We start from the raw sequence: 60948 nt of genomic DNA on the forward strand, positions 1-60948 counted from the left end.
CATGTTTTCCCCACAAAATTACAGTACCGTGAGCAGGAGGATAACATTGGTTTTGATACTGAATAGTCTTTTAAGCATTTTTAAAACAGTTCCAATACAAGGCACACTTTCCCATTTTTAAAACATGTAACTTATTTACTATTGTGCCAGTTTTGTAGTGTATATAGCTATTTTGACTTTTTATTTTGTATTCGGTGTGTGGCTTGAACACGGCGTCCGTCAAAAAATAGACTAGGTGCCTCTCTTTAGTGAAGCCGCGCAGAGAGCCGCTTCTGAAACGCGCCGCGGATCGACTGGAGTGTGTGACAGAAGAGAGGAGACCTCGTGCTCTGTAAGCTGACACTGAGGCATAATTCAGAGATAAATGAATTTCTCTGTGTGTCACCTGTTTCACTGCTTCTGCAGAAGAATGTCCTGCGCAAGCAGCGGAACTGGGAGAGGAGACTGGAGTCCAAGAAAAGCAAGAGAAAAGAGGAGAAACAGAGAAAGAAGCTGAACAAACTAAATAAAGGTGATCTGGGTTTTAATGCATCATGTTACCTGACAATCTTACTGTGTGAAGTACATGCTCATGTCCCTCTCACACGTCTATATTGAATTTACCATTTATTTTTTACCATTAGTGCTGTTAGATAGAGTTTGGAGTATTAAAGAAACAGTAGTGTATATGTGTCCCTGCAGCACAAAAGCAGTCATGAGCAGCACAGGTATATTTGTAGCAATAGCCAACAATACATTGTATGGGTCAAAATTATACATTTCTCTTTTATGCCAAAAATCATTAGGATATTAAATAAAGATCATGTTCCATGAAGATATTTTGTAAATTTCATACCGTAAATATATTAAAACATACTTTTTGATTAGTAATATGCATTGCTAAGAACTTCATTTGAACAACTTTAAAGGAGATTTTCTCAATATTTAGATTTTTTTGCTCCCTCAGATTCCAGATTTTCAAATAGTTGCATCTCAGACAAATATTGTCCGATCCTAACTAACCATGTCAAATGATGTATAAATCTCAATTTTAAAAAAATGACCCTTATGACTGATTTTGTTGTTTAGGGTCACATATTGTATTACATACAATACAGTTAGACTGCTTCCTAAATGATTAGATGTTTATCTTGCAGATGTGAATGAGTTGCAGCTCAGTAAACGCGTCATTAAAGCGATAACCAAAGAGAGACTGGAGGAGGCCAGAGGAGCAGGACCTGGCCTGTGTGTTGATCTCGGCATGACTGACTGTCTGTCTGCCAAAGTGAGATTTACTAATCAAGCTCTGCAGTCTGACAGCTCGATACCTGACCCTGATGGCTTGATAAGTAGAGTCAGATGTTTATTTATTCGTACTTTTGTCACAGGAAATCAGCCGTCTTGCATGTCAGATCAGGCGCCTCTACGGATGCAATAAGAAAGCCTTGCAGCCTTTCCGCATATTTCTGACCGAGTTAAAAGAGGACAGTCTTCTGCATAAGGAATGTGTTCGGATGAATGACGGCTTCCTGAATTATTTGGTTAGTCTACTCTTAATTTTAAAACCTTCAATAGTAAAAGCAGAATCGTACAGTAAACAGGTTTTGTTGTTGCGTCTCTGAATCCCACAGATTGATGTGACTGAGGAGAGCTGGTTTCAACTGTTTCCCTCTGAAGATGTGATATATTTAACCCCGGACGCAACTGAAGGTTCATATCACACATATTCTATATCGCATTAGTTAAAAGTCAACATGAAATCAAAATCTAGCCTATTTACTTTTTTAAATGCATGGTCCTGGTTATATTGTGCATGATTCATTGGCGCACACTGTATCAGATGGTGATAATGTTTGTCTTTGTGGCATTTTTATCACAATTATATATGAACCTAATGTAATATGAAACAACTTTAATATCATTTATATATTATTATATTTCATAATATTTTTAATGGTTTTTATTTTTATATTTAACTTCAATTTTGTTCTTTTAATTAGTTTATATACATATATATAAAATGTTATTATTTTGATAATTTTTACATTATTTTATTTAGGTTTTAGTAATTTTAGTACGTCATCTAAGGTTGTTTTTTTTAAAGTGTTAGTTTTTTATCTGTTATTCATATTTTATTTTATTTTATTTCAGCTTTAATTCAGTTACCAAAAACCATTTTCAATAGTTTTAATTTTAGTTAACAATAACACTGCCTTAAACAACATCCGTGTCATTTTTCCACATTGAATATTGTGTTCCAATCATAAATGAGTGGGATGCGGAAGTAAAATTGGTTGATTGTGATATTATAAGGTCATTAAATCGTAAAGTTAAGATAAAATGAATGTGAATGCTACAATAAGTAACTTACACGACCTTATTTCTTTCATTTTAGTTCTGTAAATATTTAACAAGTTTCCCTGTTAGCTTTAGAGCACGTGGAGGAAGATAAAGTCTACATCCTTGGAGGTTTAGTGGATGAAACCATACAAAAGGTGAGGCTCATAATTGTGTTCATATCGTCATTTATTAAAGGTACATTAATGAGAAACAGCTAAACTAAACATGATCTCATGCTGTATTCTTTAAGAGAATAAGCTACACGAGGGCAAAAGAGCTCGGCGTTCGCATGGCTCGGCTGCCGATTGACGAGTACATGGTGAAGAGACAAAACCCCAAAAACTTCCACTCCAAAATCCTTGCTATCAATCAAGGTGATACCATTCTCTGACTCAGCTTTTACATACTGCCATCATAACCCCGTAGTGAAACGTGTATAATTAGCATGTGCTGATGTGTTCCAGTGTTTGAAATCCTTCTGACATTTCGGGACACTAAAGACTGGACTAAAGCGCTTGCTGCTGGAATACCTCCAGGAAAAGGTTACATGGTGGCATCTACGGACATAAACCCTCCAGAAGAGCTGTAGACACGCACACGCTTGGGTTTCATAGAGTTTATAAGGCCTTGAGCCTATAATAGTGTTATGAACTCATCTATATATTAATGACTGAAGTGACTTCAACTCAGAATACTTGACTGCATCTTTCGTATCATGTTTCTTTTATTTTGAAATGCTCTAAATCGTTTGTCTCAGGGATGGTTTTTGCACAAACTGTCTAAATACTGAGCTGATGAATATTTTGTCAGCATTAAAGCCACTGGTTAACACTGCTATATGCAAGGATCACATAATAAGTGATAAAGTAATAACTACGTCTGTTTAATTTTTTGTTGAAAGCTGTCTTTCAGTATCAAACAGAGGCTGTTAGATTTACTGTAAACATTGTTTTATCTAATGCATTAGGAACATAACATTGGGCCTTTATCTTTGTAATAAGCAATCTTGACTAAAAATGCATTTTTGGTTAATTAGTTAAGCATCAGCGTGACCTATTGGCTGATGTTTGTAACTGCATACTGTATTGTCTTCACCAAAGCCCACTGAAGACTGTATGTACATAAAAGAATAGTTCACCCAAAACGAACATTTGCTGAAAATGTACTCACCCTCAGGCCATCCAAGATCTAGATGAGTTTGTTTCTTCATCAGGTTTGTAGAAATGTGTCTCTGCATCAGTGTCTCAGTAATGGATGCTCTGCAGTGAATGGGTGCCGTCAGAATGAGAGTCCAAACAGCTGATAAAAACATCACAATAATCCACACCACTCCAGTCCATCAGTTAACATCTGGAGAAGACAAAAGCTGTGTGTTTGTAAGAAACAAATCCATCAATAAGACGTTTTAACAAACATATTCAGCAACTTTTCATTTTGAGTGAACTACTCAAACACCTAACTTTTATATTCCTTCAAAAGATTAGATAGATTTAGATTAGATTCAACTTTATTGTCACTGTGCAGAGTACAAGTACAGAGCCAATGAAATGCAGTTAGCATCTAACCAGAAGTGCAAATAACAAAGTATATAAATATAAAAAATGTGTATATACATCAAGTTTTATGACATATAGTGCAAGTTATGAGGTGGAGAGACTAGCTCAGTGCAAATGACTGCATACAACGTAGGTTGCAAGGAAGTATAAACAGAAGGTGCATTATACAGTGAGGTATGTAAGTAGCATATGTTTATATATGGCCAATGACCTTAACGGCATCCGGAGGTAGAGATGTGCAAAATATCAGAGGAAACAATAAGAACATTGTGAGTGAGGAGTGCAGACAGGTTATTGAACAGTGCAGGTTTTTGGTATATTTTTGTATAATGCCATTTTTGTCAAATATACTGTAATTTAAAAATTGTAGTGCAAGTGTAACTAAAATATTAATGCGCCAATTGCCAATGAAAACGATTGGTTTGCCACTGGAAAGGATTGTGTGCATTTAGAATTATTTATTATTAGTTTCTCATTTAAACATAAATTCACAGTTTATCCAAATGTGCCTAAATATATGCTGACAAACAGATTTATCTAAAAATCCAGGAGGATAATGGATCTGGTGAACCCCTTAACAAGTGTCTAATGGTTTTAACGGATCTATAATGAAAGGTCATTTTTAATTAACATGTTATTAATGTGTATCATTTAAAAAGGAAAGTGCTATTTAATCTCTTCTGATCCTAAGTGATATAAAGATATAAATACAACTACATTTAATTGGTGGATTAGAACAACCTTGATTTAACCTGACATTTTAAACACAATTTGTATAGAATATCTTAAATACATATATATAACTTATATCTAATAAAGCAAGAAGCCGTGGTTTACAGTAAGGGCCGTAGCTGTTATAAATTCACTGTAAACCACGGCTTCACGGGGCTTATTACTTTTATAAAACAGTTATTTCATGTAATAAGGTTTCACAAAATAAAACATATTAATAAAAGCCTTATTTTCCCGCCAAACAGCTTCGCAGAAACGGTTGCGGTTCCAATAAAGCGGTTGCCAAGCAACATACAAATGTAAACAAAGATGTAAAAAATTAGTAAAGTAATCTATTAACAACAGCTTTGACATATTCTTTACTCGCTCAAAATTAATACTAAACAATTACACTAAACCTATATTTTACATCTGAAAGAAACCACTCGGATCATGCGCCCCTCCTCAATGACTCATAACGAATCAATGAACGTTCATCAATGATAGTAATCCGAGAATAAATCACAGATTATTACCCGATTCACGCTCAGAGGAGCACACTATCACTCATCATCGTGGTTTGGGAAACGCAACACTTTCGAAACACATCTCCTAGTTAGAAACTATAGAAATGATCCCTGAAAGTATAGTCTTACCTTCTCGAAGCGCGCGGCGGGAACGCCCTCAAAGGCGCGAGGAGGCTCGAAGACGGTAGTGCGTGATGACGTCACCGCGGCGCCTTCCAACCGGTGAGAAAAACAACGCGCCAAACTCCTCGCTTTAAGAGGGCATATCGCTATAAAAGAGCACGGTTCGTACTAAAAGACCACACATATTCACTGTATAATGATGTAAACAGATTGATTTGATAAAGTCCACAAAGTTAAACGCGACTTCAGTATAGTCTGATGAAGCAGCGGTGACTTAAACATCATTTATTGAATTCCACCAACCCTTAACTTTTTGTGACGACGCATTCATTATTATATGTTTAAGCACTTAGTAACTCAATTAAATGTTATTTCGTTCAATAAAGCATGTGGAACATAAACTAAAGTTGCAAATATTGCCATTACCCACAATCCTCCTCGGTGTCAGCCTCACTCGTCATGTGTGCTTATCTCATGTGCTGTAGTAAGACGTGCTCTTTCCGTGCAGCAGAATTAATTATTAGACCAATTTTGGAATTTTTCCACAGATTAAGAACTACTTGCAACACAATTTCTGAACTGTTGGGTAGTGACCCAAAAAATTAATGAAATAATACAGTAAAATGCAACTACTGTTTAATTAAGTATACAGTGGTTAGGACAGCAAAATAAAGTGGGATATATATTATCATAAGTTTTTAAAAGGGAGTAAATACACTTCATTTTGCTATTGGTATTCAGTCAACAGTATTTTGTTGCAAATTCTTCTGTCCCTTCTATAAACTATTGTGCGCTGGAAATGATGTTGAAACTTATTACAAAGACACAGGAAATAACGCATTGAATACTTAAAGCAGCTGTTGGAAACACAAGAAACTCTCTGTGACATTTCATATTGACCCTCCCATTGTTCAGGGACTACTCAGATTCTTGTGAAACTTGTTCTGTATATGTCCCAACTGTTTAACATTTTACATTAATACAAATATTTGCACATTTTGAGACATTAGTTGTAAATAAAAGCATCTGGGCTCTTTTTTCTTCTACTTCTTTTTTAGCTGAGTTGAGGTTTTGCTCAGTATATGATAGATAGATAGATAGACAGACAGACGGACGGACGGACGGACGGACGGACAGACGGACAGACAGACAGACAGACAGACAGACAGACAGACAGACAGACAGATAGATAGATAGATAGATAGATAGATGGATGGATGGATGGATGGATGGATGGATAGATAGATAGATAGATATTTTATGTCATAGATCAATTAGATAGATAGATAGACAGACAGACATAGATAGATAGATAGATAGATAGATAGATAGATAGATAGATAGATAGATAGATAGATAGATAGATAGATAGATAGATAGATAGATAGATAGATAGATAGATAGATAGATGGATGGATGGATAGATAGATATTTTATGTCATAGATCAATTAGATAGATAGATAGACAGACAGACATAGATAGATAGATAGATAGATAGATAGATAGATAGATAGATAGATAGATAGATAGATAGATAGATAGATAGACAGACAGACAGACAGACAGACAGACAGACAGACAGACAGACAGACAGACAGATAGATAGATAGATAGACAGACAGACAGACAGACAGACAGACAGACAGACAGACAGATAGATAGATAGATAGATAGATAGATAGATAGATAGATAGATAGATAGATAGATAGACAGACAGACAGACAGATAGACAGATAGATAGATAGATAGATAGATAGATAGATAGATAGATAGATAGATAGACAGACAGACAGACAGATAGACAGATAGATAGATAGATAGATAGATAGACAGACAGACAGACAGATAGACAGATAGATAGATAGATAGATAGATAGATAGATAGATAGATAGATAGATAGATAGATCTCACTGAGAAACGGTGAATAATCCAAACAAATGAAAATGTTAAACACAATAACAAAAAAGGAAAATAATGTGTCAATAAGTTTAAATAGTGTCTTTGCAATCAGGTCGACGATATCGCTGGAAATGAAGCGTCCCCCACTAAGCAAGCCAGAGGCGACAGCGGCAAGCGACAATACAAATATCAAAGTAATATTTAATCAGTATCATATCATTAGCAGTCTATGATTATTAATGAACTGCTTTTGTTGCTTGTTTGTGTTAGTATCATTGAATAAAAGCATCTACTAAATGCTTAAATGTAATGTCAATGCTTATAAATATTAATTATACAAATAGCAAGTATTAATAGAAATATTAGGTTATTAATCATATGGTAAATTGATTAACATTTTTAAAGTTTTATGTTAAAATTATTATTTATATCCAAATTAATTAATTAATATTATTTATATATTATTAATAATTAATATTAATACATTTTATATGATTTATTCAATATTCATATAATAATATATTCTAATTTAAAATTTTATAATGAACAATTTATTGATTTGTTTGGGCTATTTAAAAAAAAAGTCCACCTCTGGTAAGCAGTCAAATGCAAATCATGCACTGGACGTATCATTTGTGGGTAAAACAGTCTGGGACTCCAGGGGGATTCTGAACGTGGTAACCGGGCCGAACATGAGATGTGTCCAGATGAGCCACTGCTGATGAACATGTGAACAGATTCAAACCACATATTTACACACGAGCCTTCACACGCACACGAATAGACAGAACCACACACACAACAATTAGGGGAAGTGAAATAAAAACACTACTTTATGTATCACGAGGTCTTTAAAATCATAATATATAAAGCTGTGCAGCAGCCCAAATAGCAGCATATTATCTTCAGAGTTTCTACACAGAAATAGACTGCTTCAACCATCATGAATGCCTTCCTGATGTTAACCATTATTGGAGCCAGCATCGTTCTGTCCGATGGTAAGCTTCATCTTCACTATTTGTTTATCCTCCCTGAAACCCTCACAGAATTTGTAATGGTTTCAATGGTTATAATGGGAATTCTACTGGTTTTAATGGAAACTGTAATGGACCCTGTTGGTCTCTACTGGTAATTGGTCGCCTTCTATTGGTGGCTTGTTAAAACCAATAAATCCTAATGGAGTATGTCCCAAAACACACAGGAAACCATTTTTAAATGGTTTTAATGGCTAAAAGTTGATGGTTTGTAATCGCATTTGTAGTGGAAACCATTGGAATTTCTGTGATGTTTCTATTGTTTTTGTTTGTTTTAGCAGGGATATTTAACTTAAATCACTAATTAGCTGGCTTGTTGATGGTCTACCAGGTCGAAGCCAGATCCACTGGCAATAGAAGCCATATAAAGTTTCTCCAGCAGGACAAATATTTAATGCTATTTCTAAAAAATACTCTCTCGACTCTATTCTTATTTCAACAAAGTGCCAATAAGCGACTGTATGTATTTTCCCTGACGGTTGAGTGGAACTCGCTTGAACCAGTTTGATTCGAAACAAATGATTGGCAAATTTTTCAAAGCTTCATGAAGTAGTGCTTCAAAAGCGACCATCACTACAGTGATTTTGAAACTGATATTTCCAGTGTTGGGGTAACGCGTTACAAGTAACGTGAGTTACGTAATCAGATTACTTTTTTAAAATGGCTAGTAAAGTAACACATTACTTTTAATTTAGAGGGAAATATCGGAGTTACTTTTTCAAATAATTAAAGCCAGCTACTTTGTCTCCCATGTATTGACTGACAGCTCTCGTGTTGCCATGTTGAGAGAAATCAGGAGTAGGCTAAGTGCAGAGGCGTTGTGAGCATTGTGTGCACATGATGCTTACTGTAGTTCTAGACTAAATATGAACATATATTTAGTATTTACTCATCTCATTTGAAAAATACAGATTCAGTATTCCTCAAAATAAATAAAACAGCCAAATGCAAACTCAGAATATTAAACAAAACTGCAATAATTTAGTATGTTAAATAAGACAAATGTCATTTAGGCTATGCATTTAGTCCCATTTTATATAATGAATGCATCATATTCATGCATTTGTTTGAGCTGCACTCTCTTCTGTACAGACATGAATTTACATTTCCTTCAGCCTGAGGCGTATTCATTTCACTTTTGTTGTGAAAGGGCTTTTACATTTGTAAAATAGCCTTTTCTCTTAGAAACAAACAAGCAAGCCCTGCCCAGATTTGAAAAGTATAACTCAAAAGTAACGTAATGCATTGCTGTCCATAAAAAGTACCGTAATTAACGCAATATTGTAATGCATTACTTTTAAAAGTAACTTTCCCCAACACTGAATATTTCAAGCCATGTACAGTATGTTTCGCTCGAAATGTGACCAGTGACTCTCATGTGAGTCCCTGTACATCTACATTTCACTACACTTCCATGGAACCGTGATGACCTTAGCGTCACATTTCCTCAAAACTGTTGCATGCTAGGGTACTATTTTGCACAAATCACATGTCAGTGTACCGTTGTGTAATTGCTGGATGCAGTTTCCCAGCCGACTGACAGTGGTGTCGTTCCTCCCCAGCCGTGCAGCCTCTGGGCGCAGGTTACAACAGCCGCTGTGTGTGTGTGAGGCTGGAGTCGCGGATCATCCCTCAGGAGAACCTGCGCCGCGTGGAGATCCTGCCCAGAGGCCCACACTGCAAGACCACTGAGGTTATGTAAGTATTTCTGCAAACCAGTGACGCATCCTACCAAAGTATTTCAATTCACCTCTCAGTTATGAGATTGGACGTTGTAAATGTCTGAGAATGTGTTTTGATTTTGCATAGGTCTATAATATTGCAACTTATGTATTGAGCATAAATTTCATTAGCTGATCATTATTTACACATGTGACCATGGAGCACAAAACCAGTCATAAGGGTCAGTTTTTTGAAAGAAAGTATACATCCTCTGAAAGTGGAATAAATAAGCTTTCCATTGATGTATGGTTTGTTAGGACAATATTTGGCCGAAATACAACTATTTGAAAATCTGGAATCTTAAATATTGAGAAAATCGCTTTTAAATTTGTCTAAATGAAGTTCTTAGCATTAATGCATATTACTAATCAAAATTAAGTTTTTATATATTTATGGTAGGAAATTTACAAAATATCTTCATGGAACATGATCTTTAATTAATATTCTAATATCCTAGGGTCATATATTTATACACCGGGTTGTATATGAATACACTCCTTGAAGTTCTAATCAATCTTTTTATTTGAACCCAAATCACTGCCGAGGTGTTTTTGAAAGAAGCCTCTTCTGCTCACCAAGGCTGTATTTATTTGATCAAAAATGCTGTAAAAATTAACAAAACATTTTTGAAAATAATGAAATATTATTACATTTAAAATAACTGTTTTCTATTGAAATACATGTTGAAATGTAATTTATTTTTGTAATACAAAGCTGAATTTTCAGCATTGCTCAGAAATTATTCTATTATGTTGATTTGCTGCTCAAAAACATTTATTATTATTATTATTAATGTAGAAAGCCATTGTGCTGCGTAATGTTGAATAGGAAGTTCAAACGTTTATTTTAAATATAAATCTTTTGTAACATTAAAAAATAACTTTTCACTTTTTAACAATTGAATGCATTCTTGCTAATCAACCGATTCATGACTTTTTTTGACTCCAAACGTTTTAACTGTAGTGAAAAGTCTACATAAATGTAATACATAGTTTTTATCTCTTCAGTGCTGGTTTGTCGAGTGGAGAGAGGATCTGTCTGAACCCCAGGACACCATGGGTTAAGAAACTCGTTCTGTTCATTGAGAGAAAGGAGCGAGTGATCAAGAAAGTGTAAAGGTTGTTTATGATGTAACCCTTTGATTTTCACTACTCTCAACAGTTTACTTGTCTCTGACATCTTTTTGGTTCCTTCAGAATAAGATTTCTGTTTTTTTGTCTTGTAATTTCTCAAGAAATCATTTTCTCCAGCAGGTTTTCTTGCATATTAAATTTCACAGTGCATGATTTCAGTCCAGATGGAGTTTAAATGAGAGCCTGATGCGATCATTAAATCACAAACCTCATTCTTTATCAAAAACATATGTATTGTGGGAGATTCTGACAATCCACTTACCAAAGAAATTCACATGTTTTCTTGGGATTTGATTTGATTTATTGCTCATGAGAATGTAGTGCTTATTATTTTGATTCACAGAAGCAGCATGCAGCTGATTTTCACCTGTTATCAGTTTGATTGTATTTGTATTAGGGATGCACGATATTATCGGAGTGATATCGGAATCGGCCGATAAAGGCTTTAAATGTTAATATCGGCATCGGCCTGATATGAAAGATTATGCCGATATGTCTTGCCGATAAGAGGAATAGATTAACTCACATGTACTCAGGGAGTGCTAGTGATTAGATCATGTCAGCAGTGTGGCTCATTCTTGAAGCAAAGGTTTGCCTGAATGATGATTAGGTTCACTCATTTGGACTGCTGCATTTAATCTGTGAAAGCATGTACAGAATGATGCATTCAGTGTGTGATAGAGTCAACAGTAATAGCACGTGCAGCGGCAGCAATGACAGCCTCCCCCAGGTCCTAATGCTCGGTCTGTGAGGAGTTTTAATCTGTAGGGGGCGCTGTTGGCCTACTTCTATTTAGATTAAAAGTAAAATAGCCTACACAAATAACATTTAGACTGTGTTTCTGATTAAATAAAGCAGTAATTGATGTCATAAAATAATGTGTATGTTTTGAATTAATGGTCAGAAGCTATAGCTTACATGGAAAAAAAAATCACAAATATGACACATGTTAATTAAATAATTATATATGATTTATTCATTAATGTGTAATGTGTTTTAATTTTTAAACCAATCATGAGCTCTAAAAGATTTTTTGTTTTAGACCATCTACAAATGTTAAATCTTAAAGTAAAATGTTAGGGATAACTGCATCATTATGGGGGAAATGCAGCGATTGATATAGTTTATATATAGTTATTTTCAAAGCTTACGTGTACCGTTAAAAAAAGTTATTTAATTCTAATAAAGAAGTTCTTGTTAAAAACTAACCAAAATTAAAAATATTTTGCTTATAATTTCTGTACAGGAGAGACTTGGTGTTTCCAAATATATCGGTATCGGCCAAAAATGAGTTGAAAAATATCGGCATATCGGATATCGGCAAAAATTCAATATCATGCATCCCTAATTTGTATGTAAAGATAAAAGATCATTCCACAGATATGAGTATTTCCACGCTTCATCCTTCACAAAACCACCACCACATCGCAAAACTCGTGTGTCTAAAATAAGATATGCTTTCTGAAAGCATTCTCTGTTTTACCTTTACATTCATATATACACATATATACATACATATATATATATGATAGACAGATATTGTTGGCAGGAGCTCGCCGTCTGTCCAGGTGAGACTCATTTAGTTATGGTGGTTTGTGTGAATGAGGGTTTCTTCCAAACAATCAAACACATGAACTCTCTCTTTGTCACATGCAGAAACTGGGATTCCTCAATAAAGACACTTATCATAAATGTCTCTGAACTCAAACGCCTCGTCTGGCATTTTTATCAGGCTTTGCACTATTACGCATTGATGTCGTAATCTCTTTGTGATTATGAATCACTTACGTTGTAGGCTATCTTGCTAATTCCTTTGAATCATAAAAGCTTCTGGTAAATAATACATGGAAATAATGTGGAACTCAGAAACTATTTAATAAAGATATATAACAAAGTCCAAGTATAGCAAAATAACATGATAGTGCTGGCAAACAATTAATCATGATTAATCACATCCTGTTACGTGTGTGTTCCTCCTCAGTTTCCGTTTTGTCCTTATTTGGCATTTCCTGTCCTTGTTTAGTTAATCATCGTTTTTTCCATTCACCTGTTTTGTGTTAATCTTCTCGTTTACTCCTTTGTTTCCGTTTCTTTATAAGCATTCAGTTTCGTTGTAGTCTTGGTCCAGTCTTAAAGTAATGTTAAGTGTAACCTTTGTTGGAAACGTTTTTTCTCTGCTCTTCATCATTAAAATGACTATTCGTCGAATTCCCGATTCCTGTGTTCTCTTGGAGAGACGTCACATTACACATCCGAAATAAAAGCTTCTGTTTACATAATATGTGCGTGTACTGTGTATATTTATTATGTATATATAAACACACATGCATGTATATATTTAAGAAAAATGTTACATTTATATATTAAATATATTTATATATAATATAATTATATGAATATAAATATATATGTGTAAATATTTTCAAAATATATCCTGTATGTGTGTGTATTTATATATGCATAATAAATATACACAGTACACCCACATATGTAAACAGAAACTTTTATTTCGGATGTAATTAATCATGATTAATCGTTTGACAGCACTAGAAAATACGGTAAAAAGTAATGTAGGCTATATAAACCACGTAAACTTATAAAACATCAACACAAAAAATAATTTGTTGCTAGACAGGTAAAAGTGGATATGCATGATTTAATCGGCTTTTGGATACTAAATTTGTTCCAACAGATGTGAAATTTGGTAAATAATAATAAATACCAGTAAAATATTTGCTGTGTTGAAGTAATAATACTTTTAAAAAATAATAATAATAATAACATAAACATTTTACATTTTAACAATAATGCAAACTCCACAAGCAGATGTACAGAAACAAATAAATCAAATAGCACAAAAACAAATTAAGAATGTATATGGGTTATATTATATAAAACCATATTGAATTTATTGACAATTTATTGTTTTAAGTCATTTAAAAAATGCAGCTGTTTTTTTTTATTATTATTCATAAAAATCAGTTTATGAATGTACATATAATTGTAAGTCTATAAGCTCAAGTTGTCTTCTTCTATTATTGACCCAAATTGTACACAATCCCAAACAGAAATTCAGTAAAACAGTTGATCTTGCAATAGTTACTTCATTATTATTAATATTAAACAACGACATTTACAGATGAATCGAGACATCCAAATAAACAACATGAAACATGGTGAACAGGGGTTATAAAACTTACATTAAGACACAGCACAAACAATAGGAGGGAAAACGCAGTTACAAAGTATTACTTTCACTTAGCTTTATTCTGTGCAGTACAGCGTGGTAGTTGCGTCATCACTGTATTGTTCCAGATACAACAAATAAAGATAAAAAGAATAGATGGTACTGGCGTCTTTATTCCATGTGGCACACAAAGCATGTCTCCATTACAACCTCTTCCTCTGGAGAGTGCACTTCATCTTATACCCTACATTACTGCCACCTACAGGCTTAAATCAGTACTCATCACAATAGATACTCATTACATCTCTTTTCCTTTTTTTTTTTTTTTTTTTTTTTAACACAATCTTAACACATTTTTTTTTTAACACATTAGATTCATAATTAATAATAATTCACATCAACCCAACTGTAAAAAATGTCAATGTTTTTTTTTTTTTTTTTTTTTTTCATAAGTCCATTCTTACAGGAGCTTTTCGAACTCGATTAGTTCTCCGCAAGAGAGGCATATCAGTCTTTGGTACAGATAATTCGAGTTCAGGAATTTGTTCTGCAGAATTAAACATACCTGGAGATAGCATTTCATGACATTGCAGATCAACAGGGGGCATGTCACAAGACTGCAGTTCTGCAGACAGGGTTGTCTCATCAACAAGAGGACACTTCTCTGCAGTCCTAAGCAAGCTCTGTCGATTTCTCCGCAATGTCTGTCCATCTTCTGTTTGAACCAGATATGATCTTGGGTTTACCTCTTTTAGGACTGTAGCTTTCTTTTTCCATCCAGTAGGCTCCGCAATTCTAACTGTATCTCGTTCAGAAAGAGGTTTCAGATGTCGAGCTCCCTTGTCATAATATTCTTTCTGCTTCTTTTTAAGATGTTGCATCTCTTTCAATGATAGACTGTTGTTTTCTGTTTTCAGGGATACTTTTGGCAGTGTATCACGCAGTTTTCGGTTCATCAATAACTCACCAGGAGATAATCCACAACTGAGTGGAGAAGAACGGTAACTCAGAAGAGACAGATTTATATCAGACCTGCTTGCTGCGGCTTTTTTCATAAGTCTTTTTACAATTTGTACCCCTTTTTCTGCTTTACCATTTGCCTTTGGATAAAATGGGCTTGAAGTAGTATGTTTAAAACCATACTGTTCCGCAAACAATTTGAATTCACAACTAGTGTACTGAGGACCATTGTCACTTTGCACAATATGAGGAATTCCGTGCCTTGCAAAGATGCTTTTCATGCGTTGAATCAGGTCATTCGATGTTATGTGATGGAGCTGTTCAACTTCAGGATAATTGGAATAATAATCGATAACCACCAGATAATCCTTACCATTCAACTGGAAAAGATCAGTTCCTACTTTTTGCCACGGTTCAGTAGGATGAGCAGCTATCATCATAGGTTCTTTGGCCAGTTTATAATGATGACTTAGACAGACGTCACACTGATTGATGTATTTCTCAATGTGCACATTAATTCCAGGCCAGAAAACAGCTTGTCTAGCTCTTCTCTTGCATTTTTCAATACCAAGATGTCCCTCATGAATTCTACGAAGCATGTCGTGGCGCATTGATACTGGAATGACAATTCTGTTAATTCTCAACAGCATGCCCTCAACCACACTCAGTTCTGCCCTTAAAGGAAAGTACTGTGGACACTTGCCTTTGATCCATCCATGTTGAAGGTGTGCAATAACCCTCTGTAATTCAGCGTCCTTTGCAGTTTCCTCTGCGATCAGCTTTAACATCTCATCTGAAACTGGTAACGCTGAATACACCATACTCACATGTCTCTCAACTTCGTCCATTTTGCTGATCTCCGAAGCTACTGGTGCTCGAGACAGTGCATCAGCCACAATGATATACTTTCCAGGTGTATAGACTAGATTCAGATCATATCTCTGTAATTTCATCATCATACGTTGAATTCGGGGTGACATATCATTTAAGTTCTTTTGAATGATGGAGATTAATGGTTTATGATCTGTCTCCACTATAAAAGTAGGTAATCCATAGACATATCCATGAAATTTTTCACAGCCAAATACTAAACCCAAAGTCTCCTTCTCTATTTGTGAATATCGTCTTTCAGTCTCTGTCATAGATCATAATATTATGACAAGGGAGCTCGACATCTGAAACCTCGTGTGTTACCTCTTCTCTTGTCTCTGAAGGAAATGGCATCAACTTCTACACTCTGAAATGACATAGCGGCTGTATTAGTCCCATCAAACTGCTTCACTTGCTGTCTCGCTACTTCACTGGATTGGCACAATTTGACAGCATAATCCAAGGTGAGTTCTGATTCTCGTAACAATCTTTCTCTCAGTTTCTTCTCATAGATACCAAAAACAATCTGATCACGAATCATTGAATCTCTCAATTCATTAAAGTTACAAGTCTTTGCCTTTATCTTGAGATCAGTCAGAAAGTAATCAAAAGCCTCTCCTTCATGCTGCACACGTGTTCTGAATACATATCGTTCATATGTCTCGTTCTTCCTTGACAAACAATGAGCATCAAATTTTTCCAGTACCTTATCCAGTTTCTTCTTGTCTGCCTCTTCATCAAAATTAAAGGTGTTATAGACCTCCACGGCATCAGCTCCAGCAATGGTAAGTAACAGGGCGATTTTTCTTTCATCCACCGCCGCTTTCTGTCCAATAGCAACAACATACAACTCAAACTGCTGTTTAAAAGTCCTCCAATGTGCATCAACATTTCCACACAACTTCAACGATCCCGGTGGTTTAATGGCATCCATTGGGTTTCTCGGGCCCCACTCCTGGTACCATGTATTGTTCCAGATACAACAAATAAAGATAAAAAGAATAGATGGTACTGGCGTCTTTATTCCATGTGGCACACAAAGCATGTCTCCATTACAACCTCTTCCTCTGGAGAGTGCACTTCATCTTATACCCTACATTACTGCCACCTACAGGCTTAAATCAGTACTCATCACAATAGATACTCATTACAATCACAGTGCGACCGAGTAGCGCGAGACGATGCACCTAAATATCCAAGGTGGTGTTTGTGTGGTTTACAAGGTTTAGGAATTGAGATGTTTATGTATCTAATGTATTTAAGTTACTCTTTGCTTCCGCTTTCAGTTTGGCGGAGGTTATCTTTAGCAGCGTAACGTCAAACTTACTTTCACTTTGTTTACTCATCCTCATTTTATCGTGACACAGCCTAACGTTACATTTATATTCGAAGCGTTTTGATGTGATTGTCGGTGCTTTGTGGGGAATATACATTCATCCCACTTTATACATTAAACCAAATGGAAGAAGAGAGCTGTAGCCGTGCAGAAGAAGTCGATTTATTGGAGATCCTGCTCATGGACTGGAGCGGCGGGACGGTGTAAATCAGGGGTTATATACTGCACTACAGGCTACAGCGCCGTCTATTGGATATTACTGATATATTGGAGCAACTGCATCACAGACTGGATGAAAACGGCCGTAGTTTGCCCTCCTCTGCAGATTCTTGTCATTTTATTTTTAAATCCGCCACAGGACTGATATCAGGCTGTAGTTTGGACACCCCTGCTCTAAACTCAAACTAAACCTAATTCATGAAAGTAACACTTTATAGGACGGTTCAATTTATTAACATTAGTTAAGACATTAAGTTTTATGAACTAATAATGAACAACTTTTTACAGCAATTATTAATCTAGGTTAATGTTCATTTATATATATAATATTTTGTGTTCATTCATTGTTAGTTTGCTCATAATACATTAATGTTAATTTATACATGTTAACTTGTTTAACCCTTAAAAGCATGATTGTTTCGCCAGTCATTATTACATATTCGGGTCTTTAGTGACCCAGACCTATATTTCCAGCACAGATGGATCTCTAACTGCTGCAATAGCACAAAACTCTCTTGATATTTTAAGAACTATTACAGAAGAACAAAATAAAGCATATTTTGTTACCTTTTGAAACTTAAAAGAGTTCAATCTGAGCAGATGATTTTACCATCGCTGTCATCATCAGAGCTCACTTCAATTCAGCATCTGCCTCATATTCACGGCTACGGGGCCAAGATGGCGCTATTGCAAGCAGACACGCTGCGCTTTTAATCCTCAGACATCATCGTGATTTACATGCAATAAGTGAGGAAAACTACTTTTTTCTTCTTATTTTGCTAATGACATATTAGGGATTAATATTATTTTTGTTTGAAAATTCGGTCATATGGGCAAACGTAAAGCGAAACATCACTCTGAGACGAGCATGGAGAAAAATGAAAAAATTGCTCCATCCCAACTCTTCGCCTCATATCCCGATGATGCAATGCTGACAGAGGTATCTACTGAGACTGTCGTTTCAGAGAAATTATTAGCTACTCCTCTACCTTGTACTCCAGCTAAAAGCCCAGCACCAAAAAAAGGAAAGATTACATCTCCTGATTCTGACATCAATAAGGTTATGGCCGCTATTCAGTCTCTCTCCGCCAAATGTGAAGTTATTTTTGAGAAGGTTACTTCTATGGAGACAACGGTGAGAAACTTGGATCATGCCATGACCTTTATGAATGAAACTGTTGAAAAACTACTTAAAGATACCGCCAACCACAACGGGAGAATTGTTGCGTTGGAAAAGAAGACCCTAGATCTGAGAGAGGAAAACAAACAACTCAAACTTCAATTGCTGGAGGCGAATAGCTATCGACGACGATGGGGGCTGAGACTGCAGGGGGTGAAGGAGGAAGATCAACAGGAAAACACTCGGGATCTGGTGATCAATATTCTTGGCAAGATTTCTCCGAAAATTGTTGAAAAGCTACCGGAGGTGGTGGATTCCGTGCATAGAATTGGAAAGAAGAAAGACGGTAACACTGCGAGAGGCATAATCATTCAATTCAGCATGCGTCACTATCGTGATATCGTATGGAGGGATGCAAGAGGCTCGAAATTTCTGGAGGATGCCCATCTCCGTCTAAAAGAAGACTTGTCACCTGATGAAAGAGCGATTCGGGCCAAAGCTTGGCCTTTGGTTCAGAAAGCTAGAGAAGAAGGCAAAAGAGCGTCATTCATAGGTGCTTTTGCTTACATCGAAGGTAAAAAAGTGAATGTTGACATTTAATCATACTGAGTGAAAATGGACATACACTGATAGTTGTTATTTGAAGTTTATTGGACATTTTATAGTCCCTAACAACTCACAATGTGGTTGTTGCAATAATTGCTGATTGACAGCTTGTTGCATGTAAGATCCCGGTGGGTCTATTTGTTTTATTCTAACGAGAAACTTAACCTAATTTGGGAGGTCTTTCTTTCTTTTTTTTTTTTCTTTTCTTCTCTCTTCCTCTTTTTCATTGTTCGCTCTGTTGGATGACAGTTCTTAATTTTGGGAGATTGGATCTTATTTCTCTTAATGTTAGAGGACTAAGGGATATCGATAAAAGGAAGGCACTTTTTCTTTTCGTTAAACAAAGGGAGGCTCAATTTATTTTGTTTCAAGAAACTCATTCTTGTGAGAATGATGTAAAGTTTTGGAAGTCTCAATGGGGTGATTCTGCTTTTTTTTGTCATGGAACAAACCATTCTGCAGGGGTCGCTGTATTCCTAAATAAGTTGAAAGGAGACATAGTGGAAACAATTTATTCTGGTGAAGGGAGATGGATTATAATCGTTGTAAATATTGACAATACGAAATTTATCATTTGTAATGTTTACGGTCATAACAACAACGTCTTAAATGCATCTATGTTCAAGAAACTTAGTTTGATACTTATAAATCTAAAAAGTAAACACACAGAGGCTTATTTATTGATAGGAGGAGACTTTAATGAAGCCCCCAATGACGCTGTGGATAGACTCCCCCCAAAGAATAGTACATCTAAGATTTTTGAGTTGCTTTGTGATGATTTACAGGTCACTGATGTTTGGCGCTTTTTACACCCTCATCATAAGGAATATACATGGACAAATAATGCTCTTTCTCGTAAATCAAGAATTGATTTTTGGCTCCTATCTATTAATGCAGTCCAATTTGTTTTGGATACTCAGATTATGTATGCACCTTTATCAGATCACAAATTAATTTTAATTTCTTTAGTTGGCAATTCAAATAGTTGTAAAAAAATTCGTGGTTACTGGAAATTTAATAATAAGTTACTTTCAGATGTTAAATTTGTAGATGGTGTTAACAAAATTTCTTCTATTCTGGTCGATGAATCTATGAATCATATCCAAAGATGGGAATTTTTTTAATTTAAAGTTAGGCAATTGGCAATGCGTCGAGGTAAAGAGCTTAAAAGAGTTAATTCCCAAAGATGTCAAGTTCTTCTTAATGAACTTGATAAATTATTGTCCAAGGAAAATCTTAACACTGAAGAGGAAACATATCTATCTAATTTGCGAAATGAAATAGATGATCTTTATCTTGATTTAGCCAAAGGTGCATTCATAAGATCCAGGGCTAAATGGTTAGAAATGGGAGAGAAAAATACCAGCTATTTCTTTTCTTTGGAAAAAAGAAATATAAAAAGAAATTCTGTAACGGCTTTAAAAATTGATGATAACATTAACAAAAACCCCTCTGAAATAAATAATTATGTATATTCTTTTTTTAATAAATTATATAGTTCAAATTATAATGTAAATTATGTGAATTCCTTTATACAAAAAATCAAACATTACATTCCAATAATTTCAAATGAGTTTAAAACAATTTGCGAAAAGGACCTTACCTTAACTGAACTAACCAACGCAATGCAGTCTATGAAGAAAGGTAAATCCCCGGGCTCAGACGGCCTAACTATTGAATTTTATGCACATTTTTGGGAAACTATCAAGAGACCACTACTTAGAATGTATAATGAGTGTATTATTAATGAAGAATTAAGTACTTCTATGAAACAAGGGCTCATCACCCTGATACCAAAACCAGGTAAAGATCTTCTCTCACTTGACAATTGGAGGCCAATCACATTACTAAATTTAGATTACAAAATTATTTCATTAGTCTTTGCCAAAAGACTAAAAACAGGTTTGTCTGATATAATTAATGAAACACAAACAGGTTTTATGCCTAAACGACATATAAGCTGTAATATCAGGCTAATCTTAGATCTCATAGATTATGCACATCATATTAATTCAGATGCAATCATATTGTTTCTAGACTTTTACAAAGCATTCGATACCATTGAACACAAATTTCTATTTTTGACACTAGAGTTGTTTGGCTTTGGAGAGAAATTTATCAAATTTGTTAAAATGATATATAAGGATATTAATAGCTCGGTTCTTTTACAATTTGATACCTCTACTAGATTTCCTATTAATAGGGGAGTAAGGCAAGGTTGTGGAATCTCTCCTTTCTTGTTTGTGTTAGTTGTAGAATTACTCTCTCTGAGCATTCGCAATAATCCTGATATTAAAGGGGTGTCCATTTTTGACCGTGAGATCAAAATTTCACAACTTGCGGATGATACAACCCTGTTTTTAGAGAATACAAATCAGGTTGGTAAGGCTCTTGAAACAATTAATGCATTCTCAGAGGCTTCTGGTCTAAATTTAAATATTCCTAAATGTGAAATTCTTTGTTTATTTGAATCTGATGAAATTTCTGTAAATAATATACCCATTAAAGATAGTGTGAAATATCTTGGTATTCATATCTCTAAGAAAATATCTCTTAGACAAGATATGAATTTTCTCCCTAACATTAAAAAAGCTAAATTAATATTTAACAATTGGCTGCAAAGAGATTTATCTTTTCTTGGTAGAGTTCTTTTAATAAAAGCTGAAGGTCTAGCTCGCTTCATTTATCCATCCTTTTCATTATTTGTCCATGAGAATACCTGTAAACAGATTAATAGTTTATTGTTTAAGTTTTTTTGGAAAAACAAACATCAGCATCTGAAGAAACAGGTTTTATGTGGTAAAAAAGCTGAGGGAGGTTTTGAAATGCTTGATTTTTTTGATGTTAATAATACTTTTAAATTGAATTGGGTAAAGAGTTGTGTCAATTCGCCAGAGTCTATTTGGTATTTTATCCCACATAATATCTATAAAAAAGTGGGAGGGCTTAAGTTTTTGCTCACCTGTAATTTCTCTCCTTCTAAGCTTCCTATAAAGCTTTCTAAATTCCATGAACAGGCTCTTTTGGCATGGAAACTTTGCTTTTTCACAATTTTTCCCCACATAAAGTTAAGCTATGGAACAATGAAACTATACTTGCTAAGAACAAGTCGATTTTTCTTAAGAATTGGCATGAAAAGGGTATTGATTATCTTTGTGATTTGTTAGATCCACAAGGGAATGTTTACTCTTATTATGATTTCATGTCTAAATATGATTTCCCTGTTATTCATAAGGAATTTCTTACAATGGTAAAAGTTATACCAAATGGACTTGTTCATCTAATGAAATGTCATTTATCATTTGAAGAGATTGTAAAGAGTGAACAGAAATTTATGATTGCAGATAAGAGTATTTACGACCCAAAATGTAATAACAAAATTTTAAGAAATGTGTTTCAGTCAAGAAAACAAATTACCCCGAGGGGGAAATTTTTTTGGAATTCTTTGATAGATAATATTAATTGGAAAAAAGCATGGCTTTTACCTTACAAATTTTGTATCCCCAACAAGGTGAAAGAATTACACTTAAGAATTTTACATAATATTTACCCCACTAACAAACTCACATCTAAATTTGGTAATGATAACTTGAATTGTAATTTCTGTAAAAGTAGTATTGAGTCAATTGATCATCTGTTTTTTAATTGCTCCCTTGTTAAAGAATTTTGGTTGGATTTGTCAAATCTCCTTGTTTCAAAACTAAAATTAGATATTGAATTTGTATTGGGTGATGTAATTTGTTATTTTTCTCATTGTAATCATAAAACAGAATATATTGTAAACATATTTATTTTATTAGCAAAATATTTTATCCACAAGTGTAAGTTTTCTCTTAAAGTACCCAAATTATATAATTTTTTGTGTGACTTTAACTACTTAATTAAGACGATGAAAAAAATTAACAACAAAAAAAGTGTCAAATTTTTGAAATTATATGACATTTTGTTGAGAGAAGTGTAATTGGATTAATATGTCTTTTTTCTTTGTAGGACTACTTAAAATGTTTCTATTGTCTTCCTTATGTTTTTGTCATCCACTGTCATTTCATTGTTATGGATGTTCAAGTGTATTATTATTTGTTATTTGATTGTTCAATTGCAATAAAAAAAAAATAATAAAAAAAAATAAAAAAAGAAATCTACCTCATATTCACGATCTCAATCATATTCTCAAAACTATCGTTTTCAATGAATTCATATTCAATATTTTGATCACTGGCAGCTTACTCACCACATCCAGCATCAAATGTAAGAGTAATTGCTCTGCAGTAAAGCCATTCAAACCAGTTAAAGTTTTGCTGATGATATTCGTTTGTTTTATACCTGCGGTAATTATGAGTGAAACATCACATCATCATTGTGTTTCAAACAGTGCCACCTCGAAATTAACAAATTTAACTTACTATAAAGTGTTATCCAATTTTTTTTATTATTCAATTCATTGTGACTGCAAATTATTTACAAAGGAACTCATGAATCACGAAAATGAATTTCTGTGTAAATAGTTAATAAAACCACTTTGAATAGATTTATGTGAATGATTCTGTACACTGCATTCTGTTTTGCATTGAATTTGAATATAAAAATGTTTTATAACATTATTATTAAAACTACCCAGACTTAAGAGCGCAGCCTTATTTTTGTAAAGAGACTGAAATAAAGAACAGCTGAAGTAAATCTGCTTTCATTTATTTGATAAATGATGCACATTTTTTGGATGAACAATGCATTACAAAGTTTTAACTTAGAGGAACATGGAGTTCTGCACCTTCAATAAAATACAAAATCACTTTCATATCACAAAGTTCAGAAGTGTTGTTAAGGCTTTGGTCATAAAAGCTGCTTAGAAACCATCATTTCACTTGATCCAGCAAGGAAAAGTCAAGTGAAAAAATTATTACATGATCAGTTTTTCTGCTGCGAGTGATCATAAGCCTGTAACTTGTGCTCGTTTAAGAAATCCAGCATATTTTGAGGTATTAAAGTTTTTTAACATTTCAATGCATTTTTAGTCTGATTCATTAGTTTATTGCTACAGACGTTGCTGCCTGTTTTGAACTAACATTGTGCAAAAAAACCCACAACAACATATGATTAAAACAAGGATAGTCATTTTATCTTAAAAGAATGCTTAAACCAAAAATGAACATTTGCATAAAATGTCCTCAACCTGAGGCCATCCAAGATGTGGATGAGTGTGTTTCTTCATCAGGTTTGTAGAAATGTGTCTCTGCATCAGTGTCTCAGTAATGGATACTCTGCAGTGAATGGGTGCCGTCAGAATGAGAGTCCAAACAGCTGATAAAAACATCACAATAATCCACACCACTCCAGTCCATCAGTTAACATCTGGAGAAGACAAAAACTGCATGTTTGTAAGAAACAAATCCATCATTAAGATGTTATTAACTTTAAACTGATGCTTCTGGCCATAATCCATAATAATACTTAATCCACAAACATTTGTTTAGATCTGTTTTGGACCGTTTTCACTTGTGCTTTCAAACAGTGCTTGACCTGTGCATATTTCTCTCCTGATTCAGAACAGACAACATTTTCACTGGACTGGAGGAAGCTTTATTAAGGATTATGGACTCGTATTTTGACAGAAAATTATGGTTAAAATGTCTTAATGATGGATTTGTTTCTTACAAACATGTATTTTGTCGCTTCACAAGTCATTAACTGATGGACTGGAGTGGTGTGGATTATTGTGATGTTTTTATCAGCTGTTTGGACTCTCATTCTGACGGCACCCATTCACTGCAGAGCATTCATTGCTGAGCAAGTGACGTTACGCTGCATTTCTCCAAATCTGTTCTGATGAAAAAAAAAGCTCATCCACATCTTGGATGACCTGAGGGTGAGGACATCTTCAACAAATTTTCATTTTTGGCTACTCTTCTCCTTTAAACATGAACCAGAAGTTTTCTGTCCGCGTCTGTAGTGGATTTACCTCTCAAAAAGCTCATCGTAGAGCAGACTGTGCTGTCTGACGCTGTGCTCATGTTACAATGCTACACAGCCAAGCCGAACGACAGCCGGAAGGCCATTTCCACAGGAACTTCAGCCACGGAGTCATGGAAGCACATGTAAAACTCTTGAGGAACGGGTTCGAGAAGCATTCGCCTGGAGCACAAACAAGAGATTGCAAATCAGAGGTGGAAAACATGACACTTTTGATGTTTTCCTGCTGTTTGCATGTCAGCGTCTCACATATCTAAGCTAATTGTTTATGCTTTGCATTTACAGACAGGTGCATGATGGGAGGATGTTTCACTCCAGAGCGTTTGGAGTGGCATTGTAATGCAGTCCGTAATGGAAATTAGTGCATGTGAGATGTGAACACGTGATGTAAGTTAAAGACATGAATGATGGGATTTTTTGAGCTCAAAACTGTAAGAACAGCTGTCAGTCACTCGTCTGAGCAGGTTAGGCGGCAGAACACGTACCCTATAACCCAGTAGGTCATGGTGGGCGCTGGTTTCTTCTGATCGGTCCAGTTCTTCGGTTTGCACTGAAACAAAACTCCATGTTCTTTGACCGGACCCAAACCTTGTGTGCTCTGCGGCCGCTCCGATCCTCTGCGGTCCTGAAACACATTTACACATGCATGAGATGACCAAACCGTGCCAATACCACTATAGCAGAGACATGATACCTAGAGCTAGTAACTTGTTTATTAATTAAACATCTTTTGACACGGTTTAATTCACTGGTTGGAATACACAGGAATAGATAACAACTATTACAAATTATTCTCAGTAATTGTAATAAAGCTGACATCAAAAAAGAAAAACATAAACGAAAACTACAAATGAACTGAATGAAATAAGTATAAACCGATAAAATGACGTAAATACTGTAAAAATGACCAATGATCAGTTTATTAATTTAAAAATAAACATGTTTTCTGTTAAATTGACAAATAAATACTTCAAATTTAAGTTAAGTATTAAAAATTTAATTAAATTTTAAATAATTTTAAATGCAAATTTTACAATTGAAATGGAAAAAAAAAACTAATTTTAAATTATTTATAGAATGAAATGCACTGCTGTTAAAATTTTTTTATCTCATGCTCACCTAATTATTTGATAAAAAATCCTGTAAAATCTTTAAAATTGTGAAATATTATTACAATTCTTTTTTAAAACTGTTTTCTATGTGAATATATAGTAAAATGTAATTTCTGTGATTAAAGCTGAATTTTCAGCATCATTACTCCAGTCTTCAGTGTCACATGATCTTCAGAAATCACTCTAATATGCTGATCTGCTGCAGATGTATTGTGTGTATGGGTGTGTGAGGTGTGTTACTCGTGAGGGGGGGCTCTGCTGGAAGGTCTGGCGTATGGACAGACAGCAGTGGTAGAAGTTCTGGATGAGCTGTGGATGGATGGAGCCGCTCAGATGATTCATTTCTTTGTGTGTGGGAGCGATGAAGATGCCCTGCACCGTCTCCATCAGCACGTAATGGAACAGTGTGTTCTCAGCGCCCGCCGTCAGCCTGTCACACACACACACACACAACTGTGATCGCCTGAACAACATTCACATTCACATTTGTGCATATATAAGATCTGTAAAGTTGCAAAGATTAAAGTCTCAAACCCAAAGAGAGATTCTTTATAAAAGTTAAGACTCTGCCACGCCTTCCTAAAACAGCTCATTCAAACACGCCTCCACATGTCTACATCACGGTGTGGGAAGATTTGCATAACACCGCCCAAATGTTTACGCAAAGAAAGGCGGCATGATTTTTATTCTCGGTGTAGAGTTGTTGCTGCCGCCGGCACCATGTCATGGAGACGCTGTGTTTCGTTGTGAAAGCGAAACTATTTCCAAAAGAGGACACAACTAGAAATCAATGGTTAAGTTGTATTTATAACACTGTTCCAGAACAGTACAACACAAATATTAGAGTGTGTGCAGCGCATTTCACGGAGGACTATTTCCTGAACCTGTGAGAGAGTAGCCTGCAATGTGAACACTATAAAGTGGGGCAATTCCAACATCGCAAGGACAGTCTGGTGCTTCTGACTCACAGCCTGTAAGTATTGTGACGAGTCGGCTGCCTCCCCCCTTATCATCATCACCACCCCGTCCCGTATTCGCCGCCCTTCACCAGGCTCCCGACAGGAGTGGGTGTGTGAGAGGAGGGGCGCTGAAACAGCCAGGGCTGGCGGCGTGTGATGAGGCGCACCTGATGTGAATAGAGCCTCATCACCGCCGCCGTTTAAATGCCGAGCGTGCCTCTCCTCGGGAGACCGGTCTCTTCCCCGTGCATGCACGCTGGTGTCCTCGTGGGTCCAGGAAGGGAGCGTCGAGCAGGAAGACTGCCGCACCCGTTAGACGGCCAACGGGCCAGGATGCCGGGCCGTCGAGTCCCCCAGAAGCTCCGGGGGCTTAGGAGAAGGACGTCGCCGCTGAAGGAAGCCGCCGCCACTCGCTCCCGGACCCAAGAAGGGAGCGCGTGCGGCCACCGGACTCCGCCCCTTCCCTGGACCCTTCCCTCTTGAACACTGCCCTACTTCACAAGCCCCGCAGCACGACGAGGACACCAGATCCCCTGTTTACTTTTTCCCCTTGGACACTTTATTTTAATATTTTTTTTTAATAAAAACCTCTCCGAGGCTTGACGCCACGCCCACTGTGTCCGTCGTTTGCTCCTCCCGCCACAGTATGTTTCGATATTTAAAGGTGCCATAGAATGAAAAACTGTCTTTACCCTGGCATATTTAAATAATAACAGTTCTGTACATGGAAATGACATACAGTGAGCCTCAAACACCATAGTTTCCTCCTTCATATGTAAATCTCGTGATTAAAAAAGACCACTGAAAAACAGGCGAATCAGAACATAACACCGACTGTGACGCAACAGTCGGGATCACTACGCCCCCAACATTTGCATAAACCCGCCCTTGTTCTAAGCCGGCCGAACCATCAGAAGCTCTGCAGGTATTGTAAATAAACAAGCGCGGACAACAGCGAAAATAACAAAATAAATTTTATGTTCCAGGCCATGCAGGGGGTGTGAAGTGCAGGGATGGGTTGGTGTCTGTATTCAGAAAGGCACAGAAAGCAAATAACGCGAGCCACTAAAGGGACATGGTTAGCTCCTTGCTAGCGGTAGCCTGTTACAGTACATAAGATTTCACTCTCAGTAAGGAGAGATGAGGATGATGGCGAATGACTTACAGATCCTGAGCACCACTGACAAGCATCTGATCTTGTGAAATGTGTGGTAAGTACTGTTGCTCCATAATGTAAACATAGTTTGTGTGATCGCGTCTCTTGAAAGTGAAACTATAAGGCGATCGATGGATCGTTCAAAAGCAGTTTCAATGCCTCGCATATTAATAATGGCTCCCTGATGCCCGCGTTTTATATACAGTATAATTACCCGACGATATAACTGCGAGAGAAAGTATTTAAATATATATTTTCCTCCCTGTGCTTCCTTCTTGCTGATGAGCAGCACTGTGAAACAGCCAATCAGAGCAGAGCTCATTATTATTCATGACCCTGCCAAATAAGCCAATAACAGACCGTTTCATTCTGGGGAGAAATCCTAGGGTTGTAAATGGACATGTAAAATCGTTTCTGGAGATTTTTTGCCCTTACCTAAGCCACATACCTTCTGTGTAGATATCAGAGAACAATTTAAAATACTGTATCAATGCATTCTATGGCACCTTTAAAGAATTTGCCACAGACAATTCAAACGTGAGTTTTGAGCAGTGTAGAGTAGGGCTGGGTATCGAGTTCAATACTTTTTAGGCACAGACCGAATTGCCTCGATACCACAGAGTATCGAAAAACATCTCATCGTTCGGTACCAAATTTCGATACCTAAGGGGTTCATCTCATTAACGTCAGTGAGGCAATAATCCTGCAGCACTAGATGTGTTCTACTAGAAGCGGCGCGGCACTGATTGATCAGTGTTTGACATCCACGAAAGCGTCCAGAGCAGTCTGCTCTCTTTATCGTGCGGTTTTGTTTACTTCACACAGACTGAAGCGTGCGTGACGGTCTCAGTGATTTCAGCGTCTGCCTCTAAATGAGGACATAAACGCATGAACAACATCTCCAGAACTGCTCTGAGAGTCATTTCAAGAGCATTTTACCATTTGATTTGAGTAAAACTAGCGTCATATCATATACACACAGAACTGTAAAGGTATTCACAGCAACCCGTCAAAATATATTAATATTGTTCAGCTTCAGCAGAGTGTACATACTGCTACTACTAGGCTACTATTAAAATTATTAAAACTCTTATTTTTTAATTAATGATCACACAACATTTCTTCCATGTTTTAATTTTAATAGTAAAATTTAGTTTGCCAAAATAAATAAAGTTTGATTTTCAATAATTTAAAAGAAAAATGAAATTAATGTTTTATGCCTTCATTTGAAAACCAGATACAGAACACAGAATTTCTGAGGAAAAATAAAACATTACATAAGGCTGTTTTAAGAATAAATTTGAATAAACTAAGTAGTTTTAATGCATTCAAATAATTAGACATACTACAACACAGAATTTAATAACAATAAAACATATGGTGAAAGAAAATAAAACACCCATTTATGAAAGTGGATAAAGATTGTCTTTAACAACCTAGAATAAATGAATAGAAATGATGATTCTGTCTGAGCTCTGTGTTTTAAAACGAGCACGCACTAGTGTAAACTGAAAACTATTTGAGCTTTATTAAAATTATTTGCACTGATTTATTGTGTTGGCTATATTTTGTTCCTTTGTGCAGTGGCTCAGGAGATGAGTCTTTGAGTCTGTATACATGTCAACAAGCTGAAAAAAATAAAACCAAAGTTTTTGAGATAATGTAATCTTGTTAAAACTGATTTCATAAAATTGGTATCGAATAAAGTATCGTTCAGGAACCGGTATCGAACTCAAAGTATCGGTATCGAATATTTTTGAACGATACCCAGCCCTAGTGTAGAGTAGTGCTTGTTTGGCGTTTCTACGATCACAAATGCAGACATAGTGTTATGTTTACGCAGCACAACGCGTAAAAGACAGTACAAGTCATTATAATCAGTATTATGTCCTCACTGAATGCAACAAATACCTCATTTATAATGGGTTTTATTGTTTTAGTCTCGTCGCGCCGGGACACAGCATCACAATATGGTAAGGGGCGTAACATTTCCATCTCACACTTAAGGTATTTGGCCAATCAGAGCACACCTCGCTTCTCAGAACGATGAGCTTTGTAAAAAATTGTCGCGTTTCAGAAAGGCGGGGCATAGAGGAGCAACAATAATGTATAGTATGTGGAAAATAATGTGCTTTTTGAACCACGAACCGCGTAAACACATTGCATTACACCAAATACATAAAATAATGTTCTTTTTAGCAACGTTATATGACATCTTTAAAGTGACTTACGGTACACCTATTACAACCAGAGCTGGGTAGATAACTCACAAACTGTAGACCGTTACTGATTCCAAAATGCATGACAAAAACTGTAGTTAGTAACATAATCCATTACATTACACAGTATAAGATTGTTTAACTTGTTTATCACACTGATAATCTCGTACCATATTGATATAAAAAAAGTGAAAGTGAAAGTGAAGTGACATGTGGTCAAGTATGGTGACCCATACTCGGAATTTGTGCTCTGCATTTAACCCATCCAACGTACACACACACAGCAGTGAACACACACACCGTGAACACACACCCGGAGCAGTGGGCAGCCATTTATGCTGTGGTGCCCGGGGAGCAGTTGGGGGTTCGGTGCCTTGCTCAAGGGCACCTCATTCGTGGTATTGAGGGTGGAGAGAGCGCTGGACATTCCCTCCCCCCACCTACAATCCCTGCCGGCCGGGGACTCGAACTCGCATTTCACTCGTTGTAATTAACAACATTAAACAGAGCATTAAATATTATATTACATCAAGGTTTCCCAAACTGGTGTTTGTGAAGGAACTGCGGGGGGTTTATGTGGGTAGATACAAGTTTGTTTACCTGCATGTCATGTGACCATTAACCAACGCCAGAGAACCAAGAACATGCAAATATAATACTTCATTATTATTATTATTTTTTTTAAATATCAGGGGTACTTCAAGTAAATATATTAGGTTAAAGAGGTTCAGATGACAAAAGTCTGGGAATCCATGCATTACATGTAAATAAGAAATAATGTGAATTTGTGCATTTTACTGTGTTTGAAAGAAAAAAGCTTTCCGAAAACAAAATAACACATAGTTAAATAACAAACTGAGTGGCAATTTAAATAAAAGTAATGTGTTCATCAGTAGTCGATGCAATGTTGAAGCACTTCTTAAACCTGAGATAATTTTTGTAAATCCAGTGGTCAAATGCTGTGTAGACACCTGACTAATGACTGGTCTCTGTGTGAATATCCACAGGACAGGACCGGGACGGGACAGGAAAGATGAAAAAGAGGAATTAGGGAAAATCAATAAATTATGAACAATATTTTGATATTGTGTGAATAATATGTAATCATGTAATCAATAAAATAGCAACTGTAGTCTGATTACATGGATTTTAAAATGTGATTTAATCTAATTACAAGTACTTAATGTTTGGAATCCGATTACGTAATCCAGATTACATATCATTAGTTACTACCAAGCTCTGGTTACAACCCTAGATTACATTTTTCTTCCATTAAACACAAAAGGTAAAAATAATAAAATCATAATAAAAGTGCTATAAAAGTTGGTCACACAACTAGATGAACTCACTTGAGAACGTTGTGCATCTCTTCAGTCTCTCTATCAGTCAGACTCTTCCTCAACGAGCCCAAATAGAAAGGGTTAGGATGCTTTAACCTGGGAATCTGACAGAACACACACACAAAACAACAAGAAAAACTGGATTACAGTTTGTGCTGGACTATACAAAATATTACTGAAGAGTTATTGTTATTGAAGTGCATTTAATGTCAATTAAAAAAAGGCTAAACTTGAAAAAATATGATTGAACTGAATTACATTTTGTGCTGGACTATACATCATATTACTATAGAGGAGCTATTGTTATAAAAGTGCACTTAAATCTAGAATGTAAACCTCTGACCTCCATGTGATGAACGCTAGTTTCCATGCGCTTGCTCAAGCTTGTCTTCTCTATGAGAATTTAAGAGCCTGAAAGGTTCATCCAGACCGTCCATTCTGTAAATGATGTGCTGTCGGCTGAACTCAGACGGACGTGATTTATAACCGCGGTTCCTGATGCTGCTATATGAGAGGAGAGGCCGTTCTGGCAGATACTCAGAGGATGTGCTCAATAACAGATGGCCGGATCATAACTCATATGCAGTGCTGATATATACGCTCTGACATCTCACTACTAGAAAAATCGAATTATATTACTTAGATGTCACTTCGCCATAAGTTGTTATGGGAAAGTACAAAGCAAGTGTTTTATGTCAGTACTTTCTATAGAAACTGAGCCAAATTTTTGACCTAAAAGTCAAACTTTAGTTGGAGCAATGAAAGACAAAGTGAGGTTTGAATTCAATCACTATTTTTGTGATTCAGTTTGGTGATGCTAGCGGTGCAGAAACCACACAATTCACCTTTAATTTAAATATATTGTTATACGACACACATCAAAATAAAATACTTTATATAAAATAATTGACGCTTTGTGAAAGTTTTAATTAATTTCAACCAATTTAAACATTTAAATAAAGTAATTTAATTATTTTGACTTGTTTGTAAATTGGTAATAAAATAATTCAAAGAATCATAATCAATTTCAGTAAGTATAGGGTATATGATAAAATATTAACATGAAGAAACATGATAAATCAAGATCAAACTCTCTCTCTCTTTATATAAATAAAATAACTTTCGGATTTAAATAATATATGCTATCAATAATATATAACAATCTTCATAATAATATATGTATAAAATCTGCATAAATTAATCTAATTTATCTGAATTACTTCATTTTCAGTATGATACACTACTATGAAATATTCCTTTTGTGAGACTGACATCTGTAAAATGTACTACTAGTGAAACAGCACGACATGAACTATGAATAATATAAGAGAAACACCTTGAAAAATCTTGCGCTGCCCAGGCTGTCGTCTGACCCTCCCGAGCCGAAGGAGTCTCTGCGTGTGCCACTAGAGGGCATCCGGCGCACTGCGTCCGGTGTGGCATGAGGACTCAGATCTGAAGTGAAGGACGGCGTCCCGTCGGTGTGACCCTCGCTGCCGCTGTCAGACAGACTCCTCTGTGGACTCGGCCTCTGTCCTCTCAGACTCGACGACCCTGACCCCGCCTCCCCGAACAGACTCCGCCCCATCCTACCCGGCGACGGGGGTTTGATGGCTGCCGTCAGACGGCTGAGGATCGGCGAGCTGCCGTTGCCATCTTGACGGTCCCGCCCACCGGCAGGAAGGAACCAATCGGCACAGGAAAGGCAGGGAGTGGGCGGAGCCGAGAGCCGCTCCTCTATGGCGGCGTCCAGACTCTCCAGCTGAAGGAGTGTGGCTTTGACCTGATCCACATAAACGCAGTCTGGACCTGGAGATCCCAGTGCGGGCGAAGCACAACCACCGGCCTCCAGCAACACACACTGCATGAAGTGCCTCTGGAAGCATCAATTAGAAAAAAAACAATGTTGTACATTGGGTGTGCATTATATTCTCAATAATTCAGTGTTAAATTACTGAGCTCAAACCATATTAATCTACAAGTAATCCACAAAATCCATGACCCTGGACCACAAAACTAGTCATAGGGTCAATTTTATTAAACTGATTTTTTTTTTCATCATCTGAAAGCTGAAGAAATAAGCTTTCCAAATGAAGCTCTTAGCAATGCATGTTATTAATCAAAAATTGAGTTTTGATATGTTTATGGTAGGAAATTTACAAAATATCTTCATGATCTTTACTTAATATCCTAATGATTTTTGGCAAAAAAAAAAGATCATTTTGACCCATACAATGTATTGTTGGCTATTGCTACAAATAAACCCGTGCTACTTATGACTGGTTTTGTGCTCCAGGGACACATATAATATAATAACTGTTTTGGACTGCTTTCACTTGTAAACGGTGCTTGATCTGTGCATATTTCTCTCCTGATTCAGATGACATGAATTTTTCCACTGGAGGAAGTGTTATTATGGATTATGGACTGGTACTTTAGCCAGAAATAATGGTTTGAAGTTACAAAAGTCTTAATGATGGATTTGTTTCTTATAAACATGCAGCTTTTCACTTCATAAGACATTAATTGATGGACTGGAGTGGAGTGGATTATTGTAATGTTTTTATTAGCTGTTTGGACTTAGTAAAAATACAGTAAAAACAGTAATATTGTCAAATATTATTACAATTTAAAATAACTGTTTATCACAATCTGAATATGTGTTAAACTGTAATTTATTACTGTGATGCGCAGCTGTATTTTCAGCATCATTACTCCAGTCTTCAGTGTCACATGATCTACAGAAATCATTCTAATATACTGCAGCGTTTGAGGTAGATGTCCTCTGCAGGACATCTACCTCAAACGCTGCAAAAATAGAGCTGTTAAAATCATCAAGGACTCTAATCACCCTGGTAACCGTCTATTCACTTTGCTTCCATCTGGTAAGCGCTTCCGTAGCCTGATGGCAAAAACTGAGAGACTTAGGAGGAGCTTCTTCCCCCAGGCCATCAGGCTCCTAAACTCTGTGTCATAACATCACATGACTCCATGTAAATATCAATATATCAATAAGCTATTCATAATTTTTTCTACCTCGTATTGCTGTTATTTAAATACCCTGTACAACTTTTTGCACATTCCTCTTATTACTATTTATGTCAACAACATACTGACCTGCACATTTATATTTATATTTTTTATCTTTATTTTATTTTTTCTACTTTTCTTTTTCTTAATATTTGTATTCTATATAATTGCACTGTCCTTGGAGCGGACCTGACCTACATTTCACTGCTGGTTATACTCTGTATAATTGTGTATGTGACAAATAAAACTCTTGAATCTTGATTTGCTGCTCAGGAAACATTTATTATTATCAATGTAGAAAACAGTTGCACTGCTTCATATTTTTGTGGAAACTGTGCTACGTTTTATTTCATGTTTCTTTGATGAATAGAAAGGTCAAAAGAACAGTATCTCTCACCAGGCCCACGATGAGCAGGAAGTGTCGTCCGTGTGGTTTGCAGTATCCAGGATGTGATGCGGTGCTGATTTGTGTTCTCCGCTGTGGAAACACCTCCCTCCACACCACCAGCTGCCCCACGCGCTGCTCAGACGCCAGCGGCAGCAGACAGTGATGCTGACAGTACAGGCACACGTCTAGAAGGTCTTCTTTAGGCAGGTGGTTCGCTATCAGATATCCCTGCAAGACAGACGGACAAATAACAGATCTGTGTTCCTGACCTTCAGTAGTGGAAAAATGAGCGTGACTAAGAAAATAAACACTGCTAACTAGAGAAGCCCATTTCTGCCAATGAATAAAAAATAAAACAGATAATTACAAATTTTTATCTCACAATTCTGACTTATTTTCTCACATTTGCGAGTTTACATGTCAAGATTCTGAAATTTTGTTGCGAGTCATAAAGTCAGAATCGGGTGATATAAAGTTGCAATTGCATATCAAAGTCAGAATTGCAGGATAAAAAAAAAAACGATTGTCACTTTTTTTGCTATTTACTTTTTTCTCACCATTGCAACTTAATCTCTCGCAATTTTGACATTTTTTATTGTGATTGCAAGTTTATATCTCACATTCTGACTTCTTTTCTTGCAATTCTGACTTTCTGGCAACTGAATTTTTTCTCTCAATTGCAACTTTATATCTCGCAATTCTGATGTTTTTCTCATAACTGCGGGTTTATGTCTCGCAGTTCTGACTTGTTTCTTGAAATTTTGACTTTTTTCTTGTAATTGCAAATTTATATCTCGCAATTCTGACTTTAGTCTTGCAATTTGACTTTTTTCTTGCAATTGCAAGTTTATATCTCACACTTCTGACTTCTTTTCTCAGAATTGTGAGATATAAATCCATAATTGCGAGTTATAAAGTGCAATTATGTAAGTTTATTATACAAGAATGTTGGTAACCAAACAGTTGACTGTAGCCATTGACATTAAAATGGGGAATAAAATGCTATGAAAGTCAATGGTTACCGTCAACTGTTTGGTTACGCACATCCTTCAAAACCTCTTCTTCTGTGTTCAAAATCTGAAAGAAACTCATGAAGGTTTGGAATCGCTTGAGGCTGAGTAAATGATGACACAGTTTTCATTTTTGGGGTGAACTATCCCTTTAAGGAGCAACAGATGGAGACTTAACTAATCAGTCCTCTTCACATCATCATTCATAATTAATAGAGTCTCTTCAGCTGACAGCTGCATTCACAAGAAGCAGCACATTGCCCTTCTGTCAAACGTGCTTAAGATTAAACCTGAATGAGACACCTTTACAAGCATGTTTGAATTCGTCACTCACCTTGTAAAACAGACAGGAGCCCAAAATGACGTACAGACGCCTCATGCCATAGAAATCCTCAGACTGACCAATGAGAGAACAGAGAAAGGGTTATTTCATATCAGTGTTACTATATTGTCATTGCTATACTATCCAAGTTAATTATGGTACAATATTATTGGTTTTAGATTTAGGTACCGATAATAACCTTGCTTAGTACTGTACATTTATAATGAGAAAACCCGTTTATAATGTTTCCCTCCCACAAACCCAAGCCCTTCATGCTGAAATTGTTATAAAGGCATTTAAAAGTATTTCTATCCAGTATTTACAGAATAATCCAAATACAATCTGACAGACAGTAACTGAACCATCAGCCATATCAGACTAATACAGTAAGACTGCATCCAGCAATCAAAATTAACTTTCTGTACACATACACATAAAAATGTACTGTCCATCAAACTGTATTTTTAAAAATTGTATTTTTTTTATTCTCTAAGATATTAAATTTGTGTTTAAATTATGTAGCCGTTTTTTTCCATTTTGTGCACCACATCAGTGCTATTTTAGTATTATTTATATACTATTAATGCATTACTTCACTTCATTTAAGATTTAAGAGTCTTTTATTTATATATTGTCATTTTAATTTTAGTTTAAGTTTTGGTGATTTTTTTTCTGTACTCATATGCAATTTTTATTGGATTTTACACACACACACACACAATATAAATAATCATTTTATTATTATTTATTATAATTATAATATATAAAATTTAGCTTTTTAATACTATCTATATTATTATATATTAATGTATTTATTAACATTTTAAATGAGCTTTTATTTTTAGATTTTCCATTTTCATTTGAAAGATTTTTTAAATGTGCTTTTGTCAATTTTTATTTTTATTTAGGTTTTTTGTTTTTATTTCAGTAAATTATTTTAGTGCTTCAACTTAAATAAATAAATATTTCATAAATATTTAAAACATTTGTTTACATTTTTATGTTATCATCATTTAGTTTCATTTAATATCAAGTACCAAAACTATCTTTTAATAGTTTTAGTTTTACTTAAAAAAAAAAAAAAGCACTACAGTATCTCTGCAAAACACAACCTGACTTCCAGTCATCAAATAATATATTGATTTCATTCCTTAATGTTTTCCCATAGTTATGCAGTTATGATAATAAAAAAACGGGTTATCTGAGCTCAGTAACTCTTATCTTACCATGTCACCAAAATCTGACGACTCAAAGTCTGAGAGCACAGTGTCCACTTCCACCTTGAGAAACAGCCAAAACATAATGAACACCTGAGAGCGTGCCATTTATTAATATTACACCTATATTGTACCAATTGCATGAGGATGTTCACCGAAACAGCAGCATATGGATTTGGACAACATGAAGGTGATTAAATGACAGAATTGGGTGAAATGTTCCTTTAAACTAATGCCTGAGACATGAGACATGTGATTACGTTCAGAGCTCATGCATCATTCAGTAGTCACACCTTTATATCTGCTGGTAAAGTGAGCCACCGGACGGCCGGCAGCCCGTCTAAGAACAAGCTCCCAGAGGTGTCAGGGCTGGGCGGTCTGGAGCTGTCAATCAAACGCGAGGGCTGGATGAGCTGCTGGAAGAAGAGGCAGAAGAAGTGATCCAGACGAGGACCGTTCTCCTCCTCACAGAAGCAGCTGAGGAGAGACGGAGTTTACACAGTCATCAGCTGCTGGATGCACACACACACACACACACACACACACACACACACACATAACACTCTCCAGAAATACTCAGACATACCTGTCAAGAGAGCCGTACATGACCTTGAGCGTTCGGACAACTCCCTCAATCACAGTCTGCAGAAACAACAGAGGAAGCCTGCAGGACAGACACACACTAAACTGAGAAACAAACACTCAAACAATCTCTATAAGTCACCTCAAAATTAAAATATTACTGAATACTCATAAAAACCAGATGGTACATCTCAAGGGGTTAATCCTAATAGATAATGAAAATGTTAGGAATTAAACAAAAACAATACTAAAACCTAGCAATAAAATAAGAAAAGATGAAAAGTGGAAAGATGAAAACTACAATTAAACTAAACAAGCTTTAATTAATAAGAAGAATTAATATCATGTTGTTATTATTATTATTGTTAACCCGCATTTAAAATGAACCCAAAGGCATGACATTTAAAAATAGAAGTATCCAAAACTAAATTTCTGATGCTTTTATATTAATAAATTAAACAAAGTTAAAATATATATATATATAAAAAATAAAATAAGATAAAAACACATAAAAGAACAAAAAATTGTGAATTAAACAAAAACAACACTAAAGCTCGAAATAAAATAAAGTGTGAGAAATACAATGAAACTAAAAAACTGAATTCATTAAAATTATTTAGTAAAAATAATACTAATATTAATATTGTTCTTGTTGTTGTTACAATTGTTGTTGTTTACCCCTAAATTAAAATGAACATAACATTTAAAAAATAGAAATCTAAACCAAAAAGTGTGAACATTCACTCTCAATAGAGATGAATAAAAATAAATGTGAAATCACATGCTTTTGTAAAATAAAATAAAGATTTTTCTAAAAGTATTTCTTGAGAGATGTCATTTTTTGTGTCATTCTTCATTCAACAAACTGAACATCTGGCATTATGGATCCGGTTACTGAGATTATTGATTATTATTGAGAAGATGACATCCAAGATCATAATAATTGATACCAATACCAATTACAATCACTGGAGTTATTATCTAAATTACAGATAGTTGTATGCGGACAGGATGATTATAGAGATTATTGTTTAGTTTTAGGAGCTGAGCTGATTATAATGAGCGTTATTATAGTTATTATCTAGATTGCAATGTGCCGTTGAGAGGCGGGGTGATTATAAAGATGATAATTACCTGCTGGCAGGTACAGCGATCACCAGCAGATTGGATCCTTCCTTCCAGTAGCCCACATGAACCAACTGCTGCCGGAGCCACAGAGACGAGCTACAGAGACACGATATACAGCACCAAAACCACTCACAACTCTTATTAACACTGATCATAACCAGAAATGTTTCTTGATCAGTAAATCAGTATATTAGAATGATTTCTGAAGCATCATGTGACACTGAAGACTGGAGAAATGCTGAAAATACAGCTGCAGATCACAGAAATAAATTACAGTTTAACACATATTCATATAGAAAACAGTTACTTTAAATTGTAATAATATTGCACTGTTAATACTGCATTTTCATCAAATAAATGCAGTCTTTGGTGAGCATAAGAGATAAATATTGATAAAGCCCCTCACCTGAGTATCTGTCCTCCCGTGACGTTCTCCAGCATGTCACAGAGCGTCAGGAAAATACCTCTCACCGCTTTCAGATGAAGCGCAGCTTCAGACGCCGGATACTGGTACAGAATCTCCTGCTGCAGAGAGGACACACAAATCAATCTACCAGGTAATGCTGACCCCAAGTCATTTTACAGCATGTATGCATAATCGTGATAAACATAAATGCTTTAGGAATTTTATTTGAGACCATTTTGCTTAAATGGAGGACAAAAGTGTTTCCCTTGTCAATAATGTTACAAGATAATAAAAATAATAATAAATATCTTAGAGAATGAATAGCTTAATAATAAAATATATTAGAGAATAAATATCTCTCATAATGAAAAAATAAAGTGTGAGCATTCACTCTGACCAGAAATGTTTTATTTTAAACAAAATCTGATGACACTTTTGTATTAATGCCATGCAAGCACAAACAAATGATGAAATAAAAAATTAAATAAATATTAAAATACAAAAAAATTAAGAAGCATGAATTTTTCATAAGAATAGGAAGTTGGGTAAATAAATAAATAATTTAATTAATTAATTAAATGTAAAAAATAAAATATTACAAAATGAATATTACAAATTTTAAGAAGTCTGAATTGTTCTTAAGATTAGGAACATGTATTAAGCAAATCTGGTAAAACATGAACTTTTTTGAAGAAGCATGGATTGTTCATAAGACAAGGAACATGTAAATAAAATAAAATAAAATAAAACAATTAAATTAAATAAAAAAAAATATATATATAATACAAAATATATCTTATTTATATACAAAATATATAAATCTTTAATACAAAAACTTAATTTTTTTTTTACCAAAATAGTAATATTTAAATAGAACAAAAAGTAAGAAAAATGGCAAAACAACATAACAAAATGACTCAAATCTAAGCAAAAATTAAAATGAAAACTGAAAATATAAAAATGAAAGTCAATTAAAAATAATAATAAAATTATAATAGTGCATTAATAATACTAAAATATTGCTTCCCTGTACTAGGTGAATCGCAAATGAAAAATTAAAAAAATGGCATATTTCAGTAAAAAATTACTTTTAAAAAATCAAAAAGTGAAATAAATGAAATATTTTGCATAAAGAAATTTAAGCTAGTTTATACTGACTTTAATTTTAAAATGGCATTGTAATTTGCAATATACTTTATTACAAAAATATAACAAGAATAATCAAATTCTGGGGAAGATTAAAAATAATATTTAGCATTAAATAAAGCAAAGTTATGAAAAAAAAACATTTATGCTGATTTAAATAGAAATAAATATTCAATAAATAATCATTAAACATGTAAGAAATAACTATAATTTGTTTAATGTTTTATATTTTATATAATTTAATATTATAATTAATTACAACAATACAATTTCCCTCTCTTTCTCTTTCCATACATATTATGTATTACTGTTTCAGTAACTTGTATTACTTTGCATATATATATCTAACTCTTTATTTACAATATTTTAATTATATTTAATATATTTTTAGATTCTGATTTTTTTTTGGGGGGGGGGGGCAAAATGTGTTTAATTGTCTTGAAAATAACTGTACAATACAAAAAAATACATTAATGGCCTAAAACACATTTCTAGCTACAATTGTCTTATTTCTGTTATGTTGTTTTTTTATCTACACATGTCCTGCACAGGTTTTGTGAAAGTCGCCCTGCTGCATTTCCACCAATTGTAACTTTTCATTCACATTTTGCTTCTCTTTATGAATCGAGTAATTCAAGCCTTTAAAAAGAAAACTTTGCAAAGTCCTGCTGAGCGTTTTTTCTCTCTGATGGGAATGCAGCGTCTCGCAGTGAATTATTCAGCCAGACGCAGGCAAACGTCTCGCTCTCTTCTCCTGTTTCCTCGTGGCACAGCAGAGACATTCATGCTCAATCCTGGGCCTTAACTGGGGAAACTCTTTTGGATGTTAATGGATTAAGCGCTGACACAGCTGCTTAAGATTTGCCCAGTTCTCACAAGCTGAAAATGACATTTGTAATGCAATCAATGGGGAGAGTTTGCGCAGTGTTCCTCTGAATGAAGACAAACGGACTGACCTCGTCCTGTGGCGAATCAGAGTCCAGTTTGAGCGAGAGGTACATAACTATGTGTGGGACGTGTGCGATGGCCATCTGGAGCTCGACGGTGTCCTCGCCCCACAGCAGACGCACCAGCTGACTGACCGCAGGAGCCGCTTTCACTCTCGAGTCCGGAGCCATCCCGGCGGGACAGAGCGTCTCCAGAGTCAACCTCACCTGAGAGACAACCTCAAATTAATACTGTGATGAACAATACTCTAATACACTCACACTAAGAAAAGTCTAGATAAACTTATGGGAGGAGTATTCAAATGAATCACGCAACACGTTTTACTAATGTTTGTGTTTGTCAAATTACTGGTATTTACGCTATTATTCAACACTTAAAAAAACATGTTAAATTATTTTGCACTTGAAATGGATGCTATTGTTGTTGCTGGGAGGAGGCAACAGAGAACGAGTGGTAGAAGGGAGACCACACGTATTCATTTATCTGGAATGCCAAAAGAACACATTATCTGATTTTTTAGATTTTTTTTTTTTTTTTTTTCTCGTGACGTATTGTCAAGTATGGTGACCCATACTCGAAATTGGTGCTCTGCGTTTAACCCATCCAAGTGCACACACACAGCAGTGAGTAGTGAACAAATACACACACACACACACACACACACACACACACACACACACACACACACACACACACACACACACACACACACACACACACGGAGCAGTGGGCATTTATGCTGCGGCGCCCGGGGAGCAGTTGGGGGTTCGGTGCCTTGCTCAAGGGCACCTCAGTCGTGGTATTGAGGGTGGAGAGAGCGCTGGACATTCACTCCCCCCACCTACAATCCCTGCCGGCCGGGGACTCGAACCCGCAACCTTTGGATTATGAGTCCGACTCTCTAACCATTAGGCCACGACTTCCCCTTTTGATTGCGTTGGTCATTATGGATTGCGTTGATTGCGTTGGTCATTATGGAAATGAGTTTGCGTTTGTGTGCGTTGTTAGTAAATCACCCACAGAAACTTTCGTGCTAATTTGCCATTTTGTAAATCTGGCCCTAAAATTTTTATTTACAATATTATATTTTATAATATTAATTTATTATTTTAAAATATTTTTCGGTATTTCTGTATCAGTAAATGTACATAAATTTCACAAATTTGGAAAATTAACCTAGAATGATTGTAAAAATCATTATAATTTGCGAGTAATATTTTATTTATTTATTTTTATTTTTTTATAACATTATTAATATTTAATGTATTCATTTATTATAATTTTACTGTATTAAATAAATGAGGGGGATACATACATGTATAAAAATGTCTGTAAAATGAATGGATAATGTCATGGCAGAAAACTACCAGTATTACCAAAAATGACCAAAACATTTCTTTTTCTACAATTTATTTTGTGAGAAATTGTTCATTTCAGCATGAACATTGGAAAGACGACAATAAATGATGGTTCTTTCTTTGAGATCCCCAAATTTATTTTACACACTCGCCAACAACTTTTTCCTTTGCACCAAGGTCAAGCAAAATTAAACTTAAAATAACGGCATAATATTGGTTGTTATAGCCAGGGTTCAGGGCTCGAATTGAGGTCGAAAAAAAAAGACAAAAAGCATCCTCTCTGTACAAGCACCCCCCCCCCCCCCCCTTACAATCCCCTTTGGATTATTAATTTTGTGCATTGCGTAAAACTTATCATGGACATGAAATGTTAAAAGTCACTACTTATGATCATATACGAACTAACGGCGATTGGCCAATCAGAACTCAGTACTGTAACAAGCTGCGCACAAGCAGAAGCAATTTCGTAATTTTTTCGTGCAAAATGGTTCAAGCACAACTTTTGAAGATCTTTACAAAGAAGACAACAGAAGGTATGATTTTTCTTTGATTAGAATTTAAAGACATTCTCTTGACATAATGTATGTGTGACTGTGAGGGACTCAGAGACGATAGGAGAGCTGACATTCATTCTGTGAATAAATCAGTTTTTGAATGAATACAGTGAGCCAGTGATTTAACGGTCCATCCAGATGGTCTCACTTGTTTCGTTTCTATTGAATCATCCGTTTTGAACAAATCGTTTGTATGAATGATTCAGCAAGTCATTTATTAAAACAGGGCAGCACAAAACCACATTCAGCTAAATATTGTTCAACTATCAATATTGACCAAAATTCCTCTATTTGAGGCCCCAGAAGGAAAAAAACGTATAATAGTTCATTTAATAAGGATAATTTTTCATTAAATAGAAACCAATTTTGTAATCATTGTGTAAAATTAGCCACAGAACCGACACCCCCCCCCCCCCCCCAACTGCACCATCCCCCCTGAATTTTTTTTTACAATTCAGCCACTGCCAGGGTTGTATTACTTGACACAAATAAGTAGGCCATAACTTATATGTTTGGTGCAACAGCCTGACATCAAGCTTAACTTAAGTAAATAACCTCAGAAAGGCTGAATGATGACGGTGTAAAGAGATGTGGTTGTGTAAAACAGACTCGCTGTGCTCTACCACATGTTGTTTCAGTAATTCAGAAACATAAACCGTTTTTGCAGTAATACTGTGCCGTTCCTCCACATCTGATCTCTTTGTGTCTGATTTCCCACATGCAAAATTATTTTGAAAGTGGCATTTGTAATGTAACAAAAGATTTCTATTTCAAATAAATGCTGTTCTTTTGAAATCAGTTTCCACAAAATTATGAAGCAGCACAACTGTTTTCAATATTGGTAATAATCAGAAAAGCAAATCAGCATATATTAGAATGATTTCTGAAGATCATGTGACACTGAAGACTGGAGTAATGATGCTGAAAATACAGCTTTGACTCACAGGAATAAATTACATTTACAAATATATAACAACAGAAACCAGCTATTTTAAATTGTAATATTATTACTGTATTTACTGTAATTTTCATCAAATAAATGCATCCTTCATGAGCAGAAGACCCGAAGCATACATAAGATTTGAGATTCAAGGTAAACATAGATCCAAAGTCAGCCACATAATGCTGCTAAAAACAAACTTTCTCATAAAAGCAGTGCACTCAGAGATCAAGGAGAGCAGCAGCTCACAGAAAGTGGCGTATTCACTCCCACGCAGCTGTTTAACATGCAGAGCCGAGCGCACATGAGTGTCTGCTGACCTCAAACAGCTGGAGGACAGCGTGCGGGAAAACCACAGCAGCCTGTTATTAGAGCAGCTTCCACACCGAGCTCACATTCACATCACACGTCATCCGCAAGTCGCTCCGGATTAAAGCGTCTGCTAAATGAATGCATGTTAATGTAGATATGATGTCTTCATAGATTAGGGCCAAAAGAGGTCTGGCTGACACATTTAAGAGCTATTATTATACAAGTATTATTTTTTATTTATATGTTGCTTAAAAAAAACAAAAAAAAAAAACAGCATATATGATACTTACACAACTATTGTAAGATTTTGTAATGTTTTTGAAAGAAGTCTCTTCTGCTTCCCAGGGCTGTATTTATTTGACCATATCATTTAAAGTTGTTCTATTTAAAATTTCAATACAAATTTTCTATTTGAATATATTTTAAAATATAATGTATTCATCTGATGGCAAAGCTTATTTTTTCCCCATATTTTTCTATTACTTTAATTCTTCAGATTATTTTAACCAATTGTAAGTCGCTTTTGATAAAAACGTCTGCTAAATGAATAAATGTAAATGCAATTTCAACTTAATTTACAGAACATTCACCTTGATTTTTTTAAGTCAGTTTAATATAATTTAAGTTAAAATAACTTGTACAGCCAGTTTAATTATGAATGTTTTAAGTGTAAGATATCAGAGACTGAATCAGACAAATCTAAGATGCATCAGAACATTGAAACCTGAGGAGCTGGAATGCAGAGAGGCCTGGAAACAGGACATCGTCGTAAATCAGATTCCTAGCTCCAGCTACTCTGAAGCAAGCAAACTAACCAGCAAGCCTCTTTCACAGAATAGCTTACAACCTTGAGACAAAAGAACACTTATTGATAATTCCAATTCAGGAAGGAGACTGTCAAATGTGTTGCAAGTATTCAAGACTGATGGTCACATGTAAACCTGTGATAGAAAATCATGAGCTACAGACTCTTGGGCAGGTCTTCCTCCATACAAGACAAAGACAAACCAAAATTCCTTTGTCTAAAGAACATGCCTTCGTTCTCCATAGAACTACACAAAGACTTTCTTTTTCACATGCACATAAAATCATCCTAAAAGGACATTTCTATGCAGAACCCCATATTATGTTTGTAACCCACATATTAGACTATCCACGTTTTAATCATTCATTGTGTATGTCTTGCTTTTAATAAGTGTTGAATAGCTTAAGCCTTAAAGGGTAATAATCATGCTTAGTATGTATCAGTTTGAAAATTCATGCTTTAAATGTTTCTTCCAATCAATTCTTTGTCAAATGCATCATAGTCTTGTTATAGAAATCATGTTCAAAAGTATACTTTGCAAGAGCCTGTAAAGTTCGGACCTCTGACTGAACAGATAACATGCTGATTTATTGATCTGGTGGAGGAACAGAGCAACACCCCGAGCAAGGACAGTATCTAATTGGTCAAGACGTTTCAAGATGGCGCCGCTGTGTTCGGACACCGTTCGGGTCGCTCCGCTGAGATTTTGCTTCAACTTTCTTTTTTACTTAGTTTTACTTTCTCTTTTTACACATCTCACTTCGGCACTGATCACCTACAACATAGAAACACTTTTGGACATTGGAAACCGCTACACCAACCTGCTTCAGGACACTTTATCCACGAATCCTGCGTGGCCTCTGGAGATTCTTCGGAACGCGGAGATAAACAATACCCCCCCGAGGCGACGGATCAAGAAACATCGCGGGAAGCGTGCTGGAATTCGAGTCAGACTCAGGAAAAGGGCTCACAGTCCTCCTCTTCCAAGCATTCTCCTCGCTAATGTCCAATCCTTGGAGAATAAGATGGACGATCTTAGAGCCAGGATTAGTTTCCAACGGGACATAAGGGACTGTAACATCCTTTGTTTGTCAGAAACGTGGCTTTCGTCCATGGTCCCGGACACTGCTGTAATGCCAAGTGATAACTTCTCTGTCTTTCGGACGGACAGAACAGCAGAGGCCGGTAAATCCAGGGGTGGAGGAGTGTGTTTCATGATCAACAAGAAATGGTGTGATCCCAGGAATATCTCCATTCTGTCACGTTCCTGCTCGCCTCATCTGGAACATCTTTCCATTATTTGCCGCCCATTTTATCTGCCCCGGGAGTTCTCATTGATCATTGTTACTGCTGTGTACATTCCACCACAGGCAGACACCGGCTTGGCTTTGTCTAAACTTCACGATGTGCTCAGCGGCTACATCAACAAACATCCTGACGCTGCCTTTATCATCGCGGGGGACTTTAACAAAGCCAACCTCAGACAGGTCATGCCGAACTTCCATCAACACGTATCCTGTCCAACTAGAGGACCAAACACACTGGATCATTGCTACACTCAGTTCAAGGATGCCTACAAAGCCCGCTCACTACCGGCTTTTGGCAAATCGGACCATGCCGCCATTTTTCTAACACAGGGATACAAACAAAGGCTCGTTCAGGAACCTCCGGTGCAGAGAGTAGTGACGCGCTGGTCCTCCCACTCAGAGACTATGCTGCAGGCGGCTCTTGATGACGTCGACTGGGACATGTTCCGGGCGAGTTCTTCTGGCGTCAGCGAGTTCACGGATGTAGCATTAAGCTTCGTAAACACGCTAACCGAGCAAGCTACAGAAACAATTACGATAAGGTCATTCTCCAATCAGAAACCGTGGGTGGACAGAACAATCCGTGCCGCGGTTAACACACGCACTGCCGCTTACAATGAGGCTCTTCTGTCTGGGAATACGAGCGAGTACAGAGCATCGTGCTATGCTCTCGGTCGTGCAGTAAGAGCAGCTAAACAAAGATACAGAGAGAGAATTGAGTCTCATTTCCAGCTCAACGACTCTCGACGGATGTGGCAGGGACTGAGGACCATCTGTGACTTCGGAAACAAATCCTCCGTGGAGATGAGAGCAGATCCGTTGCTGGCCGACGAGTTAAACATCTTCTTCGGCCGCTTCGATGGCAACGGCGGCGGCGCGACTCTGCCGACCAGCGCGTCAGGAAGCAGCAGGCAGAGCAGCGATGATCCTGTAATCACCGTGTCGGAGGATGAGGTTCGGAGGGCGCTAAAGAGAGTGAACGTCAGGAAAGCAGCCAGACCTGATGGGATAACCGGCCGTGTTCTGAGGTCCTGCGCCGATCAGCTCGCTGGTTTGTTCACGTCTATCTTTAATGAGTCCCTTGCTACCTCCGTGGTTCCCATCTCATTCAAAAAATCCATCATTATCCCTGTGCCAAAGAACAATAAACCCTCTTGCCTGAATGACTATCGCCCAGTTGCCCTCACATCTATAGTCATGAATGTTTTTGAGAGACTTGTAACGAGCCACATTTGCTCCTCCATCCCTGATACTCTGGATACTCCACTCTTCCCTCACACACTTGGACAGCAACAATGGGAATTATGTAAGGCTGCTATTCATTGACTATAGCTCAGCTTTCAACACTATAGTCCCCATCAAGCTGGCATCTAAACTCACAGACCTCGGCCTAAACTCCTCACTCTGTGACTGGATTCAAGACTTCCTCACCGGCAGACCTCAAGTGGTGAAAGTTGGCCAGTTCACCTCAAACTCCATCACTCTGAACATAGGAGCCCCACAGGGCTGTGTCCTGAGTCCCCTGCTCTACTCTCTCTACACGCATGACTGCGTGTCCTCTCACAGCTCCACATCTATTGTCAAATTCGCTGATGATACTGTGGTTCTGGGCCTCATCTCCAACAACGATGAGACCGCATACTTGGATGAGGTAGAGAGTCTCACATCATGGTGCCAGGACAACTGTCTCTCTCTGAATGTGAGCAAAACTAAAGAGCTGATCATGGACTTTAGGAAGAGACAGCAGCAGCCCTACACTCCTCTTATGATCAGTGGGACCCCTGTGGAGAGGGTGAGTAGCTTCAAGTACCTCGGTGTAAACATCTCCGAGAACCTGACTTGGACTACACACATCCAAACACAGGTCAAGAAAGCCAGGCAAAGACTGTACCATCTGCGACAGCTGAGGAAATTCAGGGTCTCACCAGCAATCCTGAAAACTTTCTATTCAGGGACCATAGAAAGTGTATTGACTTCATACACTTGTCAAAAAGTGTATCTCAGTGTGGTATGGAAACAGCTCCAATCAGGACTGCAAAGCACTACAGAGAGTTGTGCGCTTAGCTGAGCGCATCTCAGGGTCTGCTCTCCCCTCTCTGCAGGACATCTACCTCAAACGCTGCAAAAATAGAGCTGTTAAAATCTTCAAGGACTCAAATCACCCTGGTAACCATCTATTCACTTTGCTTCCATCTGGTAAGCGCTTCCGTAGCTTGATGGCAAAAACTGAGAGACTTAGAAGGAGCTTCTTCCCCCAGGCCATCAGGCTCCTAAACTCTAACTCTGTGTCATAACATCACATGACTCCATGTAAATATCAATATATCAATAAGCTATTCATAATTTTTCTCTACCTCATATTGCTGCTATTTAAATACCCTGTACAACTTTTTTGCACATTCCTCTTATTACTATTTAAGTCAACAACATACTGACCTGCACATTTATATTTATATTTTTTATCTTATCTTTTATTTTATTCTTTTATTTAATTTTTTCTACTTTTCTTCTCTTAATATTGTATACTATATAATTGCACTGTCCTTGGAGCGGACCTGACCTACATTTCACTGCTGGTTATACTCTGTATAATTGTGTATGTGACAAATAAAACTCTTGAATCTTGAATCTTGAAGACGTCCAGATGGGACGGTCTGAAAGCAGAGTTTAAAAACTCAGGACACCATCAAACTTTCTCTTTAGTCACTCCACTTACTCTCTTAGTCTCGTCTCTCTCCTCTTCTTCTCTTTTGCCACCGCATGCTGCTCTTTGAGCGTGCTCTGGCCCACGTGCCAGCTGCTACCATAATGAGAAGGAAAACAACTTAGTCTCGTTAAATCCTTTTATTTTTATTCTTTTACTTTAGTTTCTTTTCTTTCCGTGGAGTTTCGTGTTCTAATATAAGTTTGCTACAAAGTCCAGCTCCGACTGCACTCGCTTCAAACTTCAACCAGACCAACCCCGCATCCTCAGCCAACGCCCAAGACCTCACTTCACGACTACTGAACTCTCAACCAATCAGACACTTCGGGGAACCCTCTGTCTGCAATGACGACACAAAGGAAACCCCGTTACACAGGCAAAGCAAGCAAGTACACCTCCAGATTCTAACTGAATCAGGTGCAGTTAATATAAATTTTAGCCTCATTGAGAAACTCAAAGCGAGGGTTAAATAAGTGATTGATGGTTGTTCAGGTCTATGCAATTGAACATATTGCTGTAAACTTGGGATTTCACATTTCCATTCTCTTAAACTCATCCTTTCCTCACTTTCTCTCTTTCTGCAACGTGTGAATGCTTGTTAATGTGCTAGATTAGTTTATGTCTTAGGTTTATATAAATACAATCTTATTTATATTGAAAAGAGAAGTATCTTGTGTTTTGTGCTCAAGTTAATGTCTTAAGTCTGCCGATCTTGTTACTGTGCTATTAAATAGTGTTTTCACTATATTTTGGATTTTAATATCCAGTGCAGAGTTTGTTATACGGCTCATTCAGTGAATCGCCGTAACACTGATTCTGTTCAAATCCCTATAAAATCACAAATTATTCCCTTTGAGCTAAATTAAACTATTGCTTTAAATTACATATTAATATTACATTTTTCTTATTACGTTACATAAGTTAAAGTAAGTGTAATTTTTAGTGTACAGTAAAAACTGTAATAATTATAAAAAAATGTAAAAATTATTGCAATTTAAAATAACTGTTATCCATTTCAATGTTTTAAAATATAATTTATTCCTGTGATAAAACCAGAATTTTCAGCATCATTACTGCAGTCTTCAGTGTCACATGATCCTTCAGAAATCATTCTAATATACTGATTTACTGCTTCAAAAACATTTATTATTATCAATGTTGAAAACATTTGTGCTGCTTAATATTTAGCAAAAACTGTTTCTTCAGAATTCTTTGATAAATAGAAAGTTCAAAAGAACATTATTTATTTGAAATAGAAATCATTGACAACATTATAAATGCCTCTTTTGATCAATTTAATGCATCCTTATTGAATAAAACCATTACTTTAAAAAAAAAAAAAAAAAAACCCACAATCTGACCCTGTGTCAGTGGACATGATGGTTTTGTTCCTGTGGTTTAGTAACTCTTCAGGTCGGTCTTAACATTGAAATTCAACGACCAAGCAACTCTAACCTCATCATTTCACCAGCCGAGGCGAAGCTCATTTTAAAATCTTGGCAAGCCTTTTGAAACCTCACAAGAGCACAGTTCCTCTACCCTAATATCATAATAGTCTCATCTGTCCTTTTTGGTCTACGGTGTAATTTGCTATCGGTTCTCGTCCTTTAATCACTTTCTCCCTCTCTCCTCTCCGCAGGATAATGGCTCTTTTCCTGTGGCCTTCAAAAACAAGCGTTACCGTAACCGCCGTCACTGCCGGGCACTCCACTGGTTACCGTGTGTTTCTGCCACCACATTGCACACGCAGCTGCGAGTGACGTAACTGTGACGTCTACACGAAACTGGTCTATTCATTTACTGCTTGTTTTCTTTAAAAAATAAAAAAAACTAACACTAGCTTTTCTAATCTTTTTGTATTCCATCTGTTTTCTTTTTATTTATTATACAATTAACAAAAGTATAAAGCGCCTCTAACACTAGCTTGCTCTATTCCTTTTCCATTCTATCTGTTTTCCTTTTATTTATTATATAATAATAATAAAAAAACCTTGCGTGAACTGCATTAGGCTAACTGAGAATTGTTATAGCACTTGCGTATCATTGCTCTTCTGTTGGTTTTGATTGCCTCCATTGTTCTCATTTGTAAGTCGCTTTGGATAAAAGCATCTGCTAAATGAATAAATGTAATGTAAATGTAAAATGTTCTTCATTTGAAGAAAAATGGCTCTTTTAAGAAATGTTCAAAGGTTTATTTTTAAGAATGCACTGCAAAAAAGGACTTCTTAATTAAGCTTTTTAGACTTTCTGTTGAGTAAAAATAACTAAAAATCTAAAAAGCCTATAAAACCACTGCATACGATGTTAAGACTTGTTTGTGTAAGAGCATGTAAGAGCATCTTTCATCTTTCAGTGTATGTTGACTTTCTGCAAAGGATCTGTTTCAAACAACTTAAAAAGCAGTCTCTTCTGTTCACCAAGGCTGCATTTATTTGTACAAAAATGCAGTAAAAACAGTATTATTATGAAATATTTAAAATAACTACTTTCTTTTTTTATATATTCTAAAATGTAATTTATTTCTGAGATGCAAAGCAGAATTTTCAGCATCATTACTCCAGTCTTCAGTGTCACATGATCCTTCAGAAATCAATCTGATTTGCTGCTCAAGATACATTTCTGATTATTATCAATATTGAAAACCATTTTGCTGCGCCATATTTTTTGTGAAAAACTTTTTCATTAGGATACTTTGATTAATAGAAAGTTCAAAAGAACAGCATTTATTTGAAAATTAATTCTTTCGTCACGTTATAAATGTCTTACTGTCACTTTTGATCAATTTAATGCAACCTTGCTGAATGAAGGTCTGAAAAAATAAGTGGTTGTTTACAAGTCTCAATGGTATTCTGATCTCTATATGGCTCAAGTCTCTCCATTAATGTAAGAAAGAAATCTTCAAACTGATCGATTAGAGATGTAACAGCTCATCTCTCATTCATGACTGCATGAATAGTGCGGGATACATTGCGTGCTAAAATTTAACAGTTGGGGTTCTGAAATAAAAAAATATGGTAATATGGTAATGTTTTAAGTTTATATGCTTTTATTTTCAAACACTAGTTGAGTTGAGTTTAGAGCTCATTTGCAATGTGCATTCAGACTTCACACAGCTTCTGGATTTGGGGTTTAGATGAAGTGTTTTGGGTCAAAGTCAATCACTATTTTGGCCATAAATGGAAAATGCAGTTGAAAATGGCAAACTTTTACCAACATTTTTCAACAAGCAACAGCCTCACCAACCCAAAGAGATCAGCAGCAGCTTACGACATGAGGAAGCTATCAAAGATTAATGCACATCAACAGTCCATTTGTATTGTTTATGACAAGATTACGCCAATATTTCAGCAAGCACATTTAACCAAATTAGGTTTAACTCTTAATAATTTGCAGAATCGTTTGTTAATGTAAAAAATACTGTTAGTCTGGAGGGTTTTCAGGAAAAGAATAAAATCAGTCAGGCCGAGCACTTACTCGCAAGCCTGAGAAGCACAGACCAGAAACCAAAACCAATTTTAGAAAGTGCTCATCTGAAACGACTATGTCTTGTTAAAAAAAACTCTAATTTCAAGCCAATTAAGTCAAATTAATCCCTTAAAAACAGACCTCAGCTCCCAAAACGCAGAGTTGACCTGATGTGCCCTCAGCATTTGTGAGTTTACGGGAGGTCTGCGGGTAAGAAAACTGAGCGTTTGTCTGATATTTAAGATTTTTCTTGGCTTTCATCGTTATATTTACCTCAGGATTGAACTATTTGACTGCTGCAGACGACTACAGAGCCAAATAAACATTCTGAGCCACACATTTGTTCATTCTTCAAACTTCAAAAAGATGTTGTTTCAATGTTTCAAGTATTTAGTCTTAGAAAGATGCTCATTTGCAAGGTAAAGACACAAAAACTCGCACTTACATGTGTGGGGCCCGGTACACATGATAAAACCCTCTCAATGTTTTCTGAAGTAACATCCACATCGTCCACAGCAACCAGGGCATCACCTACAGAAAACATGAAAAAATAACATCTGCAACTTGTCGCCTGATTGTCCAGTGTGCAAACAGCTTAGGTAAATTGTATCTCTATCACAAGATAAAAGCAAATGCACATCAAACAGCACCTCCACCTGCCTTCTGTAGATTTGCACTCTCTTCCCTTTGTGGCATGCAAAGATTTCCCTCAGTTATTTCAGATAAACGGTCTAATTGCTTTAGTATGGAAGGGCGTTTGAGAAACAATCGTAAAAAGCTGCTGGGGAAAGAGTTTTCAGGGTGGTGTAACCCGTTTGGAATTTCTTTGGTCTGTCTCGGGTAGAAAATGACTGCGGGTTCCCCTTGAATGTCGCTTTAGGACATCAACAGAAAAACATTCACTGTAAATATACAGCGCAATTGAAAAAAAATAGCTTCCAATTGCATGATTTCATTACCAAATGTGCTAGGGACATAAAACTAGAGTGTTTAACAGGCAGTTATGAGAGAGAATATGAGTAAAACCAATCACAACACCAAGCTGTAACTTGACTTAACAGATTAAAAAAATAGATTTTTTTGTAGGAAGCTCACAAGGTGTTCTGAATAAAAGCAAGTTGCTTCCAATAAGCAACATTACGTTCTGTAATAAGTTAATTAATTGATCTAAGAGACACCCATTTGTACAAATTGGTACGTATCTGCTAAACGCAATGTCCAAACATAACGAAACTTGAAACACGCTGACAACAGGACATTTTGAGGACACACACCAAATTTCGCCCAATTCCGCCTATAGGGGGCGCTAAAACTGAAAAACTAGTGATGTATGCTTTCAAAACTGTGCTTTGTGAAGCTTTGAAACCTCTGTGAATCATTTGTTTCGAACCAGTGGTTGAGAGTGCATATACAATTTCAAAAATCACATGATTTCTGTAAAAAAAAAGCTTTGTTACGTCATAACTGTTTCGTAATGTTTCAAAGCTTCAATGGCTCACCAGTAAGGCTGAACCCATGAACCAGTGTCTATGGTTTTTAACTAATCTTGGACCAAATTTGTTGACATTTTAATGATACATTGGTATAATAAAAAAGGAAAAGTAATAGCAAATAGTTTCTTATTGGACTGTTTAGCCAAGCCCTTTATAAAACAAACTTTGCAAATGAATAAAAGAACACGTTAAACTGACACTTCATATTTAATGGTACTTGATGATTTGCTAATTGCATTTAATAGATTACACTTTCAATAAAATATTTGCACGTGTTTATGTATGTTTGGCTTGGATTTAAACAGCTTTGACCAGCAGGCATCAAGTGTTTTGAGCGCTTTGAAGCAGTGAATTATTTTGCGAAGCAATTGGTTCAAAGTTTCAAAAATCGTACTGAACTTTTGAACTGTAGTGCAAGTCTGTAAGTAAAAATACTAGGACATTTTCCTAAGTGACCCACTCCTTGTCTAGCTGCGCTTACCGATAAGAATTTCCGCACACTTGCTAGCGGGACTGTGAGGGAGCAGACCATGGATGATGAGTTTCCCCCCTTTTTTCCCTGCATTTCCTCCAGGATGGTGAACGACACCCAGCAAGGCCTCTAACAAACCGCCTCCCTCAGGAAATGGAGGCGAAGAACTGCCGAGACGTTTGGGGTTCAGATACACGCACACGTCCTTCAGACGCTGCTGCTGGAACACAACTCCAGTCCGCTGGCCCGCTTGATTCTTCAAGATAGAGGTGGGACGCTGGGAAGACCCTGCGTCTTTTCCATCAGTGGCTTTCCTTTGAGATGGTCGCCGATTTCGCCTCAGGATCTTGGTGAACTTCTTGAGTTTTGCTTCGGTTTTGTTGCTGGAGGCCACTTGCTTTTTGCCATTGTCTGTGATGATCTCCGCCTCCTTTTCACTGAAGCGGACGTGATTGGTGGCAGCCGAGTGACTGGCAGAGACCTGGGCCAGCAGAGTTTCTTCTTCTTCCTCACTCAGCTCCAGATAGAAGAGTTCACCGTTCTTCTGGACGTCATCCAGCCATTCCGGCTCCAGGTCACTGTGACACAAAACAAAGAGTACATTAGAGCAAGTGATGAAATCCACAATACAGTAGCCTCAAAAAAGTACTTGGATGGACAATTAAAATTTCTGACTGTCATTATTCTCAGAACTAACTTTTCTGAGTCAGCCCAGCTTCTTTTCCTAAAATCTATCCATTGCATTAGCTATGTGAATAAATAGGAAATAACTAAACCAATTCAATCAACTTCATAAAGTAGAAATCGACTGCAGGATATTTTTTGGTATTATTTACATACTATTATACACTGTAAAAATTATTTTTCAAAGTTGTAAATAAAACAAAGATTATTGGAGTATGTTGTATAAGAAAATACTATGTCAGTCTTTCTACTTCAAAATTACATGTTTAATTAATAAAATGTGTTACTTGCCGTTTCTTTATAATTAATTGTGAAATTTACTAGCGATTTCTGGGTGAAAATGGTTTTAAAGCCATTTTTGGTGTAGTATTTATTAACTTAATTTTTGAATAAGCTTTTATTTGATATTTTCAGTTATCATTTAAAGTTTTAAGTAATTTTTATGTTCTTTAGTCATTTTTATTTTTCCAAATATTCCTATTTAGCTTAATTTCTATTATTTTGGTTTTGGTGATTTTAGTACTTAATCTTAATCTTATTTTTTTTTTTAAATAGTTTTATTAGCTAGTTGCATTTTTTATTATTTTAGTTTTAGTTAACAATAACAACACTGGACATTAACTATTCACAATTATCGCAATTTTAAGGTTCAAACTTAGATAAAAGCATATATTAGACTTAGACAACTGATTGTTAATTACTTTGGACGCTTTACAAATGTGACAAATTCATTTTAAAATTTATACTCCATGTAGTTTTTAAAATATTAAAAGTGCAAACTGCATGTATACCAGTGGCGATTTCTTTAAGACTGCAAGGGAAGCTCAGCTTCCCCTATAATGTCAAAAAATTAATGGTCAAACATGTACTATTGTGTTAACATTTTATTGATTAAAATGCGTTAGAACACGTTCATCTCGAAGACGAGTTCGTTCAGAATCAGCTATATAGTCCCGTAGCATCAGTGTATTTGCCTGTTGAAGCCCAGCGTCCATTGACTTCTATGGAGCTGCTTTGAACAGTTTTTTTCAGTGCTTCAAAACTAGACGCTCATTGGATAAATGCTGCGATTATGTCCCGCCCCCGGACGCTCAGCGTCTCTGGGGGTGAATGGAGGAGTGGGCGGGGCTGGACTCCGGGCTTCTGCGTGATGATTGGAGGGTTTGTCGAAAGACTGCATCTCCTTTTGATTGACAGCGATTGTGTCCTATAAGAAGTCGCTGATGCTGAAGCCATTCGAGCCAGTGTTGCCAATTTAGCGACTTTTCAGACCACCCTAGTGACTTTTCAGACCACCCTAGCGACCTTTTTCCCCAAAAGTGACTAGCGACAAATCTAGCGACTTCTTTGACAAACCTTAGCGAGTCTCTGTGATCGCTGGAACTGCCGCAACGGCGCGAGGTCAGCGCGCACACGCACCTCTTTCTCTGTTCAGTGAGCGGCTGAGAGGAGCAGCGCGTTCAGTTCAAATAGATATTATGTTGCTTCTCTAATTTTACATGCAAATATAGCCGAAATCACAGCACAGGAATTGTCTTGTCTTATCTTGTGTGTATTATTTGATTTCATCAGACGACGGCTCGATTATAAATTAGGATTTTTGTGCAGACTAACTTCTTGGAAGGGAGAGCTGGTTATGTATTCTTAAAGGGCTGCGTTTCAGTCACTATTTCATATTTATCCCGTTGACTGACAACATAAACAGTAAAATATATAAAGGAAAACAGTTTTATTGAGAATTTGGCTGCATTAAAATACAGTATGAGCACAGAGAGACAAACAAATGTAAAAGGCAATATGACGCGATGACGTAATTAATATGCTAATTAGCGCATGACGTCATCTGGCGACATTTAGCGACTTTTCAAACTGGCTTTAGCTACTTTCCATCGAAAGAAGTTGGCAACACTGATTCGAGCTCAGTCCCATAGTGGACTTTGCAAGTGTAGTCAAAAGACAAACTGCTGCAACCTATTTCTTGATATTTGCTTGGCGAAATTGCTGGCCAATTTTCATTATACGTTTCACACAATTATACACCACATTCCTTGTTTCAGTTTAACCTAATTCCCACATTTCCTCCGTCAAGTTTAATGTTTTTTTAGACCGTTTGTTCATTCATTCATTCATACAGCAGGCCAGGCGGTGAAGTAGCCAGCTAGCAAACTGCACACGATGGCAGAATTTACGTATAAATAAATGGACAATTTTTATGATGTAGGCCGAAAATGAGCTTCCCCTCTTTGAAAGACCAGCAGCCGCCACTGATGTATACATATAATTATACTCATTTAAAATTAAAAATAGTATTTTAAAATAGTTTAAGATGAAGTACAGCAAATGATCAACTACTCACAAACACATTTGTTGCAAAAGAACACATTTGTTGTTTTCTATTTGTGTTAAAATATTGCCTATATATTATTAGTCTCTCACTTTTTGCAACAGACTGTATTTCAGCACCAGTAATGAAGCAATACATGATATAAGAGTGTCTTGAAACACAAACTAAACTCTACAGAAGCAATGAAAGCCACACATCCTAAAGCTTTGAGACCGAATCCTCTCCTTCATTCCAGAAAAACTCAACTCAATATTCAGCCAGACATGGTGGTTAGCTCTTGGCAACCACATCCATAACTTCACTAAAGATGGTGAATAGCATATAATTATTTATGATGGCTGACTTTCCATATTGGAAACAGAAAATCCCCTTAAAAATGAGAGAGGGCAGAGAATGGACAAAGTCTATTTTCCCTTTTCATGAGCCTCTCTTTGTGGGTCACTCAACTGAAATAAACCAAAACATTAATAGTTTTGTACTCAAACTAGCTATTATAGATTTTGCTATTTTAATACACTTAAATAAAGCTAACAGCATTATATGCAGGTCTAATATGTTTACATGCATACTGCAAAAAGTGTTATAGTGAAGCATGCAAAGTGTTAAAAATCCAGTTATTAATAATTCGAGTTTTTGAATTAGTTTATGCTCTTACTCGGAGTAATCTGAGTAACTGTAACATGATGCATCAGAATCAGTCTCGCTCCCTCCTTCATCCTCCTTATTGTCGCGTGTGTCCGTCTCGGTTTCATCTTTAAATAGTCTAGAAGCCATTAGCGCATTTTATACTCAATAAACCATTTAGATCTGTTTCAAGAGGCGCATTCTTCTTGTTATCCGCATTCGGGTCTAGTCCAACGGCCACGTGACGCGTTTCTCAACCAGCGATTGGTGGAATCGAGTCGTTTCTATAGCAACACGGAAGCTTTGTTGAACAGCGTGGAAAGCAGTTATAACAACAACATAATCATTTAATAGTGTATTAATTAGCATAATTAAAAAAACAAATAGCATAATAAAGGAATAGTAAATATTACGTTTATAATGACAGCTAACGCTTCTAAATGAGCGATTTTGTCACATTGATAGAAAGTTCGGTAATTACTCGTTTTAAAATAAATATGTAAATACAACAAACAACACTAAATATTATCAAATAAAACAAATCCTACGAACCTGTAAAGAAGCACACTCCGTATAGAATCAAAATCCTCCAAGTTATTAGAGAAAGACTGAAAAGATCCATCCGAGCAAGTATTAAACATGCTTCATACTTATAACAAACGGTTTCGTCGTTATTAATAAATGACTGTTAAATTCCCGAGTTTGAATATATTGTTGATTCAGTGAAGAAATGGTAGGGATTGTCTTTTGAAGGAGTTTAGGAGCTGGACCAGACGATCCAAAGAAGCAAAGACAGAAGTGTGTCTTGAGTATTTCTCCAGACAGAGACTGACTGAGTCGATGCTCTTGAGAGAGAGAGAGAGAGAGAGAGAATATATATCTTCATTGCTTGTGCGATTTTTGTTAGCCAGTACTACTACTGTAGCTTAGTGCATTAAAAAGCATAGACAATGCACAAATTATTCCAAATCTTAGTCATTTTATTGAAGGTGGAAGTGGCAAGAGAAAATTTACTAATAATGGAAGGCATATGCTTTTTATTGTTGCACTTCAGGATGAAATTGATACTGCACCACTTCCTTTTGATGCCATTTCACCAATTAAAAACTAAACTTCTATCTTCAGTCACAGACACTAATGCCTCTCTCACACCCCACCTCCATTCAAAAAAAGCAACATTATCAGTGTGTTGGTAGTATGTATACTCAATGATCACTCGGGATTCTATTAAAGATTTAAACATTGCCAACATATCAACATCCTTTCCTGCATTTTTACACTGATGAGACTTCAAAATGGCTAGCTTAGCTTGACCAATTAAAAAATTTGCAAGAACACATTGTTGTTGGCACGACCTTGTATATCGATATCCTAAAATAAACAAAACATTGTTATACAAAAAACCCAGTTTTATAATCAATCTTTCAAGTATTTCAAATAAAGAACCAAGTCTTGGACATTCAAAAAACATGTGAAAAACAGTATCATGAGCATTACAATACAGATATAATAAAACCATCTCATTAAATTTCGAGACTAAACTATTTGAAGCTATAGCACAATGGAGTACTCTCCACATCGCTTAGAGACAGGACGTTTATATAATACTCTCCATGATGGATGCACTCCCT

At 36.2% G+C, this 60948-nt stretch overlaps 4 protein-coding genes across 4 annotated transcripts in view; 3 read left to right on the forward strand and 1 right to left on the reverse strand.

The window, feature by feature from the left end:
* LOC306875926 (INO80 complex subunit B-like) overlaps positions 1–493 on the forward strand; it is a 6014-nt gene extending 5521 nt beyond the window's left edge. The window contains exon 6 of the mRNA XM_079426747.1: positions 406–493. The gene's annotated coding sequence lies outside the window, so the exon portion shown is untranslated. The remainder of the gene's footprint in view (positions 1–405) is intronic.
* Positions 1–2908, forward strand: part of LOC306876479 (tRNA methyltransferase 10 homolog B-like) — a gene marked incomplete at both ends in the record, with an annotated part of 3737 nt that extends 829 nt beyond the window's left edge. Inside the window, 7 exons of the mRNA XM_079427687.1 lie at positions 406–511; positions 1137–1264; positions 1368–1520; positions 1611–1689; positions 2407–2474; positions 2570–2693; positions 2784–2908. Coding sequence (XP_079283813.1) covers positions 406–511; positions 1137–1264; positions 1368–1520; positions 1611–1689; positions 2407–2474; positions 2570–2693; positions 2784–2908 — 783 coding nt within the window. The remainder of the gene's footprint in view (positions 1–405; positions 512–1136; positions 1265–1367; positions 1521–1610; positions 1690–2406; positions 2475–2569; positions 2694–2783) is intronic.
* A 5091-nt stretch (positions 2909–7999) lies between these two features.
* LOC306870580 (interleukin-8-like) lies at positions 8000–13304 on the forward strand. The gene is made up of 3 exons (XM_079417946.1): positions 8000–8136; positions 9735–9870; positions 10902–13304. Exons 1-3 carry the CDS (start codon positions 8082–8084, stop codon positions 11008–11010), a joined length of 300 nt encoding a protein of 99 aa, XP_079274072.1. The 5' UTR covers positions 8000–8081; the 3' UTR covers positions 11011–13304.
* Positions 13305–25342: 12038 nt separating this feature from the next.
* On the reverse strand, positions 25343–59544 carry LOC306867526 (protein inturned-like; the record flags this gene model as incomplete). Its single annotated transcript, XM_079413202.1, has 16 exons — positions 59349–59544; positions 55675–56243; positions 54146–54231; positions 42264–42461; positions 40162–40280; positions 39762–39851; positions 38632–38709; positions 38339–38522; positions 38055–38108; positions 36841–36903; positions 35506–35724; positions 33415–33954; positions 32088–32182; positions 26645–26834; positions 25778–25917; positions 25343–25454 (listed from the first exon to the last, which is right to left on the reverse strand). The coding sequence occupies exons 1-16, from the start codon at positions 59465–59467 to the stop codon at positions 25343–25345; spliced, it is 2856 nt and encodes a 951-aa protein (XP_079269328.1). The 5' UTR covers positions 59468–59544.
* Between the last annotated feature and the right edge of the window lie 1404 nt (positions 59545–60948).

Source organism: Barbus barbus (genome assembly GCF_936440315.1).
Source record: "Barbus barbus genome assembly, chromosome: 1".
Classification (NCBI taxonomy): Eukaryota; Metazoa; Chordata; class Actinopteri; order Cypriniformes; family Cyprinidae; genus Barbus; species Barbus barbus.

What these genes read in the sequence shown, in the direction of transcription:
- LOC306870580 (XM_079417946.1), top strand. Translation starts at nt 8,082, where the DNA reads ATGAATGCCTTCCTGATGTTAACCATTATTGGAGCCAGCATCGTTCTG. An exon ending in CAGCATCGTTCTGTCCGATG is followed by an intron (nt 8,137 to 9,734) that starts GTAAGCTTCATC and finishes GTTCCTCCCCAG; the next exon opens with CCGTGCAGCCTCTGGGCGCA. An exon ending in TGCAAGACCACTGAGGTTAT is followed by an intron (nt 9,871 to 10,901) that starts GTAAGTATTTCT and finishes TTATCTCTTCAG; the next exon opens with TGCTGGTTTGTCGAGTGGAG.